The sequence below is a fragment of the Taudactylus pleione genome, unplaced genomic scaffold, assembly GCF_031769625.1.
Source record: "Taudactylus pleione unplaced genomic scaffold, aTauple2 ptg000522l, whole genome shotgun sequence".
In the NCBI taxonomy this organism is placed as follows: Eukaryota; Metazoa; Chordata; class Amphibia; order Anura; family Myobatrachidae; genus Taudactylus; species Taudactylus pleione.
This window is the reverse complement of record NW_028284924.1, coordinates 331,970-404,058: the sequence shown is the minus strand read 5'-3', so window position 1 is coordinate 404,058 and position 72,089 is coordinate 331,970. Positions and strand designations below refer to the sequence as shown.

The 72,089-nt window shown below is 46.3% G+C and overlaps 1 protein-coding gene across 1 annotated transcript; it reads right to left on the bottom strand.

Annotated features, from left to right (window-relative positions):
* Nucleotides 1-23,834: 23,834 nt before the first annotated feature.
* On the bottom strand, nucleotides 23,835-69,815 carry GNMT (glycine N-methyltransferase). The gene is made up of 6 exons (XM_088450694.1): nucleotides 69,525-69,815; nucleotides 40,119-40,246; nucleotides 39,896-40,009; nucleotides 27,638-27,780; nucleotides 27,450-27,568; nucleotides 23,835-24,716 (listed from the first exon to the last, which is right to left on the bottom strand). The coding sequence occupies exons 1-6, from the start codon at nucleotides 69,728-69,730 to the stop codon at nucleotides 24,521-24,523; spliced, it is 906 nt and encodes a 301-aa protein (XP_088306820.1). The 5' UTR covers nucleotides 69,731-69,815; the 3' UTR covers nucleotides 23,835-24,520.
* Between the last annotated feature and the right edge of the window lie 2,274 nt (nucleotides 69,816-72,089).

The window sequence follows — 72,089 nt, the reverse complement described above, 5'->3', positions numbered from 1 at the left end:
CCAATGGAGGTGGAGCGCCGATCAGCGGCGCTCCTTCTCCAGGCAGCTCCCGGGGACAATGGAGCCAGGTGCCCCTTCAGGGCTGACGCCCGGCGGCAAATGACTCCATTGTCTCCGGGAGTTCCGCCACTGGTCAGCGCTACACAGCACAAACACACTGCTGCCGGAGGCGGCAGCTGTGTGTTTGCTTTAGCAGCTGATGAGAGTCAGACAGACTCTTAAGTATTTTTTGTTGATTTTGCTGCAGTGTGCTGGAGGGCAAATCCCTTTTTTTCTGTGTTCAGTGTAAACCCCGCCCCTTTACAAGCACCTGTAATATGTTATTAAGCTGATATGAGCGACCACCATACTTTTTGTTTGCAGTCTTGAGAGGCATGAAGGGAGCCAGCATTGGGAGGATGTGCTGGTCCTTATAGTGCCATGTGGAGGTTTCTGGGGTACCTCCTAGGTGAGTTGGCTCTCAGCTTATACATGTGCTGTTATTATGCAGTACACCAATTTGTAATTATATGACCCAGAGTGGGTGCTACTATTATGTAGCAATAATTATTTTGGGGTGAGCGTTTTGGGAGTGGGGCTCCCGGAGTTGTTCTGGCTGGACCTTTTTCAGGGCATCACCACTTAATTCACATAGATATTTTTTATCACTTTTCCAATTGTTTGATTATTATTTATGTCATTTTTATTCTTTCATTAACACTGATTGATTTATCTTTGCACATCTATCCTTTACACTTCATTATCACCTTTTTTCCCCTTTTCGTGTGATGCCCTGGGGATGGTCCTTGGCTGGAATTTTTTGGGGTACCTTGCTTCTCGGATGGGAACCCCTTAATGTTAGGGACACCAGTATAGAGGAGCCTTGACGATGGCCTGGCGCTTATTCATATATTTGCAAATGTATGTAACTAATACCTCTGAATCTCTATTATTGTAGGATTTAAGTATTTTTTGTTGATATTGCTGCAGTGTGCTGGAGGGCAAATCCCTTTTTTTCTGTGTTCAGTGTAAACCCCGCCCTTTACAAGCACCTGTGGTATATCATTAAGCTGATATGAGCGACCACCATACTTTTTGTTTGCAATCTGGTTGGGTCTGAAAGAACTGCCTACAATGAGTGACATGTCTACCGTGACTTTGTCTGATACGGTCACCATTCAGAGAATGGTGGATGACTATTTTAGGGATAGCATCCAAATAGGCATGTTTCACCACTGGCAGGAAAAAGCAATTTGCAGTCCCTTACACAAACTGGCTTTGTTGTACTTAAGTTGCCCACCCTCCAGTGTGTACTCTGAAAGCGTTTTCAGCGCAGCCGGGAACCTCAGCAGTGATCGTCGTAGGAGGTTACTTCCCCAAAATGTGGAAAAGATGATGTTCATCAAAATGAATGACAAATTCCACGAGGAAGACCTTTACCAGCAATTAAGTCCAAAAAGACATTAGCGTCTGACTCTGTAATGGTGGCTTCCAGCGGGGACAAATTCATATTGTGTGAAGAAGAGGAGGATGCACACACTGATGGGGATGACGATGATGACATCTAATGTATTGTAAAGCCAGTTTGTGTATGGGATCATTGCCACCAATGTCCACTGCGCATTGGCAGCTTGTTTTGTGGGGGGGTCCAAACAAACCAATCATTTCAGCCATAAGTGGCAGTCCCTGTCGCTGAAGTGATTGGTTTGTTAAACTGTGAATGTCCTGTTTCATATATACAACATAAGGGTGGGTTGGAGGGCCCAAGGACAATTCCATATTGCAACTTTTTCCTTTCCATTATGTGATGGTTGGGGCATTGCTGCCTGACATTTTAATGTTATGGTTTATGAATGTCCAGAAATTGTAATGGCCACAGACAGCATCTCCTGCATGCCCCTTTCATTTTTTTTAAAGAAAATTCTGAACCAATTGCTGCTTGCTGTGTCAACCCGACGGCACAAGTCGCACAACAGTGACATTCAGCCAAGGGTTCTCAGCCCTTAAGGCTGCTACATGGCCCAAAGGCCACATCCTGCTTCACGGCCCAAAGGCCAGCTGTCGTCAATCCTCACCAGCCCTCAAGGCTGTAATGGCCGCAACTTGCCAAGAGTTCCAGGCCTCAAGGATGTTGCAGGACTAATCAAAGCTCTTTATTCCACTACTACTCAGCCTGGAGACTGCATCAACAATCAACTATCAATTCTTCAGCCAGGGGCTGCACCAATTATCAATTTTTCAGCCAGGGGCTGCACCAATTATCAATTCAGCCAGTGGCTGCACCAATTATATATTCAGCCAGTGTCTGCTCCAACTATCAATTCTTCAGCCAGTGGCTGCACCAATTATCAATTCAGCCAGTGTCTGCGCAAATTATCAATTCTTCAGCCAGTGGCTGCACCAATTATTAAGTATCAACTCTTCTTACTTCAGCCAGTGGCTGCGCCAACTATCAACTATCAATTATTCAATCCTCAAGGGATACCCCAACCATCATCTTTGCACAGTCCTCAACTCTATTTATCAATCAGTTTTGAGCCAGCTAGCTGGATGCAACCTTTTGGCTCTTTAACTAGATAAAAAAAATCAATATTGTGAGCTGTGAGGTGATCAAAATTGACTGGAAACGAATGGACATAAATGTTATTGAGGTTATTAATACTGTAGGAACAAAAAAAAGGCCCATTTTATGTGATTTTAGCTGTTTTTATGATTGTCTAAGAAAAACTCCAGATCCAAAACCGAAAAACAAAACACGGAGGTGAGGTTTTGGCAAAACCAATCCAGATCCAAAAGCAGGTGAGATCCACGTCCAAAACCAAAACACGGGGGTCAGTGTACATCTCTAGTTATTAGACTGTAAGTTCTCACAAGCAGGGCCCTCTTACCCCATATGCTCTTCCTTTCCTTGCTTCTACTACTATATCCTCCCCAATGCCTACAATGGCACCCAACCTTTGGGTTCTGCCACCCTGCTACCTATTTGGGTATTATGACTGCTCATGCAGCAATGTTTATAAACAATGTCCATGTTCTAGAATGTTCTGTACTGTATGTCACTTTGGTTCCTGTTTTTTTTTTGTTCATACTGTTTCTGTTTTTGTACTTTGTAAGGTGCTGCAATCCCTTGTGGCGATATATAATAATAATAATAATAATAATAATAATATTATTAATAATAATAATAATAATAATAATAATAATACAGACAATGTAACTGTGCTTTAAACAACAATCTCCCATCGATATCATGCTGTCGACATATTGTCTATAGACAGCATGACCATCGACATTACGTATGCATCCAGTTACATCACAGATTGTAATATGTATAATTATATATTATATTATAGACACTCCAATCTGTATTCTCTATACTTTATAAACAGGGAATGTTAGTTTGAATTGTTGCAACATTTGTTAAGCTGACCCACTGCACCACAGTCTTCTCCATCTGGTCAATCACTCAGAATTCTAACAATATATATAAACTGCCTTTGCTTAACAAGTGGCAATTTACTGCAGATCGATTGTGTGCAGTAACCAATAGTCCTTCTGCAAGCTACCTGTAATACCTGAAATAATGATGCAAGGTCAAGGTGAAAAAAGAGGTTACATCTAGAAAGATGGAGAACTGAAGCTAGTCTGCTGCTTGCATTCATTATTAGTGACCATACTGTCTTCTATGCGGCGGTATCATCATTGTTCATTTTGCCTCTGTATTTTCTGTTTATACCTTATAGCATTAAAAAAAAAAATTGTAGTCAAATATGAGATGTTATCGGTTACACAATATCCATATTTAATGTGATATTAATGATTGATAAGGCAATATTAGAATTTACAGGGACGCACAGTCAGACAAACTGGCAGATGGTGATACTAAAGGTTAAGGAGACCCCCCCGCTCAAGGGAAATCTAATTTTTTGTGACATGGCTAGAGAGACCCTCTAGGAATAAACACAATGGAAAATAAATAGATTTTAATCATATAAATTCTGTTTGAAACAAGCGGAAAGTAAATCTGGGTAAGCTTTGGAAAGTGCAGAACATTTTTAGAAAAAAATAAAAAAAAAGTCATGTAAATGTAGTTCAGGTTGAGTCTCCAATATCCGTTATTCCAAAAACCGAAATATTCCAAAAACCGGAATATTTCGGTGCATATGTGACATCACGACGTGACCTGGCGTCATGACGTCACTAGCATCAGTGGCCAATGACTAGCGGCGTGGGCGTGGTCCACATGCCAAGCCACCCCCCGCATCACCCGCCGGACTCCCAGCGGCAGCCGCCGGACCCCTCGTGACAGCCGCAGCACCCGCCGGACCCTTCCGCCTTACCTGCCGGACCCTTCCGCCTCAGTCGCTGGACCCCTCACGACACCCGCCGGACACCTGTAGCACCCGCCGGACCACCGCGACACCGCCGAACACCTGTAGCACCCACCAGTCCCACGCAACACCTTCCAGACGCACACGCCGGGGCCTCCCGTGACACCCGCCGGGCCCACCCCAGGTATTCCGAAAACGGAATAATCCAAAATCCAAAATGCTCGTGGTTCCGAGCATTTCGGATATGGGAGACTCAACCTGTAACTCTTTATGGCAATACATGACAAATATCAAGAGCTGCAGAGGCCCCAGGAGCTTTTGTGTAAATTATAGTGGCCTAAATATAATAAATGATTGCCGTTACCAAGCAAACTGCTATTTATGTAGTGTGTTGTTGGTTTACTTCTGGGTTGGTGCAGGGCATGTGAAAGTGTGTATGGGGAATTAAATGGTAATACAAAATAAATCATATTTTGCTTCTACTAGTATATGAATATAAATTGTGTCCTGCTATAATACCACCATCCAAAGATCCAATGGGCCTGATTCAGGAAGAAGCTTTGCAATTGCGATCCTTGCTATATCCTGCTGCATTTACGATCCAAGCGCTGCGACCGAGGTCGCAGGCTGGGACCACCATTGTGACCATTGGTGGTCAGTGGTCGTGATGGTGGATGGCAGGGCCGGATTTCTCGCTAGGCATCCTAAGCGCTCGCCTAGGGCCTTGGGGGCCCAAGGGGCCCGTGAACGGGCCCCTTTGCCCAAAGAAATCACCGATCACAGAGCTCCCAGAGGAGCACTGCGCGAGTACCGCGTGACGTCATGTGGTCCCGCCTCCACTCCCGGAGAGCCCCGCTATGGATTGTTTGAGGGAGGAGGGCCCCAAACTGGTATCTTGCCTAGGGCCCCATTAGGTCTAAATCCAGCTCTGGTGGGGGCCCCACCGTGTGTGGGGGCCCAGGGACGACCGCGCCTGTTGCCCCCCCCTTAATCCGGCCATGCTACTACTCCCATACGACCCCCTGCTTCCCACTATTACTACTCCCATCCTGCTCCCTGATCCGCACTACTACTACTCCCATCCTGCCCTCTGCATCCCACTACTACTACTACATTTCTGACCCCAGTGGTGGCAGAATGTATGGAGCTCATGCTCCAGGATCTGGCTTTGGTGGTGGCGATTGACAAACCAGACTTCCCCATGGCCTCAAAATACACTACCGACCCTAACTACCATCCCTGCCTATGGAACATACCCGTAGCCCGCCCTACCCCCAGGCCTCTGGCTCTTACCCTACTCCCTGGCCCCCTAAACATACATACACTACCCACCATACCCCATACCTCCTGGACACAGGGACGTACACTGCTCACCCTATTTTTACTTGTGTAGGCCATTTTGTTGACATTTGGCCTGATTCAGCAGAGCACTGTGCACTGCTGAACACAGAGGGCCTCATTCAGAGGCGGTCGGAGGATGCAAGCGGTCGCTCAGAAACTGAGCGGCCACTTGCATCCTGACCGCCCGCCTCTGTTGCGGTCGTTAGGCTGTGGGTTAGCACCCACAGCTCTAACAACCGCTCGGGTGATGGTCGTGATGGTCAGAGACCATCGCGACCATCGGGGCTTACGACGAGACCCTAGGGTAGGGTCTCACTTGTCGTAAGCCCCGGAGAGCTTCTGGCTCTGTCAGTGCCGGAAGCTCTCCACTGACATCACTAGTGATGTCAGTGGGGCCTCCCCCAAATGGTAGGCGTTCCCATAGGAACGCCTCCGTTTGGGCTGCCACCCCCCCGGCCCGCCTTCCAAATGGGGCGAGCTGTCAATCAACATCGACAGCTCGCCCCCTTTGGATCGAGACCCGCTACGACCGGCGCTGTCGGCCGTAGGGGGTCTCACGCATGCGCACGACGGCGATGGCGCCGTCTTGCGCATGCTCTGTGGGGGGCCATCGACCCGGTCCGAGCGCATCGGCGCTAACAACCGGATCTGAATGACCCCCAGATTCCCGATGGTCGGGAACCTGCGCAGGCGCCTGACCCATAATGGTCATGTGCAGAACGGGTCTGCGATCCTGTACGCAGACTGGTAGCAAACTGTCATTGATTGACAGTCTGCTGCCGTTTATGGATGGGGCGGAGGTGACAATGGTCTCCGTTTCCCAAAATAGAGGCGTGTCGCAGCTGTCAGGGGCGGGAAGGGTCTGGGGGATAGAGGCCAGGATCTCTCGGCTGATGGATATTTCATGGCCTCTTTCTATCATCTGCAGCGGTAGCTTGCGTGACCCCATGGGTCACTTAGCCGGACAATGTTCCCCCAGATTATGCGATGCTGTGTTGTACAGCGCAGCTCGGATAAGTAATGCATGCAGGCGGATTACTCTTCAGGGGGGAAGTTAGGGTTAGGCTGTGGGGTGGCGGTCTGTGGGGTTAGGCATTAGAAGGAGGGGTAGGAGGTCTGACCTTGAAGACGGAAGATGCCATTGCAGCCGTCAGGAGCAGGTAAGTCACTGCTGGGCCGCCAGGGACGACATGTTGACATTTGATGACTGTCTACATGATGAATGTCGACATGGTCAACGTCGACATTGTGCCCGTGTCGTCATGAAAATGAATGTCAACATTATGACGGAAGACATACAGTATCATACCCAACCCATGTGGAGGAGGCAATAAGAGATCTATGTAGTTCTGCAGTAATCATTATAGACAAGACAATTATAAGTTTTTTTCACATCCACCGGCTCTTATGCCTCTAATATAGGGGCCTATTTATTGTGATAATTATGTTTTAAACTCGCTGCGAGTTTAAAACATTTTTTGGATGCATTCATCATTACATAATTATCACTTATCATCGTACCTCTTTGAGAAAAGTATCACTTCTGAAAATGTAGTAAAAATTACACTTTCCTCTGCAGCTGAGGCGTCTATAAGAACTACCTCACACTGCGCATGGGCTGATAATAATATATACACTTTACATACACATTTCATTACACAGCAAGTGTTATGAGGCCAGAGTGTGTGCTGTTCAAGTGGCCATAGTGTGTGTGTTGGGGAGCTTGGAGGGAAGGATAGACCGAGGCAATGATGGTGACCCACTGAGACGAGCCGCTACGGACGCCGGACAGAAGCAGCAGAGGTGAGCCGATTTTCCAACTATTGAGGACATTGAAAATGCCTAACATATGAATAATTACCAAAAGGGCCAATTTTTTTCCCCCTAATGTGTGGATTATATAAATAAGTCCATTCGCCGGCGAGGTCCAGCGACGTCACCCCGCTTAGCTGCTGGCAGCCTAACGCTGCGAGCAACGGGCTTCTATGTCATGCGCATGTGCGATGGTCAGTCTGCGCGTGCGTCATCTAAAGATGTCAGGAGCGAACAGTGATAAACAGTGATAATTTTAGATAGATTGTTAAATAGCGAGTGCTAAAAGGGTTATGTATTGTTGATAAATGGAGCCCTTAATATGTGCATAGGCAAAGATACAATCACTTGTTACAGATCTATTTCCCAATTTTAGTCTATACTATTTTATCCCATTTCATCATTTGGATATACTTTGTACATTTATAAAAAGCTCAGGCATGTCACTATCTTCAGATCAGCGGCTTAGGGGGAGCGGACAGAGAAAAATAGTCTCCCCAGGTCCAGGTGCGTCTCATGTGGCCCTTATAAGGCCCATCAGATGCCCCACATGCAGGGGCGCTGAGAGGGGGGGGGAGCAGGTACAATTTACCCGTGCCCAGGCTTCCAGAAGGGCCCGGCGGGGGCCTTGGTCTGGCGCCGCCCCCCTCCCTTCCTCTCTCCTCCCTCCCTCGCAGCAGCCAATGCAGTGAGAGATTGCTCATGGCAGCTAAGCAGCAGCCACAGCAATCTCCTATGCCTGAGGGGGGAGCGATCACACTGATCGCGCCCCCCTGGCTTTGCGCCAGGTTGAGGGGCTCACAGCACCCCCTCCCTGGCACGCGGCATTGCAGAAGTATTTTTTTTTCTCAAGGGGGCGTGGCCTCACCTCCCACGATTAGGCCACGCCCCTCTTTACCTGGCGCCGGTGTCACTCTCTACGCCCCTGTCCAAATGCTCCTGATCTGTATGTCCTGCTTTATGCACCCCTATCCTGTTAGTCCAATATTGTGCCCCCCCCGATCTGTGTATCCTGTATTGTGCTTTCCTGTTTAATTCCCCCATTTATGTTTTTGTATTGTACCCCCACATCTATATGTGCTGGCCCCCATCTACATGTTTTGTATTGTCCACTCTCCCCCACCTGAGTCTCTATGTTTTGTACTGTGCTCTCATCACACCCCCACACCCCAATGCTACAAATAAATGTATCTGCCCCTGTCTGTGTCTCACTCCATCACCTTGTCCCTCCTCACAGCCCATTGTATTACTAATGATCCCTCCGCCAGTCCTCCTCACTCTGCACAGTCCCGTTACTGTCTCACATGGATAGTTCTCCTGTCTTTTCCTCGTCCATGCTATAAGTTTCTGTTCTTCCAGCTACTTTCGGTGTGTTTATCATCCATACTGCCCTCTTGAATTCTCTAATACTACATTATGAATATTCGTTCCTAAATGTGTTATTCATTCCTGTACTTCTCCTAATTATGTTTCCTTGTACATATATTCCCTGTTCTATAGTGTCCTGTCTTTCACCCTAATACACTGCACCCTGCTTTCCTTACCCACCTCCATCATACCCTGCTATGTAGGACTTACCTTCCTTCTTCCTGGCCAGTAACTGTACATTGCAGCAACTGTAGACAGGATGTTACAGCATGAGGCACTGTGATGTCACAGGATAGGTGTATGATGTCACAGTAACCATAGCAATGCTGCTAAGTTACAGCTATCATACATATACATCAATTATAACTGGATTTACATGAACTTTCAGTAAGAAAAAGAGAATAATGTAGAAAAAGAACTATAAGGCAATGTTGTACAGAGTGCCCCAATATATAAGTGAAGGGAATATGTAAGTGATAGTAAATCTAGACTATGGGGCTTATTCATCAAAACTAAAAAATTGATGGAGGTAATTAGGTTTAGAACTCGCATGGAGTTCTAGCTAATTACCGGAGGAATTCATCATTCCTCCTCTCCATCATTTTTGCGATGACAGCTTTTCAGGAAATAGATACTTTTCCCTATCTACGCTACCTTACCGCAGCTGTAATCAGTGCTGCGCATGCGCTGTTACGTTCACAAAATTGGTGCATGTGCAGCATTGCCTATAGCTGCGGTAATTCTGTAACACCCTCCTCCCCTCCGCTCAATTCCCTGTCCCCCACCTACCTGGCAACTACAGCCGAGGACCCCGACCTCCCAAGAGGAGAAAAAAGTAAAGTAAAAAAATATATATATTATTATTTTTTTTTAAACTTTACTGTGTTCTACCGGGAGAACACAGTCGGAGCAGCGGCCGGAACTGGAGGAGGGACGAGGGAGCGATGGAGTGAGCCGGAGGAGGACCTGCCCAGCTGAAAGCAGGTAAGTGTAACCCGCTATACGCCACTTTAGAGTGGCGGATAGTAACACCATCAAATTCAGAAAATACATAATTTTTGGAATTTGATGAATAACCTAATTTCTACCTGTCTCCCTTCTCAATCTTCCTTGACAAATTTTTCTACATGTATTCCCCACTTTCTCTCTTCTGTCTCTCTTCTCCCTCATACTGGGGGACCTATTCATCATTACTAAACTTTCCCTGGATGTAATTAGGTTTAGAACTGGCATGGAGTTCTACCTAATTACCAGAGGAACTCATCATTCCTCCTCCCTATAACTATCTATTCCGAAAAGCTGTCATTTTTGCGATGACAGCTTTTCGGGAAATAGATAGTTATCCCAGTCTACACTAACTTACCGCAGCTGTAATCAGTGCTGCGCATGCGCTGTTAAATTCGTTAACCCAGCGCATGCGCAGCACTGCCTACACATGCAGTAAGTTTGTGTCCCCCCCCACTCCGCTCAACCCCCCCCCCTTCAGCACTTACCTGTCCGCGCAGCAACCTCTGGCTCCGTCCTGCTGGTCTGTCACATGGTCTCCCAGCAGACCACAGTACAGATTAGAAAAAAAAAAAAAAGTTTTTTTTTTTTCTAATCTTTATTGTGTTCTGCTGGGAGAGCACAGTGTCCGACCAGCCTCCGGAGCCAGAGGACGCACCAGACCGCCGGAGGAAGACGCCGGGGGACCTGTCCAGCTGGAAGCAGGTAAGTTTCACCTGCTATTCGCCACCTCACAGTGGCGGATAGTACCTCCATCAAATTCCGAAAATTCATAATTTTCAGAATTTGATGAATACCATAATTTCCACATCCCCATACTATAATGTATGGGGAGTGTGGAAATTAACGCAGGGGGACTTAGCAAGGAGATATCTGTGATATCTCCTGTGCTAAGTGGCTTCATGAATACTAAAATAACGTTATTTAAGGAAAATGTCCTTAAAAACGTTAATTTAGTGTTGATGAATAGGCCCCTGGGTGACTTGTGGAAAATAACGCAGGCGGACTTAACCAGGAGATATCAGTGATATCTCCTGTGTTAATGAATACTAAAATAACGGTAATTAAGTTACAAAATGTCTTTAAAACCGTTATTTTAGTGTTGATGAATAGGCCCCATAATGTTTACAAAATGTTTTTCCTCTATTTTGTTATCTGTATGTCCATACATACTTATATTTCATATGCAATTCATGTTTTCATGATATAAAATATGTTGTTTTATACACCTACCAGGGGCATTTCTAGTGAGGAGGGGGCCCATGTGCAGTCTCTGTCATGGGCCCCCTCCTCTCCGTTCGGCAGCTGGCCAGCTCCGGAGTTATAGACTCTGGGCACTAGAGTGTGCCCAGAGTCTATAGCGCTTGAAAAGGCACCGGGAAAATGGCCGTGGAGGCCATTTTCCCTGTACTGCGCATGCACAAACGACGGGAATATGGCCACTGCGCCCATTTTTCCAGACTTTTTACAGCGCTGGACCCCCGCGCTGACATGGGACTCCGGAGAGGTAAGTATATTTTGGGTGCAGGGTGTGCGGTGTGGGGCCCTCCTCGACACAGGGGCCCGTGTGCCCTGTACACCCTGCACCCATTATAGATACACCCCTGACACCTACTGTACATCACTAGAAGATTATATTTTTGCAAAGACCACCTATCTAGGAGAGGGAAGCCCAGGATCACTATTTGTCAGGGGTCCATAATGCGGAATCGCCGGATCATATACTGACACCAGAAGAAAATCCCAATGGGGGTGGTAAGTACCATAACCCTCCCCCTACCCTACCCTAACCCTCCCTTAGTGGTGCCTAACCCTAACCTCCCCCCATTAGTGCCTAACCCTAACCTCCCCTCCCTGCACCCTAAACCTAACCCTCCCGAGGGGTGCCTAACCCTAACCACCCCCTAGTGGTGCCTTACCCTAACTCCCCCTTTCCCTACCCTAACCCTCCCAGGGGGGTACCAAACCATAGGTGTAGAGAGCCCTGTTGGGCCTAGGTTAAGAGGGGGCGTGGCCTAATTGTGGGATGCATGGCCAGGCCTCCTTGAGCTAAAAAAATAAAGAAACAACACTTTTGCAGCGACACTGCGTGCTGGGGAGGGTGTCGCTGTGAGCCCTTCATACCGGCGAAAAATCCCCCCCACAGGTATAGGAGACTGCTGCGGCTGCTGCTCAGCACCCGTGAGCAGTCTCCCAGTGCAGCCCAGCACACGCTGTGTGCTGGGCTTCTGTGTGGGTGGGAGGAGGGAGGCGGCGCAGGACCCGAACCCCCGCCAGACCCCTCAGGAAGCCCGGGTAAATAGTACCCACTCCCACCCTTCTCGGTGCCCCTGTGCCTAACCCTGAGTCCCCCTGGGGTCCCTAAAGCTAACCCTCCCCCCCGTGGCTAGAAGCTAAGACACCTGGCTTATTTCGTAGTGGAGCTAATGATAGGATTTCGCAGGCTATCTTTAGACCCCTGTCGAGCTTGCAGTGTCAGGATATCGGCGAGCGGGATAGCTACCGTCGGTATCCAGACTGCATCCCCATAATGCATAGGAGCGGCCCCAGTTGTATCCATCCAGTCCATCTCGATACAGGCTTACATGGTTGCACTCTGTTGGGTGAAAGAACACACACACATATATATATATATATATATATTTAAAATACATATACACACACACATCACACATACCTTACACACACACACCTACTGTATGTAACACATACATGACACACACACTTACCTTGCAGCAGCTGCGAGTTGTAGACCCGATAAGGATGGGACCTGGTAGGCTGGCACCATGTCATTAGGCCCCTCCCCCTAGCTACAAAATGCAGCGATTCACTGGTCAATCGGGAGGGGGTGGAGCCAAATGATGTGAATCTACTGAAATCACGTCATATTGGCTCTGCCTCCTCCCAATTGACCCGCGAATCATGGCATTTTGCTGTGAGGCGGCGGGGCATAAGTAGATGGTGCCTGTTCTCCGGTCTGTCATGGGGGGTTTCTGGGTACTCAGAAACCCCCCTACCTGCATTAGTGTTCCTAGCACCAGATCTTTTGCATTTTGGATTGCACCATCTTCCCAGCGTCGGATTTTGCATTTTTTTGATTGCATATAAAAGCCCCTCCCTTGTGATCGGGTGCCATCTCACACAGGGGATCGGGGGAGAGGGTGTGGACTGTGGACTGCAGTCACTTTCATTAGGAGCACTGTGTTATTTACAAAAATGCATAGGAGCACTGTGAGGCATTGTGTTGTATGTTCAGGGCTTCAGACACTGTGTTAACCCCCCCTCCACCCCACTGTGTTGTGTGTACAGGGTTTCATGCAAGCACTGTGATAAAGAAAATCCATTGGGGCACTGAGTTATTAAAAAAACTCCATTAGGGTGTCATAGGAGCACTGTGAGACACTGTGTGTTCTTCAGGCACTGTGTTGAAAAAATTAAAATAAAACACTGTTGTGTGCACTGTGTTACAAAAAAAACATTAGGTTGCCATTACTAGGAGTGCTGTGAGGCATTATGTTGTTTGTTCAGGCACTGTGTTAAGAATAACATCATTTGGATTCCATTGCCAGGAGCGCTGTGAGGCATTATGTTGTTTGTTTAGGCACTGTGTTAAGAAGTAATGTCATTAGGGTGCCATTACTAGAAGCGCTATGTTGTATGTTCAGGCACTATGTTAAAAAATAATGTAGTTTTCTTTAATTCATAAGGTCCTAGGGCTATCTTTATCCCCCTCCCCATCCTTGGCCTTGTTATTATACCCTGACTCAGTACCGTGGTATCAGCGATATATACTTGGGCACATTTACATTGCAGCTCGTGCTGCGCTTGCTCAATATTGGAGACAGCATCTTTTCCCTCCACTTATTAAAGTGTTTTATAAAGTCCATTTTCATTTTTTGATGGAGGCAGAATCTATGCCATAGTCTACTTCTGCTTCCTCTCCGATGATGAGGTGGATGGCTTGACATGAATATGTAATGGATGGAGAGGGCGCAATTTTCCTAACCGAATCATCTTTGTCGGATCCCTTACAATTTAGCCTGAATGAACCTCCCACTTTTGGTTAAATTTTGCTCACAAGTGTTATGTTATTGTGTTTTTCTATTAGTTTGTTTAAATTAGGATTCTGTTTATCAGTCTCACATTATGTACATTGTTAACCATGTGCTTTGTACACCTTCCCAATTTTTAATTTTTCAATAAAATATTATTGATGTTAAAAAATAAAGCCATTAGGGTGCCATTAATAGCAGCACTCTGTTGCACTGTTTTGTGTGTTAAGGCACTGTGTTAAAAAAATAACGTCATTAGGGTGCTATTACTAGGAGCAATGTGTGGCACTGTGGTGTGTGTTCAGGCACTACATTACAAAATAACATCATTAGGGTGCCATTACTTGGAGCGCTGTGAGGCAATGTGTTGTGTGTTCAGGCACTGTGTTAAAAAATAACATCATTAGGGTGCCACCATATCTAGGAGTGCTGTGAGGCAGTTTGTTGTGTGTTTAGGGCCTTCAGACACATTTAAAAAATGTTAATATAAAACTTGTGTGTTAAAAATTTTATTATTAGAGTGCCATTTAGCTTATACTAGGGCCACTGTGAGGCAGTTTGTTGTGTGTTCAGGCACAGTTAAAAGAAATTACCAGAGAAGTTCTGTGTTAAAAAAATATACCGTCTCTCACAGTGCGCCGGACACCGGCTATTACTTAACGTGTCCGGCAGCAATGGAACCTCCGTCGGCGGCAGGCAGCGGGAGGGAAGTCCCCGGCGCCTGCTGCTGTGACGTCCGCTCCGGGCCCCCCTCGCGTTGGTACTGCAAGTATAGGCGGCCGCGGCTCTCCCAGGAGCACGCGCACCGGCCTGCAAAAGAATTTAAAGGGACAGGCACGCCAAACGTGAAGTCACATTTGGCGCAAGATTTGAACTTCTCCCTATAAGACAGAGTCTCTGCCAGAGTATAGGCTGATTATCATACTCCAGGGTTCCGTGCATATCCTGATTATTGATCCTGACTCCGATTCTGTTTGATCCCTGGTTCTGTGTTGATATCTGGTTCTGGCTATTCCCTATGACCAGTTTACGTCTGCTTCTTGGTACCGTCTCGTCTGTTTGGTTTTGACCCGCCTTGGTGACTACGCTAAAGTCTCCTGCACTCCTTCCAAAGTTCACCAGGACCTGTATAGGGAAACCTAACCTGAGGGCCGCGACCTGTGTGTCGGACTCAGCCAAATCCATACCTTTTTGCGAGGGTCCCTGGTGAATAACGCCGGCACATTAGACTCCGCGCCTCAGGAATATGTCTAGCCAATTCCCTGCATACGGGTTGCATCCACAATCCATCTGAGAGTTGTGACACCGTCATTTCATACTTAGACTCGCAAGTGCACCCATAAATGTACTACAGGGGTATGTTACCCAATTAGGAAAGAGGGAGGGGGGGGTAGTATGGCCAACTTCTCTTGCAACCCCTGTCAGGAATCCTTGGCTGCTAACATTGTGTTCTTTTATGGCCTTTTCTCTTCTCACTTGCTGCAAAACAGCTCTCGCAGGGCCATGTCTCTCAATTTAACTTTTTGTAATTATTCAATCAATGGATAAATCAATCATTCTTTTTTTACCTGCCTTTCACAGCATACTCCACCTCCATTTCCCTGTACTGCCCTGGGTCCTCTGAGCTAATTCCCCTCATACTCAAACTCTCTGGCTTACCTCATAAATGTGCTATAGTTGTGTGTTACCAAATTAGGAACGAGGGGGGGGGGAGGGTGTTATATGTCCAGCTTCTCTTGCAGCCCTTGCCAGGAGTCTTTGGCATATATCATTGTACTCTTTTATGGCCTTTTCTCTTCTCAGTTGCTGCAAAACAGCTCTCGCAAGGCAACATCTGAAATTTTTTTTTTAATTATTTCATTGATCAATCATTCTTTTTTACCTGCCTTCCACAACATGCTCCACCTTCATTTCCCTGTACTGCCTCGGGCCTATGAGGTAGTTCTGGATTAATGAAAACAATCTATAGCTTAGCTTTGTATAGTTTATATTAAACTGCCATCCTGTCTGCCACTGCAGTGGCACTCTGTTTACTAGTTATGCTAACTACTTTTTTAAACTACCATGTGTTTGTGCTGCTGCTCTGTCGCTTAGTTTAGCCACATGAAAAATATTATGCCACAAGATGGTGCTGGATATACAACCAATATAATAATAATATAAGCTGAAAGATACTTAGGGCTTCATTCAGAGCCCGCGGCTGTGCGGGCTACGACTGCACAGCCGCCTCGATGTTTGTCCAGTGCGCATGCGCACGAGGGAGCCGGCTCCTTTGTGCGCATGCGTGAGACCCGCTACGACCGACAGCGCCGGTCGTAGCGGGTCTCTTTCCAAAGGGGGTGAGCTGTCGATGTTGATTGACAGCTCGCCCCGTTTGGAAGGCGGGCCGGGGCGGTGGCAGCCCAAACGGAGGCGCTCCCATGGGAACGCCTGCCGTTTGGGGGAGGCCCCACTGACATCACTAGTGATGTCAGTGGAGAGCTTCCGGCTCTGACAGAGTCAGAAGCTCTCCGGGGCTTACGACAAGTGAGACCCTACCCTAGGGTCTCGTCGTAAGCCCCGATGGTTGCGATGGTCTATGACCATCGCGACCATCACCCTAGCGGTCGTTAGAGCTGTGGGTGTAAACCCACAGCCTAACGACCGAAACAGAGGCGGCCGGTCAGGATGCAAGCGGCCGCCCAGTTTCTGAGCGACTGCTTGCATCCTCCGACCGCCTCTGAACGAGGGCCTTAGGGGCCTATTCATCAACACTAAAATAAAGTTTTTAAGGACATTTTCTTTAAATAACGTTATTTTGGTATTCATGTAGCCACTTAGCACAGGAGATATCACAGATATCTCCTTGCTAAGTTCCCCTGCGTTAATTTTCACACTCCCCATACATTAGTACATTAGTATGGGGATGTGGAAATTGTGGTATTCATCAAATTCCGAAAATTATAAATTTTCAGAATATGATGCAGTTACTATTCGCCACTGTGAGGTGGAATAGAAGGTGAAACTTACCTGTATTCGCGTGTGCAGGTCCCCCGACGAGTCCCTCCGGCGCTCTGCTCCGTCCTCAGGCTCCGGAGGCTGGTCGGACATGTGTGCTCCCCAGCAGAGCACAAGAAAGTTTAGACAAATAAAAAAAAGTTTTTTTCTTTCTTCTAATCTGTCATGTGGTCTGCTGGGAAACCACATAGACCAGCAGGACGGAGCCGGAGGCTGCTGCGCGGACAGGTAAGTCGGGGGGGGGGGGGGGAGGTGAGCAGAGGGGGGAGGGGGGTGGGGTGGGTCGGGGGGGTAGACAAACGTAACGCATCTGTAGGCAGTGCTGCGCATGCGCTGGTTTTACAGATGTAACAGCGCATGCGCAGCACTGTTTCCAGATGCGATAAGGTAGTGTAGAGAGGGAAAAGTATCTATTTCCCGAAAAGCTGTCATCGCAAAAATGACAGCATTTCGGAATAGATACTTATGGAGAGGTGGAATGATGAATTCCACCTATAATTAGCTAGAACTCCATGAGAGTTCTAAAGCTAATTATCACCAGAGAATTTTTAGGTTTAATGAATAGGCCCCTTAGTCCTTATATAATAATTCAATGTGAGAAAGGATCCTTTCGGCCAATCGTTCTTTTTATATAGGGATCCCAAAGGGTCAAGTGGTCTCTGGGCCTGATTCAGAGCCGGACGCTGTTGAAGAGCGCTCGCTCTGAATCAGGCGGTTTTTCTTTGTTGTTGTTGTGACCACCCCATGTTGTGACCATTGGGACTTGCGACGAGACCCTTGTGGTAGGGTCTCGTCCATCACAAGCCCCAGAGAGCTTCCTGCTGTAACAGAGCAGGAAGTTCTCCACTGAAATCACTGGTGATGTCAGTGGTGCCTCCCACAAACGGCAGGCATTCCTTCGGGAACGCCTCCGTTTGTGTAGCCACCCCCCCTGCCCGCCTCCAAAACGGGGCGAGCTGTCAATCAAAATCGAGAGCCGCCCCCTCTTGGTGCGAGACCCGTAGCGACAGAGCGCCCGTCGCTGGCCGGGTCACGCGCATGCGCACGCCGGAGCCGGCTCCAGCATGCGCAGTGAGGGACCATCGACCCGCTTGCGAGCGCTTTGCGCCCGCGAGCGCTTTGCGCCCGCGAGCGGGTCTGAGTCAGGCCCTCTGTTTGAAATATAAAAAAGAAACAACATAAGAACAACTCCTTAGTGGTAGTGTAGTATTATAAACAATTTCTTGCAATCTTATGACAATATGTTGATATGATGATATAATCGTACAAATGTAGTTTTTCATGTGTATTTACTATATAGATTCAGTGAGATCCTATTTTTTGTGCCGTACAAGAGGCTGCAGGTTTTGCACACTCGTCACATAGCAATTGTTTTGATTTGCTTAGTTTAGCCAGTCAGCTTGCTGCAGGCTTTGTCCAATATGGTTGAAAACAATATTGTAAGGTGTGAGTTAGTGAAAATTGACTGGAAATGACTGGAAATTAATGGAATTGAAGTTAATAATACTGTAGGAACAAAAATAGAAAATTACATGATTTTAGCAGGTTTTTTTTTTAGCAATTTAAAAAAAAAAAATCCAGAATCAATACACTCGAGGGTAAATTTGGCAAAACCAAAACACGATAATGAATTAGAACCAAAACCAAAACACAGGGGTCCACGCACATGCCCAACATTCCTTCTTCTTCATCCCAATTCCTTCCAACCCAAAGGGGGGAATTCAGTTCAGCACAATGGTGAATATCTGCGGGAGGGATCTCCTGCAGCTATTCAATTAATTGCGCTGTGTGCCTTGTCGGGAAGCAGGTAAGTCAGAGAATGCCGGTTCTCGCGACTTAACCAGGGTAACCGGCATTCTCTGACTAAAGTGCCGGGCGTGCGGCTGTTAGCGCCGCGCTAAGCTGGCAAACAGCTGCGTTCCCCGCATCCCAGCACTTTTGCCTGATTTCTCCTCGCATCCCCACTGGGGTGCAAGAACAAATCCTTTGTCTGCCCAAACAGTGCGTTGAATTGAATAGCTGTGGGAGCTCCCTCCCGCGTCTATTTACCATCGTGCTGAATTGAATTCCCCCCAAACTATCTGTTATTTGGGAAGGGATCGGTATGAAATACCGCTGGCCCCTTGGCCGGCAGTTCGATTCCCGGCAGCGCCTGGCCATCAAAAGCAGAGTTCTCGGCAACGGAAGCCGACAGCGCTGGAAATCCCGATCGTTGTTCAGGTAAGTATAAACTAACCTAACACCCTAACCCTCCTTAGGGGTGCCTAACCCTAACCCCCCTTCCCAGCTGCCTAAACCTAAGTCCCCCGGGGGGGATTCCTAACCCTAAGTCCCCCCCGGGGGTGCCTAACCCTAACCCACCCGGGCGGGGGTGCCTAACCCTAAGTCCCCCCCGTGTGCCCTAAACCTAACCCTCCCCCCCTGTGGCTCGGGATGCCGGGCGCCGGTGTCGGGAAAATGACAGGCGTCTACAAATACTGTAGATGCCTGTCATTTAACCCCCGCCGCGATAATGCAGTAGGGAAGCCGGCTGTCGGGATTAAGACAGCCGGTTTCCCGATTGCATCCCTTTGGGAATTGCACCAATCATTCAATCGATTGAAATAGTTAAACTAAAGATTTAATGTAATTTCTTGTTCCTTAAAGAAAACAAGGACATTTGACAGTTGCAAATTGTCTATATATAGACAAGGCCGAAAGCAAGAGGGAACATTCACTGATAACAAGCTAGTTACAAGATGACCTGTTTCTGAAAAATACCTTCTCAGAATTGCTAGAATAAGATGTTGGAGCCATGAGGCTCAGGTTGCCGGATGTATATATAGTATATGAATCGTTTTCTCACTTTTGCTACCAAATCACTATGACTTACTGTACTGTAGCTTCTCCATAGATTTTCATCATGTAGAAATAGTATAAATAATGTCCAGAGCTGTTCATAGAATGAAGAAGAGTTTATCTGCTCACTATGATTTGTATGCTGGAGGTTACTCCACCTTCAGGAGTTGCTCTGATGTTTTAGCCAAGCCGTACAAAGCCCTGGAGCAAAGACTGTTTCACAGAAACTCAGCGACACTCATATCTCTATTGGTCAGTTTAATAACACTAGGCCCCCGACACTCATTACTACACAGAACTTAATAAAATATCCTACTCACTGCTAATGCTGAAGGTCACTACTCCATACATTCCCTGCCGGATATATATGTAGCCTTTTGACACACTTGATCCCTCTCTTCTACTCCAAACTTTCTCTTCTTTGGGAGTTCAAGGTCTTGCAGAGTTGTCACCTGTTTCTCCGGCTGCATCTCTAGCGCCTCCCATTCCAGCTCTGCCTGGTCCTTGGCTTCTCTTGGTCAGTGAACCCCAAGACTCTGCCTTTGCCGAACACAGACGTCAGTCAATCTTGATTTCAATATCTCAAATCCAACTCCCAGTCAACTCACTTTTCGGTAAAGCCCCCCCCCCTTCCCAACACAACCACTTAAAGTTCAACCCCTACCTTTTCCGTCACTCATATTGCTACCCTCTATTCTTTCTTTCCTGCAAGTGTATCTGAGATCTTTTCTCTCCTCTTAACGGCTTCACCCCCACCTACCATTACATCCAAGTTACTTAATTCCCTCTCTCCTAATGACCAACATAAACTTCTCCACCTTTTAACCTTCCCTTCTCCACCAGTGACTTTCCCTTCGTCATTCAAGAGGCTCTTATATCCCTGATTCTCAAGAACCGTCTCCTGACCCATCCGCTCTCCCCAACTATTGTCCATCTCTTCTTTTACTTGTGCATTCAACAGTCTTGAACAGCTTGTTTTCACCCAACTGACCCATATCCTCTCCTCCGGCTCCATTCTCGACTCTCTGCAGTGTGACTTCTGTCCTCTTCACTCCATGAACATTACTCTCACCAAGGTGACCACAGACCTACTAAGTCTATGGTCACTACATTTAATTCCTATTTTTGCTAAAATATCTGTTTGCATTCTTTTACTCGTTATTATTTGTCAGTGAGATTTAGGTGGTTGGTTTGTCAGACCTCACCGAAATTCCTGGGTCTCCTGGACAATAGGCGATTATGAATTACCTGTATTTACGTTCCTGTTTGGTTTCCCCTAGTTCTTTAACTGTACTGAACTGCAGACTTTGTGGCGCCATATAATTAAACAATGATGATCTTACAATGGGGACATTACGTCTAATTTGACTTCGTAGCTACCGATCACCACTTCTGGGGCCAAGCAGATACGGGCTCTAAGGGAGACTGTCCCAAGACAGTTTTGGAATATTTTCTATGCCTGATTCTTGTGTATACGATGGTGTAAGCATCTGTTGTAATCATTTTATATTTGTGACGTCTGTGTGTTCCCACTCTTGAACTGTCAAAAGGTCTGTTTTCTTCTTGTGTGTGTCTTTCTGCCTTCCATCTCTATCTCTTCCTGTCTCTCTGCCCTCTTTCTCTCTTTCTGTCTGTTCATTGAATTTTTCTCTCTTCCTGTCCTCCTATCCTATGTTGCTCTCTTCCTGTCCTCCTATCCTATGTTGCTCTCTTCCTGTCTGTCTGTTCTAACTCTCTCTCTAAACACTTTATCTCCACAATGATGTTTGGCCCTTGCTTGCAAGTCCTTACTGACCTTCTTTGGTTTCAACTTTGAAACCCCCAAAAGGGGTTTGTCCACATGGAATGCCGGTGGTTCAATTCCCGACAGCGGAAGCCCGGTAGGGGTGAGGATTCCGACTGCTAATTTAGGTAAGTACCGCTAATCTCATTCCCTACCCTAACCCTCCTTTAGGGATGCCTGAACCTAACCCCCCCTTCCCCGCAGCCTAAACCTAAGTCTCCCAGGGGGGTGCCTAACCCTAACCTCCCGCCGGGGGTGCCTGACCCTAACCCCCCCTTCCCCTAGCCTAACCCTGCCAGTGGGCTGCCTAACCCTAGGAGCCCCTAACCTAACCCTCCCCCCGCGGCTGTCCGCGCCCGGCTTACCTTCGATCAGGATGCCGGGTGTCGGGCTCCCGGCGTAGGTAAAACGACAGGCGTCGGGATTAGACAGTCGGGATGCCGACTGCATATCGTCCACATATGCTGTCAAAGAGCCAGTTGATCAGTTGATGGGTGGAAGTGATTTGATTGTCTAAACTTCTCAAAGGTAAATGGCCCCAATACGCTTAATTCTGGTTATAAATAATCCTGCTTTGAGGGAAGGCAACTCCCCCTAACATTTTCTTGACAGGTAACTTGAGGGGCAGCCATGGCCTGAAACATGAAAGGGTTACATGAACCAAGGAGTGAGAACAATTGTGGGCTGCAGCCTACATCCCGTGGGGATGCCTAGGCAGGAATTCTGTCCCCTCACCAGCTTTTCACTCAAGGAATCAGGATAAACATTTGAAGCTGCCTCGGGAGACATGTAATATAAAGATTTCCCAAACTCACGGGACACGTCATACAGACAGTCCCAATGTCCCCTCACTCTCAGGACACATGTAATATCGACAGCCCCGTTGTTCCCTCACTCTCAGGTCACATGTAATATAGACAGTCCCAATGTCCCCTCACTCACAGTCCTGATGTTCCCTCACTCTCATTACACATGTAATATAGACAGTCCCAATGTCCATTACTCTAAGGACACAGGTAATACAGACCGTCCCAATGTCCCCTCACTCTCAGGACACATGTCATACAGACAGTCCCAATCACTCTCAGGACACATGTAATACAGATTATCCCAATGTCCCAATCACTCTCAGGACACATGTAATACAGATTATCCCAATGTCCCACTCACGCTCAGGACACATGTAATACAGATTATCCCAATGTCCCACCCACTCTCAGGACACATGTAATACAGATTATCCCAATGTCCCACTCACGCTCAGGACACATGTCATACAGACAGTCCCAATCACTCTCAGGACACATGTAATACAGATTATCCCAATGTCCCAATCACTCTCAGGACACATGTAATACAGATTATCCCAATGTCCCACTCACGCTCAGGACACATGTAATACAGATTATCCCAATGTCCCACCCACTCTCAGGACACATGTAATACAGATTATCCCAATGTCCCACTCACGCTCAGGACACATGTAATATAGACAGTCCCAATGTCCATTACTCTAAGGACACAGGTAATACAGACCGTCCCAATGTCCCCTCACTCTCAGGACACATGTCATACAGACAGTCCCAATCACTCTCAGGACACATGTAATACAGATTATCCCAATGTCCCACTCACGCTCAGGACACATGTAATATAGACAGTCCCAATGTCCCCTCGCTCACAGTCCTGATGTTCCCTCACTCTCATTACACATGTAATATAGACAGTCCCAATGTCCCCTCGCTCACAGTCCTGATGTTCCCTCACTCTCATTACACCTGTAATATAGACAGTCCCAATGTCCCCTCGCTCACAGTCCTGATGTTCCCTCACTCTCATTACACATGTAATATAGACAGTCCCAGTGTCCCCTCACTCACAGTCCTGATGTTCCCTCACTCTCAGGACACTTGGAATCCAATACATTTTGCTAAATGATTTGTAGTTTGTGGTGCTGGACTGAAGTTATATTGTTATATTGTTGTTTTTGTTTTTTTTAGAATGTAGTTAATTTAAATTTCAAGAACAATATGTATATCCCCTCTTCTTCCCTCCTACTCCACTGTTATCCTGTCCATGGGCGTAACTACCATAGGTGCAAGGGGTTCAGCTGCTATGGGGCTCAGAGCTGAGGGGCACCCATCTTCCTTGTCAAAGTGACATGTGTTATATACATCTTTCACCATTGGATGGTACATAGGGGCCCTTACAACTTTTGGTATGGAGCCTGCAAATACCTAGTTACGCCCCTGATCCTGTCTTAAAGTACTGGCTGAGAACATTATTTTCCTAAGTAATAAATAAAGACATGACACAGGAGGACAAACATTAATAAAACACATTTTAAAAGAATTTTTTTGAGTAGTTTATACACCTAAAATTCAGATGCAATGACTGAATATTGTAACAGTTGGTTGGGACAGCTGATGTGGCTACAAATTTGCTAATTGTTTGACAGAATAAACGTAGAAATAAACAGAAAAAAACGGTAAGTCAATTGCGAAATCTAGACTTAAGGTGCCTATCCACTAGACTATTAAAATAAGCGATTGAACGATATCGATATTGTTCGATAATCGTTTGAAAATCGTTTGCAGATTGTTTAAAAAAATTGGTCTTTTAGCCATCTATCATCGTGCAAACATGCTGGTCAATATAACGATAACGTCAGGTTCAGCGTGTTTGCAGATGATTGATTGTGCCTACGCTGAACGACTGCTCGTTCAGTGCAGGCTCATCACAGTCTGACAAACGACTGCATGGTTACAATGTCGTAATCGTGAAGCCTTTTGCCTGTCTTCTAGTGGATAGGCACCTTTACCGATAATGTAACAGATCATGTTAGTTTTAGAATGCAACAACCCAGTGTGTGACACAATGTGACACTAATAATCATTAACAGGGTAGCAGCTGATTTATTCATACACCAATCACCACCAGCCTAACAGAAGCCAGGCCCCACCTCTAGAAATTACAGGTTATCAAAACGTTGCTTCAGACCCAATTCAGGGAGTTTATACAGATATCTTGGCATCTCCTCCCGCTGTCCTCTTTGTCACATGTATAAAGTAACAGGGTTCATTGTCCTGGCCTGGGGTATATGGCTTAAAATCCCCATAAACCATGTGCTGGCACTGACCCCCAAAGGCCTCGTGCATGAGAGCAGTGAAGGATTCCAGGCGGTGCGGATAATAGGACAGGCGGAATTTACTGTGGAAATAAAAAAATATTTTATGACGGATCTGAGCAGGAAAACAAATCCTTTCATACATATCAAATCCAGGAAGACTGAAATGCGGCTACTTTCCAAACTACAACTCAGCGTTTTGTATGGTTCCCTTATAGGATCCATATCTGACCCAACCGGTTGGCAGGGCGGTTGAGAGCCCAGGCGGATCCGGGTACTGGAGATTGCAGTCTCCTCTCTCTTGACTCCCGATTGTGCCACTGCGGCTGTGCTGCTTTTTAGCGGCCAGCAGCAGCAGCGACTCGCCCATCCCCCCCAACCGCTCCAGGTAAGTAGTACCCACTACCCCTTCTCTCTGTGCCCCTGCCAGTTGGTGAAGGATGTTGTTGGCATTTGGGGTCATTAGCTGACCTGAAAGAAGGAACTATTGGCTCTATATTGCCATTTTTAGTGTTTTTCTTAACAAGACCGGTGCAATGTGGCCACCAGGTAGTGTGGAAAGTTTATGTTGGCTCATCCCTCCTGCTCTATATATAAAGCCATTGCCTCTCATGCCAATTGCCCCCTCCTATTCCCCCCTCTCGATCACTACACACTAATGCTCCTATGCTGCTCTGGGAGTATGGACAGGGTGTGCTACAAAATGTCAACATGGTCTGTATGTGTTGTTAATGTTGTCATGGACATCAAGTCAACATGTGACATGTGGACATGCACAATGTCGACATTGTGCATGCTGACAGTCGGCATATCAACATGACATTTTTCTACTGTTAGCGTCCTAACCCTACTCCAACCTTAACGGCAGTCTAACCCTAATCCTGTAATGTCGACACTGTGACTGTCGACAGTCACAATGACGAAATAATGACCATGTCAATACTATAAATGTCGACATTCTGAATACATACCATATGCGGGCACACTTTCCCTCTGAGCATGTTAGATTAACATACTTGAATGCCAGCCTATGCACACATCACTCTAGGGCACTAAATGTATTCTGTTGCTCATCACTTTGATGTCTCCTGAAACCTCTCATATAGAGCTCCGAGGAGACTATGCTGCAGTCAGATTATCCTCACACATGCATATTCCAGGTAGTGTATGTGGCTAATCTTGAGTTAAAATGGTAGAAGAGGGCTTCTGGGCAATAGGAATCCGCCTCTATGTGCGCCTGACTTTCATCTCACTGGTAGTCTGATAGGGAGAGTGCTGGTGGTAAATTGACCTGCATTTAAGTGGTCTTCACATCAATACTCCATTCTGTATATTATGCCATTCTCTCTCTCTCTCTCTGTATATATATATATATATATATATATATAAAAAAAATACAAGGAGCTGGTATAGGGCGCCTACTGTGCTTATATAACTTATTATAAAGTGCTAGCAATATAAAGTGATTTCGTGCAATTAAAGTGCTAATGCAAGGAATATACTCTGGAGTGCTCCCTGGAATATAGTCTGGAGTGCTCCCTGGAATATACTCTGGAGTGCTCCCTGGAATATAGTCTGGAGTGCTCCCTGGAATATACGCTGTAGTGCTCCCTGGAATATACTCTGGAGTGCTCCCTGGAATATACTCTGGACTGCTCCCTGGAATATACTCTGGACTGCTCCCTGGAATATACTCTGGACTGCTCCCTGGAATATACTCTGGACTGCTCCCTGGAATATACTCTGGACTGCTCCCTGGAATATACTCTGGACTGCTCCCTGGAATATACTCTGGACTGCTCCCTGGAATATACTCTGGACTGCTCCCTGGAATATACTCTGGACTGCTCCCTGGAATATACTCTGGAGTGCTCCCTGGAATATACTCTGGAGTGCTCCCTGGAATATACTCTGGAGTACTCCCTGGAATATACTCTGGAGTGTGCACGTCTGTTTAAAACAGCTTCTTTGTTGCCTCTTAAACTATTATTAGGAAACACTGACATCAGTCTGCTCTGTTTCTCCACATTTTTAGTGTGTTTCTATATTTGAATATATAGATTTTTGGACGCCCTGTACTTATTTACAAGCTATATTTTACTTTGTACAACAACCGCATCAACCTGTTGGGGAATTCTCTGGAGAGCATAAAACCTCATAAAACATAGGGCCTGATTCAGACGCACTCGCGAGCGGCTGTCCGCTCGCAAGTGGGTCGATGTTCTGGACTGAGCATGCGCCAGACGCGACGAGCGAAGGAAAGTCCTTCGCTCGTTGTGTCTGATCAAAGGGGGCATGCTGTCGATGTTGATTGACAGCACGCCCCCTTTGGTAGGCGTGCCGGGGGCGTGCCTCCCTGACGGGGGCGTTCCCACGGGAACGCCTCCCGTCAGAAGCTGGCCCACTGACATCACTAGTGATGTCAGTGGGAGTGATTTTGGCTCTGATAGAGCCAAAATCACTCCGGAGCTTGCGGTTGAAAACCTCAACCGCAGGCTCCGGCTCGCAGTTTCGATGGTCGCGATGGTCAAGACCATCGCGGCCATCAAACTGCACGCTCGTATAGCCTGTGGGTGGTGACCCACAGCTATACGAGCATCCAGGAGGACGCTCCATTTTCATGGAGGCCGGCCCTCATTCAGAGCGTGCGCTCTGCTCAGAGCGTACGGCTCTGAATGAGGGCCATTGTCTCTCCCCATCTCTCGCTGAATATACGTAATGCAACAGTGAGTTGCACTTCTTGTAATGGCGTCATTACTGCGCCACATGCCCTATCATTCTGCGACCTTGTAATACGGGAAGGTTATAATGAATACCTCAGCTCTGCCTGTGCCTCCCCTGAGGCCGGCAACTGGACTGTGTAATCCAGGGTCACCATGTGCGGCTTGTTATTCACCCACAAGACAGAGGTGCTGATGTCCTGCGTCAGGTCACTCTGTGGAGAGAGACAGAGATTAGGCCCTATCACAATGTAAGGCACGCGGCTCTGAGGAGACGCCCTCACCTTGTAGTAAATGTTCTTGCCCTGGGGTGCGCAGCCTGTATTCAGGATGTAGTCATAGTTTCTGTGATCAATGATCATAATCCCCCCAGGTCGGACCATTCCCGCAATGTTATGAAGTGCCAGACGCTGGTCACTCTGGTCTCCTAATATTAAAGGACACAATGGACAAAGAGATGGAAGATAGACGCCAGTTACCATTCCCTACAACGCTGTAGTAATGGGCCAATAAATTGTTATTTTGGGTGTTATATCTCAGATTTATGCCACATTGGTCACAATGATGAAGCCCCCACTCCAATCCAAATACTTTATCATACTTGGTTACCATTAAGAAAGCAGGGGCCCGTGTGCAGTCTCTTTCTGGGCCCCCCTCTCTACCCGGTGGCCGACAGCGCACCGAGCACAGCCGTAGACTCTGGCCACTAGTAGACTCTAGCGCGGTGCTAGAGTCTACTGCACATGCGCAGGTCACTGTGCAGATGACACATGCGCAAAATGCGGGAAAAATGGCCGCTGCCGCCGACGCAGGGTTCCGGAGCGGTAAGTATTGAAGAAATGGATGCAGGGTGTGCGCTCTAGTCCTCCCCAGTGTGCACCGCACACCCTGCACCCATTATAGATACGCCACTATATACGCCACTATTCCTTAATATCCTATAAAGAACAACTTTAGTGTAGAGTTTATTATATTAGAAGTCACAATAAGCCCTTCACCCACAGACGTGACCCCGTCATTGCCATCTTTTGCCGGAGTCATGGCTGCGTCATTATGCTAATGCTGTGAATGTGCAAGGCCTGAGACGCCCACTGCCAGCGTCTGTAGACTCTGAAATGCTGCTTGGTGCATCCTCAGTCACACCATCATTCACACCATCGGTCGCACCATTAGTCACACCATTGAAACTTGCACCAACTTTATAGCAGCTGCAGTTTCTCCGTCTGAGTATGTGAGCAGCGGCTTTCAGCGTCAGGCCGACGTCATTCCCATAAGAAGTAACATTTCTGTGCTTCTTTTTACCCCCGTTACCTCCCAGTTCTAGTCCAGTGAAGCCCCTCACATTTCTGATACAGTGCATCCAAATCTGTCACTACGGATCGCTACTGCGATCGCGGCTGCGATTACGCACGCAGTTCTGCTGCGAAAATATGCTAATGTCTGCAACTGCTCAGCCAGCATAGAGACGCGCACTACCGCTTTCTCACATCCATAATACCTCGCACTCCTGCGTATACATCGGTAACATCGAGTAACATCAGACCCTCACGCAGGTCTGACCTGTCTCAGAGACTGCAACTCTCATCGCACGCAGTGAGTACACAAGCTGCGAATGCTGTCGCAGTGGCTAATTTATGCACGTCCAGGAAAAGGCTTTCAAACTGACTGGCGTGCCTGCATTTCTCCCACCACTCCCCTGTTACCAGCCCCAAATGCTGACATCCCGTCACTCACTCTGCGATGGCTTTGTATCTGCGTTCGTTATCGCAGCGCAATCGTAATATTGGCCGGCGCATGTGCACTGCGGTGCATACGCCAGCGCAGTACACCCCATCGGCCGATCTGAGGGCCTGATTCAGAGCCGGAAGCTCTGACCAGAGCGCTCGCTCTGAATCAGGGCCGTCCTAGTTAAATTTGGAGCGGCCTTTTGGACGCTCGCATAGCTGTGGGTTACCATCACTAGTGATGTCAGTGGGGCCGGACCCAGACAGTAGGCGTTCCCATGGGAACGCCTCCGTCTGGGCAGCCACGCCCCCGGCATGCCCACCAAAGGGGGCGTGCTGTCACTCACCATCGACAGCACGTCCCCTTTGGTGCAAGACCCCGAGCGACGGCTAACCTCCGTCATGCGCATGCGCACTTGGGCACCATCGACCCGCTTGCGAGCGTACAGCGCTCGCGAACGGGTCTGAATGAGACCCTGAGTGCACGGTTGCAGTTGTGATCTGTGATAAATCAGGCCCTCTATATGTACAAACCTGGGATTTATGCACAGAAGAAAAAACATCAGATGTTTGCGTATATCGGCATTAGCACGTGACTGCATCAGGCCCTAAGTGTATTTATATACACAACAAGATGCCGTGTTTCACAAGAAGCAACAAAAATGTTTCCACAAGTGTTTCGAGATTCACATCCCAAGTTAATTTGTGTCTTGCAAAAGTCCTGATTGCGCCTTATGGGCCTGCGTCCGCTCTGCTGCCGGAGTCGCAGCTATGATATGTAAATGACAGTGGGGCTGATTCAGAAAGGAACACAGATGAGAATTAGCACGCACCCGGCCGATGTTATCGTACTGCGCGTGCGCGAACTAGCCAGTGCGAGTGGGTGAGGGTATGCAGACTACACGCAGTGTGTACGCAGACCCTTCCGATTTTGATTGACAGGAAGTGCCGTTTGTGGGTGGTGACGGGGGAGTGGTCGGGCGAACACAGACGTACCTGTGCGTTGGGACGTCATTATAGGGACGTGCATAATTAAGGCAGTGCGGCGACATACACAGCCAGACGACTCGATGCACGCAGGAAGTGGCCAAAATCCTGCACGACATCGGGTCAACCTCTATTGTGCATATGGTTCCGATGGTTCTCGATGTTACCGCTGTGGGCTACTCAGACTTTGAGTAAATGGAAGTGGGCGGTGTTGTGTAGTGCTGGGTGTCTGCATCTTATGCTGCGGTTGCCGTGCGTATGCACTGATTAGCATAAATTCGCAGCGGCCGAGTGAGTGCGTGCGCACACTTGTGTTCCTTGTTGAATCAGGCCCAGTATCAGCACTTTCCCTGGTGTAGCAGCCTGAGTCTGAGTGTGCAAGGACTGACACGCCCACTTTCAGAGTCTCTGCGCGTTGTAAAACCGCCGGTGATTCTTTAGAAGCAACCATCGGTGCCCTATTGCCCGCTCCATTCACACTTGTACCTAGGGCTAGATTAACAATGGGGTGGATGAGGCTACGGCTCCAGGCCTCCACATAAAAATAGGCCCATCATTATGACAGTATGTTTATGATCTGCCACCAGTTGGCAATAAATCATAAGTCTTACAGTTGTATTTCAATTTTCCTCATTAAAACGATGCAATTTTTATACCTTTATGTATATTTAGGGAGACATTGAGGCTGATAACACACTCACATGGCACTGGCCACACTCACACAGTACTGGTCACAGCTCCTCCCCTTTCGGCCCTTGAACATTTTCTGGCCTATACCCATGTGGCCCTTAATCTGCCCTATGGTAGGTGCAGATTCTAAGTCTGACTGAACATGGCGTCTGTGGCTGCGTATCAGGGAACCCATTAACACACCCATGAGATGGACTTTTTTGTGTTCACTTCAGGCCACCTCCCAGTCCCTGCCCAGGAACGCCCATCACTTTGCAGCCCCATTTCTCGTAATGTCTCGATTGCAGCAGCTTCTTCAGGCCTGATTCACAGATGGACGCTAATTCGATCGCAGCTCCGCTTTCGCACGGAACGCAGCTGCAAATACATGCTAATAGTTCCAAATCTTACCCGAGCATAGGGACGCCCACCACTGCCTTCTCATCTGCGTATGACTCCGCTTACCTGTGTAATTATCGGTAACATCGGCACACATTGAGCGGCCATTTCCCTTGTGGCAGGTCTGACCAGCCGCAGACTCAGCTGCTCTCCTGACTTGCAGTGAGTACTCACGCTGCGTATGTAATCGCAGTGGCTAATTTATGCACGCCCATGAAACGGCGTTCAAACATACAGACACGCCTGCCTTTCTCTGACCACCCCAAATGTTGACCTGTGACTCACTTTGGTATGTATTCCTCTGTGCGCCCATAATCACAATGCAATCATGGCGCACGCACACCGCGGCTTATGCGCAAAGGCAAACAGTTGCTCAATCTAAATATCACCATTGCGTCCATCTCTGAATCAGGCCCTTTGTGCATACACTCTGTATAACGCATGTGCCGTAGGGGTTTTCTGATTTTTTGCGCATTTGCAAATAACCGTTCAACTATGTGAACATTGGCCCTCATTCAGAGCCGTACGCTCTGAGCAGAGCGCACGCTCTGAATGAGGGCCGTCCTCCATAACTATGGAGCGTCCTCCTTGACGCTCGTATAGCTGTGGGTCACCACCCACAGCCTATACGAGCGTGCAGTTTGATGGCCGCGATGGTCTTGACCATCGCGACCATCGAAACTGCGAGCCGGAGCCTGCGGTTGAGGTTTTCAACCGCAAGGCCCGGAGTGATTTTGACTCTATCAGAGCCAAATCACTCCCACTGACATCACTAGTGATGTCAGTGGGCCGGCTTCTGACGGTAGGCGTTCCTTTGGGAACGCCCCCGTCAGGGAGGCACGCCCCCAGCACGCCCACCAAAGGGGGCGTGCTGTCAATCAACATCGACAGCACGCCCCCTTTGATCAGACACAACGAGCGAAGGAAAGTCCTTCGCTCGTCGCGTCTGGCGCATGCGCACGACAGAGCTCCCGCCGTCGTGCGCATGCGCAGTGCACAACATCGACCCACTTGCGAGCGGACAGCCGCTTGCGAGTGGGTCTGAATCTGGCCCATTGACTTCATTACCCAGATATCCAGTAGCTTGCCGCAAAGTCCATGATAGAGTATCAGTGAAGCGCAAAGTGCTGAGGTGGTTACCAGCGGCAACTGGATCCTTGGTAGTCCTCTCCCCTGGAGAGGACTCGGTATGATTTACCGCCGGGCGCATGGAATCCCGACACCAGCAGTGGAAATCCCGATCGTCCTCAGGTAAGTATTAGCTAGCCTAATTCTACCCCCTAACCCTCCTTAGGGGTGCCTAACCCTAACCTCCCCCCCAATACCTAACCCTAATCCCCCTCTAAGTGCCTAAACCTAGCCTCCCCCAGGGGTGCCTGACCCTAACCCCCCCCTTTCCCTAGCCTAAACCTAACCTCCGGGGGGGGTGCCTAACCCGAAGTCCCCCCCGGGAACCCTAACCCTCCCTCCTGGCGGCTATCCTCGCTCAGCGTCCGACGTCCCTTTGATCGGGATGCCGGGCGTCGGTCTCCCTGGCGTAAGTCTAATGACGCCTGTCTTTAGACGCTTGCCGGGATATGACAGTCGGGAAGCCGGCTGTCGGGATTACGTCCGCCGGCTTCCCGACTGCATACCCTCTAGGATGACGTGTTATAGTAGCGTGTGAGACCAGAGGCTGCTGCTCTGCTGGAATTGAGGAGAGTTTATCAGCTAGCTGACGGGTCCTATGGGCAATCTCAGTTTTTCTACTTGCGGCTGCACAGAATGATTTTGCTATAAAAGAGGCTGGTCTTTATTTGTATATGTGACACATACAGAACATACTGTATAAGAGTAGGAGCAGTTTTAAACATTTTCATGATATTTCTATTAAAATTTGTTGTTTTCAGGGTCCCTCCCATCTTATTCAGATTATTTCACCACCCAGTGTGAAGACTTGATAAAATGACTGTATAACCATGTCATGTAAAATCCTGGCAGGGTCACATAATGACATCGGGCTGACAATAGAGCAGGGTAGGAATATGTGTGGTGAAAAATAAAAAATTTTTTTTTTTAGTGGAGCCCGAATATTGAAATCATTGTAGAGATGTTCCAAACCTCCTAATGAGTGAGGTGGAGAAGTTTTCCATAGCAACCTATCATTTAATAGAATGTACTTGATAAATACTAGCTAGCCTATTGGCTGCTATAGGCAACTTCTCCACTCTTTAGATTTAGAAGGTTTAATACATTTCCCTATACTCACCTTCTTTTCTTCTCTCTCCTCCGGGAGAAGCCAGAAGGAGAGATTTAACTGATCCCTGATAGGTTGGGTCTGGGTGCCTCTTGTTACAAGGCCACGCCCTCTCATGACATGATGCTGTGAATCGCGGGGGTTGGGTAATGAGTATCGCATCATATTGGTCCCGCCCTCTCCCATGGACCCGCAATTCCTAAAATTATGCCCCCAATCCTGCGCACTCTTCAGGAGGGTACCCACTCTTTGGGAGGAGCTCACACACTCTTCCGGTGCCCGGGGAACCCTCAAATTCATGAATCTCCCAGGACTTACAGCAGAGCAGGAAAATATGCATTTCCCCCATGTGAGAAATGTTTCAAATTGTTCAACAAATGTTAATGTTATTTTCAGTTTTGTGATAATAATCCTAGAAGACCTTATCACAGTACATCCATAATGTTATTTCGGCAGCGATGTGTTTGCATCATGTATCAGCAGTGTGTTTTCTATTATGTATCAGTAGTGTGTTTATATCATGTGTCAGCAGTGTGTTTGTATCATGTGTCAGTAGTGTGTATGTATCATGTATCAGCAGTGTGTTTATATCATTTATCAGCAGTGTGTTTATATCATTTATCAGCAGTGTGTTTATATCATTTATCAGCAGTGTGTTTTCTATCATGTATCAGTAGTGTGTTTTCTATCATGTATCAGCAGTGTGTTTATATCATGTATCAGCAGTGTGTTTTCTATCATGTATCAGTAGTTTGTACCATGTATCAGCAGTGTGTTTTCTATCATGTATCAGTAGTTTGTACCATGTATCAGTAGTGTGTTTGTATCATGTATCAGTAGTGTGTTTGTACCATGTTTCAGTAGTGTGTTTGTATCTTGTATCAGTAGTGTGTTTGTACCATGTATCAGTAGTGTGTTTGTACCATGTATCAGCAGTGTGTTTGTATCATGTATCAATGTATTTGTGTCACATCAGCGCTGTTTGTATCGGGGTGGGTATGGGAAGCCGGCCGTTAAAACACAGACAGCAGCATCCCGATGCTTAGAATCCAGACAAGGGCTCAGTAAGTATTCTAATCCTCCCAACTTAGTGCCTAAACACAACCTCCCCTGTCCGCAGCCTAACCCTAACCCCCCTGGTGGTGGCTAAACCCAACCCCCCCCCCAGCGTAAAGCTAACCCGGCCTGCTATACTTACGTTGGGGATGCCGGCTGTCGGGATTCTGGCGTCAGCATCTCAACTGATGTCAGTATTCTGGCGTCGGTGTTCTGGCCACGGGTCGGGATTCTGGCACGGGATTTTGACCACCAGCATCCCGTGCGGCGGCAAAGTAACTACATCCCGTTTGTATCATGTATCAGCAGTGTATTTGTATCATGTATCAGGTATCTGCTGATACATGCCACAAATACTTTATACCATGTATCAGCAGTGTATTTGTAGCATGTATCAGCAGATACCTGATACATGATACAAATACACTGCTGATCAATGATATCATTTATCAGTGTGTTTGTACCATTTATCAGCAGTGTTTGTATCATGTATCAGCAGTATGTTACTTTATACCATGTATCAGCAGTGTGTTTGTATCATGTATCAGCAGTGTGTTTATATCATTTATTAGCAGTTTGTTTGCATCATGTATCAGCAGTGTGTTAAGGTGCGTACACACCTGAAAGATATATCTGTAGACAATGGTCGTTCATACACACTGAATGGCCATCATCTATCCGGCAGCCGCGGGTCCCGCTGGCAGGGAGGCGGGTCGGGGGCAGTGCCGCCCCTCTCTGAGGCTGCCGCTGTGTGTCTACGGGCGGTCTAATTGCCGATGGACAGATATGTCTGCAGACATACCTATCCATTGGCTGTGCAGTACAGCCAATGCGATATGTCTGTTAATGACGCGGTTCAGAGACATATCGTCTGTACACACTGGCCAACGTGCAGCAGATATATTGGCCGATCAATTGATCAGCCAATATATCGGCCAGTGTGTACCCAGCATTACTTTCTACTATTTATCAGCAGTGTATGTATCATGTATCAGAAGGTATGTATCAGCAGTGTATGTATCATGTATCAGCAGTCTGTATGTATGTATGCATCTATCATGTATCAGCAGTGTGTTTGTATCATGTATCAGCAGTGTATGTATCATGAATCACCAGTGTATGTATCATGTATCAGCAGTCTGTATGTATCATGTATCAGCAGTCTGTATGTATCGTATATCAGCAGTGTATGTATCATGTATAAGCAGTCTGTATTTATCATGTATCAGTAGTGTATGTATCATGTATCAGCAGTGTATGTATCAGCAGTCTGTATGTATCATGTATCAGCGGTCTATCTGTATGTATCTATCATGTGTCAGCAGTGTATGTATCATGTATCAGCAGTCTACCTGTATGTTTCTATCATGTATGAGCAGTGTATGTATCTATCATGTATCAGTAGTGTATTTATCATGTATCATGTATAAGCAGTCTGTATTTATCATGTATCAGCAGTGTATGCATCAGCAGTCTGTATGTATGTATCATGTATCAGCAGTCTACCTGTATGTATCTATCATGTATGAGCAGTGTATGTATCCATCATGTATCAGCAGTGTATTTATCATGTATCAGTAGTGTATTTATCATGTATCATGTATAAGCAGTCTGTATTTATCATGTATCAGCAGTCTGTATCTATCATGTATCAGCAGTGTATGCATCAGCAGTCTGTATGTATGTATCATGTATCAGCAGTCTACCTGTATGTATCTATCATGTATGAGCAGTGTATGTATCTATCATGTATCAGCAGTGTATTTATCATGTATCAGTAGTGTATTTATCATGTATCATGTATAAGCAGTCTGTATTTATCATGTATCAGCAGTCTGTATCTATCATGTATCAGTAGTGTACGTATCATGTATCAGCAGTGTATGCATCAGCAGTCTGTATGTATGTATCATGTATCAGCAGTCTACCTGTATGTATCTATCATGTATCAGCAGTCTTTATGTATCTATCATGTATCAGCAGTGTATGTATCATGTATCAGCAGTCCATCTGTATCTATCATGTATCAGCAGTGTATTTATCATGTATCAGTAGTGTATCATGTATCAGCAATGTATCAACAGTCTGTATGTATGCATCATGTATCAGCAGTCTGTATGTATGTATCATGTATCAGCAGTATGTATGTATCTATCATGTATCAGCAGTGTATGTATCATGTATCAGTAGTGTATTTATCATGTATCAGTAGTGTATGTATCATGTATCAGCAGTCTATCTGTATGTATCATGTATCAGCAGTCTGTATGTATGTATCATGTATCAGCAGTGTATTTATCATGTATCAGCAGTCTGTATGTATGTATCCATCATGTATCAGCAGTGTATTTATCATGTATCAGTAGTGTATGTATCATGTATCAGCAGTGTATTTATCATGTATCAGTAGTGTATCACGTATCAGCAATGTATCAACAGTCTGTATGTATGCATCATGTATCAGCAGTCTGTATGTATGTATCATGTATCAGCAGTATGTATGTATCTATCATGTATCAGCAGTGTATTTATCATGTATCAGTAGTGTATGTATCATGTATCAGCAGTCTATCTGTATGTATCATGTATCAGCAGTCTGTATGTATGTATCATGTATCAGCAGTGTATTTATCATGTATCAGCAGTCTGTATGTATGTATCCATCATGTATCAGCAGTGTATTTATCATGTATCAGTAGTGTATGTATCATGTATCAGTAGTGTATGTATCATGTATCAGCAGTCTATCTGTATGTATCTATCATGTATCAGCAGTGTATTTATCATGTATCAGCAGTGTATGTATCAGCAGTCCGTATGTATGCTTCATGTATCAGCAGTCTGTATGTATCATGTATCAGCAGTGTATTTATCATGTATCATTAGTGTATGTATAATGTATCAGCAGTCTGTATGTATGTATCATGTATCAGCAGTGTATTTATCATGTATCAGCAGTCTGTATGTATGTATCAGCAGTCTATCTGTATGTATCCATCATGTATCAGTAGTGTATTTATCATGTATCAGTAGTGTATGTATCATGTATCAGCAGTGTATTTATCATGTATCAGTAGTGTATGTATCATGTATCAGCAGTCTATCTGTATGTATCTATCATGTATCAACAGTGTATTTATCATGTATCAGTAGTGTATGTATCATGTATCAACAGTGTATGTATCAGCAGTCCGTATGTATGCTTCATGTATCAGCAGTCTGTATGTATGCATCATGTATCAGCAGTATGTATGTATCTATCTATCATGTATCAGCAGTGTATGTATCATGTATCAGCAGTATCTATCTATCTATCATGTATCAGCAGTGTATGCATCATGTATCAGCAGTATCTATATATCTATCAATCATGTATCAGCAGTGTATTTATCATGTATCAGCAGTCTGTATGTATGTATCAGCAGTCTATCTGTATGTATCTATCATGTATCAGCAGTGTATTTATCATGTATCAGTAGTGTATGTATCATGTATCAGCAGTCTATCTGTATATATGTATCATGTATCAGCAGTCTGTATGTATGTATCATCAGTATCTATATATCTATCAATCATGTATCAGCAGTGTATTTATCATGTATCAGCAGTCTGTATGTATGTATCAGCAGTCTATCTGTATGTATCCATCATGTATCAGCAGTGTATTTATCATGTATCAGTAGTGTATGTATCATGTATCAGCAGTGTATTTATCATGTATCAGTAGTGTATGTATCATGTATCAGTAGTGTATGTATCATGTATCAGCAGTCTATCTGTATGTTTCCATCATGTATCAGCAGTGTATTTATCATGTATCAGTAGTGTATGTATCATGTATCAACAGTGTATGTATCAGCAGTCCGTATGTATGCTTCATGTATCAGCAGTCTGTATGTATCATGTATCAGCAGTGTATTTATCATGTATCAGTAGTGTATGTATCATGTATCAGCAGTCTGTATGTATGTATCATGTATCAGCAGTGTATTTATCATGTATCAGCAGTCTGTATGTATGTATCAGCAGTCTATCTGTATGTATCCATCATGTATCAGCAGTGTATTTATCATGTATCAGTAGTGTATGTATCATGTATCAGCAGTGTATTTATCATGTATCAGTAGTGTATGTATCATGTATCAGCAGTCTATCTGTATGTATCTATCATGTATCAGCAGTGTATTTATCATGTATCAGTAGTGTATGTATCATGTATCAACAGTGTATGTATCAGCAGTCCGTATGTATGCTTCATGTATCAGCAGTCTGTATGTATGCATCATGTATCAGCAGTATGTATGTATCTATCTATCATGTATCAGCAGTGTATGTATCATGTATCAGCAGTATCTATCTATCTATCTATCTATCTATCTATCATGTATCAGCAGTGTATGCATCATGTATCAGCAGTATCTATATATCTATCAATCATGTATCAGCAGTGTATTTATCATGTATCAGCAGTCTGTATGTATGTATCAGCAGTCTATCTGTATGTATCTATCATGTATCAGCAGTGTATTTATCATGTATCAGTAGTGTATGTATCATGTATCAGCAGTCTATCTGTATATATGTATCATGTATCAGCAGTCTGTATGTATGTATCATGTATCAGCAGTCTATCTGTATGTATCTATCATGTATCAGCAGTGTATTTATCATGTATCAGTAGTGTATGTATCAGCAGTGTATGTATCAGCAGTCCGTATGTATGCTTCATGTATCAGCAGTCTGTATGTATGCATCATGTATCAGCAGTATGTATGTATCTATCTATCTATCATGTATCAGCAGTGTATGTATCATGTATCAGCAGTATCTATCTATCTATCTATCTATCTATCATGTATCAGCAGTGTATGCATCATGTATCAGCAGTATCTATATATCTATCAATCATGTATCAGCAGTGTATTTATCATGTATCAGCAGTCTGTATGTATGTATCAGCAGTCTATCTGTATGTATCTATCATGTATCAGCAGTGTATTTATCATGTATCAGTAGTGTATGTATCATGTATCAGCAGTCTATCTGTATATATGTATCATGTATCAGCAGTCTGTATGTATGTATCATGTATCAGCAGTCTATCTGTATGTATCTATCATGTATCAGCAGTGTATTTATCATGTATCAGTAGTGTATGTATCAGCAGTGTATGTATCAGCAGTCCGTATGTATGCTTCATGTATCAGCAGTCTGTATGTATGCATCATGTATCAGCAGTATGTATGTATCTATCTATCTATCATGTATCAGCAGTGTATGTATCATGTATCAGGAGTATCTATCTATCTATCTATCATGTATCAGCAGTGTATGTGTCATGTATCAGCAGTGTATGTGTCATGTATCAGCAGTGTATGTGTCATGTATCAGTAGTGCGTTTGTACCATTTATCAGCAATGTGTGATGATAGTGTTACTTTTGAATTAGGGAGTTTGCCGCAGAGATGTTACCTTTGAAGTCAGGAAGATGAGCGAATGAATTCCCTAGACATATCACAGCATCAAATCCTTTCCCAGGTCTTGGGATATCCTGGTCCAGAGACAGCCAGTTCCCCTCCTCTATGACTGGGATATACAGAATGTTAGAGAGATACATCCCAATCTATCTGTAGAGACATTGTATAGCACATGCCAGCTTCTCCATTGCCTCACCACACCCTGTCTATTCTCTCACCCCATTTGTCAAATGCTGGCTCCTTTCTCCGATTCCATCGAGTTTTCAGAGCGTATTTCAACATCTTATCACTGGCATCGACACTGACCACGGAGAATCCCTCCTCCACCAACATCTCTGAGTCCACCCTGAGGGACAGTACAGGGGCAATGAGTGATACTTCTCCTCCGCTGTTAGTAGTGAGCACACAACTGGGGCCACTTACACACATAGCTAGTAAGGTTGACGAACACTGGTCAGTCCATCCAGATTGTTATCAATATAAAGGATCATTTACTGAATAACAGATTGATGGAACCCAAATATTTTGTCTATTACACACATACTATGGGGCTGATCCTTAGAGGTATTTTTACTAAAGTGCAGGTTTTTAGAAATGGTGTTGTTGTCCATAGCAACCAATCAGATTCTAGAAGATAATAGCTAGACTCTGATTGGTTGCTATGGGCAACAACTCAATTTCTAAAAATCAGCACTTTAGTAAATATACCCCTTTGTTGGATGCGGCAGTCTGCTTACTACCTTTTGCGAATATGAGTATCCACCCGTATATGGTTTTCCTGTACGCAGCTGCAGGTGTCATCAGAACGCACACTGAGACAAACGAGAACGGAAGATTCCCATGACACAGAGTAATACGTCAACCGATTAATCAATCTGACCACACCTGTGTCCGCATGTATAGTAATGCGCATGTGCAGTCTGCATTTGCTTCCGGTGGCGAATACGCATTTTGCAGAAATCGGCAGGACCCATCTGAATCAGTACTTGCGCCAGACTAAGAACCGGCCCCTGTAGTTTACATGTTTGTCATGAAACTTTAATATAACGGGAAAGGTGCGTACACACCGATTTTTTTAACAATTTAACGATATCGTTAAATCGTTTATAAAATCGTTGATCTTTTTAAGGTGAATGATGAATGATAATCGTTCATGCGCGTTCACTTTGTAGTTTATCGTCCATTCTGACTGTCCAACAAACGATTTTCATTCATAAAATCGTTCATGTTGTAAAGAATGAACGATGAACGATGCCCATTCACTGTATGCATGATTAAAAAATCGTTCATCATTCATGAAAATCGTTCACAAAATCGTTCATTAATTTAGTAACGAACGATTTTTATAAACGATTTTCGTTCACTTTTTCAAGGGAAAAACTAACCGAAAATCGTTTGCTACTAAAATCGTTGTGTGTGTATGCAGCTGAAGAGTGATAAACAGTTTGATTACTGCTGCCATTTAATGTATAAGTTATGTAGAATCCTTTGTACAAGCCTAAGATTTATTGTTGTAATTTGCAGATCAAAACAGAAACTAACAAACAGGCTATTTTGTTTACTATTTCCGAACACTTACGTATCACAGTAATGCTGCCCATCCACTAGCAGACCATAGAAACGACAGCACGGTTACGACATTGTAATCGTGCAGTCATTTCTATGTCTGTGATAAGCGTGCACTGAACATGCTGAACCTGACAAGATTGACCAGCATGTTTGCACGATGATAGATGTCTAAATGACCAGCGGGCACGCGCATCGCTGGTCGTTTTAGACATTTTTGCGAACAATTTGCAGACGATTGAATGATCGTTATCGGTCAATCGCTCAACTTAATCGTCTAGTGGATGGGCAGCATTACTTTTGTATATGTCCCTATTACTTTATATAAGGAATTGTTCTCAATGACTGGGAGCACTTCCTCATTGTCATGTTTCAAAACCTATCATACCCGGGATTCAAACCTATCACCTCTCACTTGGCAATCAGACACCTTACACATGGAGCTATCTGCCCCACATTTTCTGATGGCAGCCCTGAACACAGCCACCAATTCCCGACCCAGGTGAATCCAGCACACCTCAAGTACCTTTGCCGATGTGTGTGCCATACACGGATTTCCCAGACGCTATTTGCTGCATGTAGACTACAAGTACCGCTCTTTCTATACCTTCACTCGGTGATCTACACTGCCGGCTCCCGACTTGTGCACGGCTGTTCTGATGGACAAATACTGCTACAGGTGCAGCTTCACCAGCGCTCTGCTACATCTAGAGCTGGCGAGTTATACGGCATAATTATTGTGTATCATCACTGCAGCCGTTGGATTCACACTGTATTTTTCAGTGACATCTGGATAACAGTGGACCAACAGGATCGGTATCTCTTCATCGTCGTACGGGACAAATCAAGATTTGTCATGGCCCTTCCCCATGAGGTCATGCCTCTTTTTCGGGTGCGGGTCTTATGTCCCAGTTTGAAAAATAGGAAAGGGGAGGGGGTGTCAATGCTCTTCTGGCCTAGGGCTCCAAAAAATGTAGCTACGGCTCTGTCGGCGGCTATCTTTCGAGTGATGTGTTCAGTAAAATGGTGCAGAAGATCATAAATGCTCTGGCACTGTCTCCGGCAATAGATATGAGGGGAGGGGAGGGGGGCTTCTCAAAAAAAGAGGGTAGATGAGAGCCAGTGTTATACTGAGGTGGTCGGACTTAGAAAAACATTTTCAGCAAAGTTGTGTCCCAGTTGAGGATGACACCCTCAGAGTATTTGTTGGATACAAGTTTTCAAGAGTCTCATTCTGTGTGGTTGGAAGCGTCCTGTACAGTGGCAAACGCAGGATTTCCAGAGGGGGGTTTCTAAATGCTTAATTTTAGAGCGAGTGTGGCCTGTTAATGAAGAGGGCAGAATTGGTACTTAACCAGCTTTAATAAGCATCATACAAAGTGTATTGTGTGTAATAATTCCAGCATATACAGGACCAGTGATCACAGTAAGCCATTAAATGCGGCAGTAGGGCCATCCTGTCTGAGCTTTTATGTTAGATGTGGGAACCATTCCAGAGTATTAGAGCAAGTCCAGGAATGTGGGGGAGCAGCAGAAGAACCTAGCACTGCCCTGGACATATATGTACATATTGGGCTCTATAGCAGTACATCTCTAACAGTGCATGTGTTCCAGATCTCCTAGTTGGTGCACAGGCTATTTATTACTGGCTGATACATGTTAAAAGATCCACAGGTGGTGCTAATTATTTCATTTGTGATACTGAAAAAAACATGCAGCACTAGTAACAATCTATTATATTACTTTTTCTATTGCGGTCATGGTGTGGGCTGGGGAGAGGGGGTTTCCAGGCAGATGGAAACCCCCACTGCGTTTGCCTATGCTGTATTTAGGGAGGAAAAATATGACTGCTCAGTACTAGTATGATACCCCAACAATCTACTGGAAATCTACAGAAATTCAATTCATAATCAAAATGGAAAAGCCACAAAGAATAATGGGATTCAGTGTCATAGCTACAGCGGGTGCAGTCCGTGCAGTGCACATAGGACTATAAGCCATACCCCCTTTCACCCCCCATGTGACTTGTGGCCCCTGCATCCACAGTGACAGAGCGAGGCGGGAATAATATGGAGGTCTCCAACACTGCAGCTACCAGAGTAGGAAGACTATTGATCCATACAAATGCAAAACTAGTTTTGCATTATTCTAATGACCTTGTAGATGGCCTGAAAAGAATGCCGTCCATATTGGAAGGGGACACTAAGCCATGTACAATAAATATAAACACAGAAAAGGACACGGTCGCTGACAAAGGAATATACATATAGGAAGTTGGGCAGAAAAATGGAGAAAGCAGTTCATGTAGATGAATGTAATAGATCCCAGTAAGGTTCTTGGGACCTGGTATGAGTTATGAATCTTTGGGGTTGATTGTGAATCCAGTGTGATATACGGCGATGTACTGTAGCTGCATTGTGGTAAATATAGGCGTACCCCTACACTGTGGCACATCGCGGCCAAAGATTGAATACAACCGGGGAAATGTGTAAATCATTTATTTCTGCAATATGACAAAATAAAAAAAGCCCCAGAGTCAGCTGAGTGATCCCGCACTTGCAGGGAAAGCTGGCACACTATGGTAAGAGATCATTTATTGCTCCGCTGTTGTGCGAATGCCTGAGCCGGTTTGCTAGATTTGGGCTTCAGATACACAAGTTAAAAACAAAAGCACAGAACAAAAATAGAATCAATTTATTTGAAACATGAATCAAATATTTTTAAATATTATTTAACTTTTCTCCCAAAAAATTCTTCATGTAAGAAATAAATGCATCACGGTTATTTATAATCCCAAACGCTCACCCTACAACGGAAAAAAAAGAGTTTATACTGATCCCAGAATCTCTCTCACCTGAACGCCGTAAATGAAGAACAGTAAAACACTAATCCCCTTTTACAACACTATCCATGCTTCCAACCAGTATTTACACTCCTAATCCCTACAAACTAAATAAAATCACTACACTAATCCTGTCCTTGCAGATAGGGAAAACAAACCTGTTTGAGGAGTGTTTTTGATTTACATGGATCTTGAAATATGTTAGTATTGTGATGACTTGATGATTATTGTTGTACCATTGCCTTTGAGGCTTTAATACGCCAGGTATAGGTCTGGATGTATCTTCAGGGACTGGCAATGCACAATGCAGATGAGGATGGAAATGCAACTTTAAACTCAACTCTATGAGGCCCCAGAGTTCATAAACAGCGTCTTCTCCTACAAGGGCAAACCAAGGATTTGCAAGAGGGGGTTTCTATATATGAGTTAAGCACTCGGCATCTACCGAGTCAACCTGAAGCGGCTGCCACCCACATCTCACCTGACCCGACCCTACCCAGCCCACTCTCCACCTCCTCCCTTCTCCCATCCCGCTCTGCGCCCCCTCTCATCACTAACAATTACCCTCCTCACTCCTCAGTTCCCTGTCCTACTCTCTCCTGGAATGCGGGTGCACAATGTATTCTAGTGGAGTGGAGTCACAAGGAGGGAAAGGGAGCCTGTAACTAATGTAATAATGAGCAGAGAGTCAGAGTCGCTGAAAGGGACTAGGGGGGTCATTCAGACCCGCTCGTTAGCAGCAGTACGCTCGCAAGCGGGTCGATGTCCCCCACTGCGCATGCGCACGACGGAGGGAGCTCCGTCGTCCGCATGCGCGAGACCCGGAGAGCGACGGGCTCTCCATCGCTCCGGGTCTCGCACCAAAGGGGGCGTGCTGTCGATGTTGATTGACAGCACGCCCCCTTTGGTGGGCGTGCCTGCCAGACGGAGGCATTCCCATGGGAACGCCTACCGTCTCAAGCCGGCCCCACTGACATCACTAGTGATGTCAGTGGGAGTGATTTTGGCTCTGATAGAGCCAAAATCACTCCAGGGCTTGCGGCAGCGAGACCCTACCGCAGGGTCTCCGTCGCAAGCCCGATGGTCGCGATGGTCAAGACCATCGCGACCATCATCATGGACGCTCGCTATAGCTGTGGGTGGTAACCCACAGCTATGCGAGCGTCCATGAGAACGCTCCAAAAAATGGTAGGAGGGCCCTGATTCAGAGCGAGCCCTAGGTGAGAAGGAGAACTGGAAGCAGGACAGTGCTAGGGATGAATATAAGGAAAGAGCGCCCTGTCCGTGAGATCTTACATACTACGAACATACATTCCTACTCTCCTGGAAGTTGCGGGAGGCTCGCGATTTTTCGAGCAGCCCTCCACAACCCTGGAAGAGTAGGTGGATCTCCTGCATCCGCCCAGTTCCTAGTGAAGTGGGCAGGATGGGGAGATTATACAGGGAATAGATGGGTCTCTATAGAGGAGCGGGGCTTAAATTATGTAAATGTCATCATTTAGCCATGCCCCTCCTTGCAACCCACAAGTTGCTCCATTTCACCGTGACAGGGGTGGGGCCTAATGACATGGAGAGCCCAGCCCAGCCCTGCCCCCAAACCTAACAGTTACATCTTCTCTCCGGGATTCCCCAGAAAGGAGTTATTTAAAGTAGGCGCTAAGACTAATGGTGAACTGGGGATAAAAATGGTAATTTAGGAGGGCAGGAAGGCTGTTTGTGCAATCTGTATTTATTAGAACAAAGAATTCACTATAAGATATCGTCATCAATAGTGGTAAAGCATAAACTGGTCAAACAAGAGGAATGAAAATACAATAAGATGTCAAGGAGCACACTTCATAACAACAACCAGTACTGATTATGACAATAGATCATAAGAGATAACTAAATCAATTGAACATAAAAATGAGGAGAGGTACATAAGAAAAAGTAGAATAAGTGAGTGGTAAAGGAGGTGGGCAGGGAGCAGTTATGAGCTTTCAGTAGGGGGAGTTGAATTTATCATTGAAGTTTAGAAGCTGGAGGTGAGAGAAAGTGATGTTACAGTAATTATTTTGGAAAGTCTCCTCTCCATATGCCAGCAGTTCTACATCAATGGGCACTGCCACCAAATATGAAGGTGTCAAAAAGTGTTTTGAGTACGGATGGGCACCTCGGTTTTGATCCGGATACGTCTGTATCTGAAAATGTCATCTTATTGGCCACCTGGCTCTCATGAGTTTTGGATAGCCAATACGTCAGGTCCGAACTTACGATAAGTTGCCGAAATGAATCAAGTGATCGTTTGAAACTGTCAAGACTGTAAGAAAGTCTGACTTGGCGAGGGAATGACTTCCAGAGGGCATGAGAAGAGGTAACCAGGGGGAAGAAGAGATAGTAGCAGAAATGAGGAGGGAGTGCCGAGAGCAGGATGGAGATGGCATTGTCCGATTGATGAAGCACAAATGAGAAAATACAGAATGTGCATTTAACCTGTGTTTCCTGGCGTTCTGTTCAGCACTTCTTGAACCATTTCAGAGAGCGTTTGACAGGCATCAACGCAGTTGAAATTTACATTCATGATATATGAAACGCACGTCAGACATCTACATATATACAATGCAGTTTGTGTGTGTTTACTTACGTTTACGTTAATGGCATTTCAAGCACAAGTGGGGACGTAGCTCATCCAGACAAAGTTATTTCAGAAACACATTCTTGCAACATGTATTTGTGGGATCATGTGTAAATCTGATACTGGGGGGATCCACCAGTAGAACAAGGATGTTACTGGAAACCTTGTCCGAAGAGCGACAGAACTTCATCTCCAGTGGAAACAGCCGTAAACATGTATCATCTTTACATAACAAAACTGAACCTGCTTTATTTAGCGAATGAATGAATTAAATACTTTATTGTCATCATACAAACAAAATGTATAGACTATTTCCTGATATACCAATAATCTCAAAACAAGCAGAGATCTAAAATAATAATGCATCTGAGCACTCATTTAAATTGGATCCTAACAATAACTAGGGGGAAAAAAAAAACCTAGATGTACGTGTGTTAGGATGGTCAAAATCCATAACAATGCTCTTCGTCTTTCTCAAACACAGTTTGACATAAACATCCTCAATGGAGCTCATCAGAGGCATAGCGTGGAGTCTCAGCGCCCAGTGCTAGTGTATTCTATGTGTCCCCCTAACCCCCATCAGTAGTGCTCATTATTCACGTTACGCCACACAGTAGTGCTCCTTATTGGCATGTAGTCTCAGGCATGATCTCACCAGACTCACCACTCAGGCTCCTCCCAGTCACAGGCACAGCAAACTGGGCGCACCTTTAAGATTAGCAGTTGCAGATCCGACCTTGATCATCACCTACAATGAATAATTATTTCCAAGACTTCTCCTTGACATGACATATAATAGTGGTGGTACTAAAAGTCCCAATATGCCAGGCCAGCAATTGGCCATTAGTGCATGTAGAGTTACAGTTTAGCGTACACTCTTCCAGGACTGTCACTAGGGATCTGGCTGCCTGAATGCCCCTACTGTACCTAACTAACAGTATCTTTCCCAGTATCACAGATGCTCTAGGAAATAACCAGGCTACCAGTCCAGCCACTAGGACACAGTAAAGCTTTGGTCTCATGGAACCTCTAACAGCCTTGCTCATGACTCTTCGGGGTATATTTACTACAGTGCGGGTTTGGAGTTTTTGCCCATAGCAACCAATCAGATTCTACTTATCATTAATGTGCACCTTCTACAAGAGAATAGTAAGAATTGATTGGTTTGCTATGGGCAGCACCTCCACTTCTATAAACCTGTACTTTAGTAAATATACCCCTTAATCTTAATGCTTGGATTAACTGACATCATGCAGCAAAGTATGAAGAAGAGGAGAGAGCTTACTTAGAAGGGGTGCAGCAAACACAGAGCACTTGTGGCCACTATGAAAGTGCTGCCTTGTGCAAAGTGTTCTGCTGACCTCATGGCAGGCATGGCCCTGCCCTACAGGAAAATAGCCAATAAACACATTTTATCATAGTTATTGGGTTAGGAGCAGGCAGTAGTGAAGCCTATGATGGAGCCATGTGTACTGGTGGGTCAGAGAAAGGCATAAGAGATCCTCATGTTCTGTAGGTTAGGGGGAGTTATTAGTGAAGCCTATGTTGGAGCCACATGCACTAATGGGTTAGAGATAGGTATTAGTGAAATCTATATTTAATCCACATATTATGTAGGCATTAGTGGGAGACATCAGTGAACCCTATGTTGGAGCCACATGTACTGCAGGATTAAGGGAAGAATACTGAAGCTTATAATGAAGCCACATATATTGTAGGGTTAGGGGGAATACCCTAGTGAAGCTTATAATGAAGCCACATGTACTATAGGGTTAGGGGTAGACAGTACTGAAGCCTATGACGGTGCCACATGTACTGTAGGTGTCACGTCCTGACACTGGGTATGTTCATTTATAAGTCTAAGAGCGGGTGGGTTAGGGTGAGCAGGAAGCAGTAATTGGGGTGGCTGTATATATGTCTTCCTCATAAGCCAAACCCAGGTGTTGGCGAGACCTGACCTGAGGCGCGGAGTCTAGCCCACCTGGTAGTCTTCACCAGTGACCCCTCCAATTGGGATTTAGGATACGCCGCACCAAGTGAGCAGGTCGCGGTCCCCAGGCCAGGTACCTGGGAATAGCAAGGATACAAAAGAAATGGGACACAGAAATGAATACGAGGACAACAACACTGAAGAAGAGACTAGAAAGCTTTACCGGAGAAGAACACTGAAGAATGGATTCTGCAAATGAGATATGGTGATTTAGAGGAGGAGATGCGTACACCGACTGGCACTGTGGATAGCACTGGAGATTTGTATGCAGTTTTGTACTGAGGGTAATACGGAGGATCCGTACGCAGGTGGGCACTGTGGGCAGTGCAGGGGATCCAGACACAGGTGTGCACTGTGGGCAGTACAGAGGATCAGTACGCAGGTATGCGCTATGGGTAGTACAGAGGATCTGGAAGCAGGTGTGCACTATGGGCAGTACAGAGGATTCAGACGCATGTGTGCACTGTGGGCAGTACAGAGGATCCAGATGCAGGTATGCACTGTGGGTAGTACAAAGGATCCAAACGCAGGTGTGCACTGTGGGCAGTACAGAGGATCCAGATGCAGGTATGCACTGTGGGCAGTACAAAGGATCCAGACGCAGGTATTCACTGTGGGCAGTACAAAGGATCCAGACGCAGGTGTGCACTGTGGACACTACAGAGGATCCAGACGCAGGTATGCGCTATGGGCAGTACAGAGGATCCGGAAGCAGGTGTGCACTATGGGCAGTACAGAGGATCTGGAAGCAGGTGTGCACTATGGGCAGTGCAGGGGATCCAGACGCAGGTGTGCACTGTGAGCAGTACAGAGGATCCAGACGCAGGTATGCACTATGGGCAGTACAGAGGATCCAGACGCAGGTATGCGCTATAGGCAGTACAGAGAATCCAGAAGCAGGTGTGCACTATGGGCAGTACAGAGGATCTGGAAGCAGGTGTGCAGGGGATCCAGACGCAGGTGTGCACTGTGAGCAGTACAGAGGATCCAGACGCAGGTATGCACTGTGGGCAGTACAGAGGATCCAGACGCAGGTATGCACTGTGGGCAGTACAGAGGATCTGGACGCAGGTATGCACTATGGGCAGTGCAGGGGATCCGGACCCAGGTGTGCACTGTGGGCAGTACAGAGGATTCAGACGCAGTTTTGTAGAATACACTGGAGACTCTTCTCTGAAGATTAGTTCACTGATAGAGGAGGACACTAGAGAATATCACAGGAAATCAGTACACAGACTGTAGAAATCACTAGAGAAAATCACTGGAGATCCAGATGCAGGTTTGCTCTGAGAGAGAATACTGGAGTCGATCACTAGGAACGAGCACAGCGAGGAGCCTGGGATGCTGTCACAGCAGTGACTGTAGTAGCAAAGTTGTACAGGCCACTTCATGTTCCTGGACTCCAGCTATATACCCTTAGGTAGTTGGTCATTGGAGAAAGGAATCAGCCGAGTGACCGCTGGACTACCATTGGAGGAAGGTCCGGTCAGGTGATACTGACAACATGGCGGCACCCCATGACCGCAGCCACAGGAAACTCTGCAATGGAGCATCGCATAGAAGTCTTAGCAGACCCCAGGGAGAATACTCAGCGCGGCACCCGCCACTGCACCTGGCGTCTAACTATCTGGAAGATCAAGGGAAGCCGGCGCCACAGTGAGTAGTGGCCGATCCCAGGCCGCAACCTGACAGTAGGATTAAGGGAAGTCACTAGTGTGAAGCTTATAATGAAGCCACATGTACTGTAGGGTTAGAGGTAGACAGTACTGAAGCCTATGATGGTGCCACATGTACTGTAGGTGTCACGTCCTGACACTGGGTATGTTCAGTTAGAAGTCTAAGAGCCGGGGGGTTAGGGTGAGCAGGAAGCAGTAATTGGGGTGGCTGTATATATGTCTGGTGCCACATGTACTGTAGGGTTAGGGGTAGACAGTACTGAAGCCTATGATGGTGCCACATGTACTGTAGGGTTAGAGGTAGACAGTATTGAAGCCTATGATGGTGCCACATGTACTGTAGGGTTAGGGGTAGACAGTACTGAAGCCTATGATGGGGCCACATGTACTGTAGGGTTAACGGAAGACACTAGTGTGAAGCTTATAAAAGAAGCCACATGTACTAGTAGGGTTAGGGGCTGACAGTAGTTAAGGCTATGATTGAGTCATGAGCACAAACCTAGTCCAGTTAATGAAGCATATGATGGATCCACAGGTACCATCATGGGGTTGGGGCAGACAGTAATGAAGCTTAACATGGAGTCATGCATACTTCCATGTTAGGGGCAAACATTAGTAAAGCCTATGATGGTGCCACATACAGATGTGCCCACATACATCTATCCTCCGTGCACTACAAGTTGTGCCACACATAACGTGGGAGCTCAGTGTGACTCGCATCATTTTGTGCGTCTTTTTACCTTCAAATGCATCTTATTGGTACAGTGATGGAAAGAGGTAGCACAAGTAGCTTCTGCTGATGAAAATGATATGCATCATGCCTGTGTGTGACTGCGGGTGTACCTGCATGCTAAACGCTACGTTACAGTGTTACAGCCACTGACACTAACGTAGCGTTCCGCATGCAGATACACCCACACTCGCTCACAGAACATAGGAATGCTGCATATCATTTTCATCAGCAAAAGCTGCTTGTGCTATCTAGTCGCATAGTTGTGCAAATAAGACGCATTTAAAGGTAAAAAGACGCGCAACAAGACGCTTGGTGCTACCGAGTTACGCCACGGCATGGCGCGACTAGAAGGGCTGTGTAATGCGCAAGGAGGCTAGATGTTTTTATTATTATTACCAGTTACTTATATAGCGCACACATGTTCCGCAGCACTTTTACAGAGAATATTTGACCATTCACATCAGTCCTTGCCCCAGTGGAGCTTACACTCTATGTCCCCTACCACATGTGTGTGCTCTTACACACTAGGGTTAATTTGTGTTGGGAGCCAATTAACCTACCAGTATAATTTTGGAGTGTGGAAGGAAACCGGAGCACCCACACTGATAGATGTATGTGGACCCATCTGTATGCTGCAGGCATAGGGGCAGACATGAGCTATGTATATGGTGGAGCTAAGGTTTCTTCTGGGTTAGAGGGGAGACATCACAAATTCCTGGCTGAACTAGACCTTGAAATCCTGGACTCCTATAATCCCAAACCTCATATTTTACTAGTGTCCCCAACATGTTACCTAATCTCCCTGCAGCCTCACCAACAGTGCATTGTTATTTCAGGCTGAGCTGCTATCACGGCACGGAATGTCTGTGACCTCTGACTGGTTACTTGCAGATCACTAAGTTAATGGGACACCAACCTTATCAGATGTTTTTGTGTGTCCTGGTTCTGGCTGCTCGCCTAGAATTGTGCTCAGAGTCTGAACAAAGTTGTGACAAGGACGAGTCAGATCCAAATTATGCAGCCACTTACCTAAGGGAACCAGCACTGGCATCATGTGCAAAAAAATAAGTTTGATGTAGGATGGTGTATGTGTTAGACTATACAAGGCTGATGGACCTGTGACGTCACACCCACGTGATCCGGCCTGAAAGGGGGAGGGGAGGGGATACTAATGGGGGACCAAAAGTGTCCGCTCGCCACGCTTCGGGCACGGTGGCTCGCCACAAATATTTGTTCCCCCTCTGTGCCCTAGTGGATGGTAACGCAGGAGCGGTCCAGCCTCCTGCAGCGGTCACATGGTGGATACGTCACAGAGGTCCTTTAGCCACATAGGAAATAGCAGCAACCTTATATATAGCGCAAACACACAGCTAATATACATCCAAATATTGCAAAAAGCACTTGGCAGTTTTCACTATGGTCACACTAGTGGGTAAAGCTTCAACAACAGAAAGCAAATAAATCCATCTAAATAAAGAAAATATAATATTATATTATATATATATATATATATATATATATATATATATACATACATATATATACATATACATATATACACACACACACACACACATACATACATATATATATATATATATATATATATACAGTCAGGTGCATAAATATTGGGACATTGACAGAATTTTCATATTTTGGCCTCTATTCACCACCACAATGGCTTTGAAATGAAACAAACAAGATGTGCTTTAACTGCAGACTTTCAGAATTAATTTGAGGGTAATTACATCCAAATCAGGTGAACGGTGTAGGAATTACAACGGTTTCTATATGTGCCTCCCGCTTTTTAAGGGGCCAAAAGTAATGGGACTATCAACTCAAAAGCTATTTCTTGGACAGGTGTGGGATATTCCCTCGTTATTTTATTATCAATTAAGCAGGTAAAAGATCTGGAGTTGATTCTAGGTGTGACTTTTGCATTTGAAATCAGTTGATGTCGACTTTCAATATCAGATCCAAAGAGCTGTCACTATCAGTGAAGCAAGCCATCATTAGGCTGAAAAATCAAAACAAACCCATCAGAGAGATAGCAAAAACATTAGGTGTGGCCAAATCAACTGTTTGGAACATTCTTAAAAAGAAAGAACGCACCGGAGAGCTCAGCAACACCAAAAGACCCGGAAGACCACGGAAAACAACTGTGGTGGATGACAGAAGAATTATTTCCCTGGTGAAGAAAAACCTCTTCACAACAGTTGGCCAAATCAAGAACACTCTCCAGGAGGTAGGTGTATATATGTCAAAGTCAACAATCAAGAGAAGACTTCACAAGAGTGAATATAGAGGGTTCACCACAAGATGTAAACCATTGGTGAGCCTCAAAAACAGGAAGACCAGATTACAGTTTGCCAAACAACATCTAAAAAAGCCATTACAGTTCTGGAACAACATCCTATGGACAGATGAGACAAAGATCAACTTGTACCAGAGTGATGGAAAGAGAAGAGTATGGAGAAGGAAAGGAACTGCCCATGATCCAAAACATACCACCTCATCAGTGAAGCATGGTGGTGGTAGTGTCATGGCGTGGGCATGTATGGCTGCCAATGGAACTGGTTCCCTTGTATTTATTGATTATGTGACTGCTGACAAAAGCAGCAGAATGAATTCTGAAGTGTTTCGGGCAATATTAAATGCTCATATTCAGTCAAATGATTCAGAACTCATTGGACGGCGCTTCACAGTGCAGATGGACAATGACCCGAAGCATACTGCAAAAGCAGCCAAAGAGTTTTTTAAGGCTAAAAAGTATAATTTTATGCAATGGCCAAGTCAATCCCATGACCTGAATCCGATTGAGCATGCATTTCACTTGATGAAGACAAAACTGAAGGGAAAATGCTCTAAGAACAAGCAGGAACTGAAGACATTTGCAGTAGAGGACTGGCAGAGCATCACCAGGGATGAAACCCAGCGTCTTGTGATGTCTATGCGTTCCAGACTTCCGGCTGTAATTGCCTGCAAAGGATTTGCAACAAAGTATTAAAAAGTGAAAGTTAGATTTAGGATTGTTTAGTTTGTCCCATTACTTTTGGCCCCTTAAAAAGTGGGAGGCACATATAGAAACCGTTGTAATTCCTACACCGTTCACCTGATTTGGATGTAATTACCTTCAAATTAAATCTGAAAGTCTGCAGTTAAAGCACATCTTGCTTGTTTCATTTCAAAGCCATTGTGGTGGTGAATAGAGGCCAAAATATGAAAATTCTGTCAATGTCCCAATATTTATGCACACAGCTAATCTACATCCAAATATTGCAAAAAGCACTTGGCAGCCTTCACTATGGTCACACTAGTGGGTAAAGCTTCAACAACAGAAAGCAAATAAATCCATCTAAATTAAAAAAAAAATAATAATATATATATATGTATATATATATATACACACACACACACACACACACACACACACACACACAAAAGTAACTCATCAGTGGGCCCCAGAAAATCAACATACAATACGGAAGATCTGAGGACGCTAGAAAGGTGCAAATATACAAATGTAGACACTGGGCTTGATTCAGAGCCGCTCGCTGCTGGCGAGCGCTCGCTCTGAATCAGGGAGTGCTTTTTTTTTTTTCTCCAGCCCGCTCGCAAAGCTGTGGGTGACCACCCACAGCTTGTGCGAGCGGCCTGGAGTCCGTCGCGATTATCGCGACCATCCAGCTTGCGACAAGACCCTGTGGTAGGGTCTCGGCTCCCGCAAGCCCGAGTGGACTTCCTGCTCTAAAAGAGCAGGAAGTCCACTACTGACATCACTAGTAATGTCAGTAGGGCCGCCCACAAACGCCGGGCGTTCCTAAGGGAATGCCTGCGTTTGTGCAGCCACACCCCCTACCCGCTGTCACTCACCATCGACAGCCGCCCCATCTTGTAGCGAGACCCATAGCGACTGAGCTGCAGTCGCAGGTCGGGTCTTGCGCATACGCACGTTGGAGGTGGCGCATGCACAGTGGGGGACCATCGACCCGCTTGCGAGTGCTGTGCGCTTGCGATCGGGTCTGAATCAGGCCCTCTGTTTTCTTAACCACACAATTAGTCTATTAGTTCACTGTTATGGTGAACAAGTCTTTCTTTAATTCTGGTTCCTGGGCCCAATGAGGGTGGATTCTTCTTGTAAGTTCTAGGGATACCCCATCAAAGGGTTAGCTCAGACTTCCTGGAATTAGACCCTCTCACCAAAAAAAAAAAATCACCCAAAACATGGCCAAAAGACCTCGTTAGTAAAATATTTTTTTTTTATAAAAATAAATTTTCTAGTAGATAAAATAGTGACCAATATCCAATGCCTACGTGGGGCAGATGTAACTTCACACCATCAACCCACAGGATATGAGCTCTATGGTCGAAAACCTCACTGATGGCGGATAGATTTTGACACAAAAACTTTCGGATCCCTCCGCAGGGGGTTTTGTGCATCTGCGTGAACTGTAGTTTATGCAGGCACACTACATAGTTGCCTACCTTTTGATTGTCCTCCCTGGGAGAAGCCTGGGGAGGACAAGCAGATGGGCTGTGACGGGGGCGGGGCCTGACGGGTCACGTCATTAAGATTGGCCAACATTTAAATAGGGGGCGGGGCTAAATGACACGATTAATGGAGAATTGCATAATTAAGCCCCGCCCCCCTACTCAGGGACCCACGATCGCCGCGGAAATTCTCCCCATTCTGCCCACTTCACTAGGAAGTGGGCAGAATGCGGGAGAAATGCCTACCCTTCCGGGGGTGCGGGGGGTTACCCAAAAAATCGGGAACCTCCCGCGAAAACTGGGAGGGTAGGCATGTATGGCACACTAGCACTGCCGACTTTCAGTGCTCCGGATCAGCTGTCTCTGTGCCGGATCACTTATTAATTTGTTCTGGCGCTCGCCGAGAGTTGAAATGTTAATTATCAGGGTCCGCTCGGACCCTGATAATTAACATAATGAAAAGAGCCCTTTGTGTTGGTTTATTTTTTATTTTCACTAAAGCATTTCTCCACTGATAAAACATGGTCATTATTCAGTATGTGGAGGACAGCTGCCTTCTCCATCACCCCAGTTCCTATCTTTATCCAGGAGGTGTACCACTCAAGGGGCTGGCTACCACCCTGTTTCCCTGAGGGGGTTCTACAGTAATCTGAAACAGTTTTGTGACACCCCTGAAAGATTCCCCCAGGGAAAGCAGGGGTTCATTCCCTGACAGCCTTTCACGTGAATAGCACAGGACTGCAGTGTGCTTGGAGGAAGAGGAGGACTTTAGGACCCAGAAGCTGGCTGTAGGGAGCACGTGTAAGCAGATTGTGCCCTGACTGAGAGAGAGAGAGATCCCAGGAAGTGTGAGGAGAGGGGAAAGCATGTTGTGACCAGAGGCCAAGTGGAGAGGTGTGTGTTTGGAGCCCCTGTAGTTACAGTAAGTGGGGCAGCAGTGTGAAAAGAGCCAGACCTCTGGAGACAGGCAGTGGATGGCTGAGGCAGAGTGCTAGGAGAGCTGCATTATCCTAACAGCAATCACACCAGGGTGCAGACAGCAGAGTGGATGACACTTCTACAAGCTATCTACAGCAGTCATAGCTGGGAGCCTTTTTCTCTATCTTTGCAACTATTGTACCACAGCAGTGAATGGAGGCTGCAGCTCCTGATTAAAAGAGTCAGCCAGCTCCACCAGAGACAGACTACAAAGCGATACAGGCAGCACGGTGGTGAGTCAGCCAGCTCCACCAGAGACAGACTACAAAGAGATACAGGCAGCACTGTGGTGAGTCAGGCTGCTCCACCAGAGACAGACTACAAAGCGATACAGGCAACACTGTGGTGAGTCAGGCAGCTCCACCAGAGACAGACTACAAAGTGATACAGGCAGTACTGTGGTGATTCAGCCAGCTCCACCAGAGACAGACTACAAAGCGATACAAGCAGCACTGGTGAGTCAGGCAGCTCCACCAGAGACAGACTACATAGTGATACAGGCAGCACTGTGGTGAGTCAGGCTGCTCCACCAGAGAAAGACTACAAATCGATACAGGCAGCACTGTGGTGAGTCAGCTAGCTCCACCAGAGAAAAACTACAAATCGATACAGGCAGCACTGTGGTGAGTCAGCTAGCTCCACCAGAGACAGACTACAAAGTGATACAGGCAGCACTGTGGTGAGTCAGCCAGCTCCACCAGAGACAGACTACAAAGCGATACAGGCAGCACTGGTGAGTCAGGCAGCTCCACCAGAGACAGACTACAAAGAGATACAGGCAGCACTGTGGTGAGTCAGGCAGCTCCACCAGAGACAGACTACAAAGAGATACAGGCAGCACTGTGGTGAGTCAGCCAGCTCCACCAAAGACAGACTACAAAGAGATACAGGCAGCACTGTGGTGAGTCAGCCAGCTCCACCAGAGACAGACTACAAAGCGATACAGGCAGCACTGTGGTGAGTCAGGCAGCTCCACCAGAGACAGACTACAAAGCGATACAGGCAGCACTGTGGTGAGTCAGCCAGCTCCACCAGAGACAGACTACAAAGCGATACAGGCAGCACTGCGGTGAGTCAGCCAGCTCCACCAGAGACAGACTACAAAGCGATACAGGCAGCACTGTGGTGAGTCAGGCAGCTCCACCAGAGACAGACTACAAAGCGATACAGGGAGCACTGGTGAGTCAGGCAGCTCCACCAGAGACAGACTACAAAGAGATACAGGCAGCACTGTGGTGAGTCAGGCAGCTCCACCAGAGACAGACTACAAAGCGATACAGGCAGCACTGTGGTGAGTTTTGAACTTTGTGACATTAAGCAGCACACTCACATACGCCTCGGACACTATTATTGCCATAGTACACAGGTTCTCAAACTCGGTCCTCAGGACCCCCAACAGTGCATGTTTTCCATGTCTCCTCACAGAATCGCAAGTGAAATAATTAGTTCCACCTGTGGATCTTTTCAAATATGTCAGTGAGTAATGAATACACCTGTGCACCTGCTGGGAGACCTGCAAAACGTGAACTGTGTGGGGTCCTGAGGACCGAGTTTGAGAACCACTGCCATAGTACATTGGGACAGCCAGTTTTTGGAGCGAAGCTACAGTAACTTTCCTGGTATAATAGCTATTATACATTATCCCACTATGATATTGTCACCTGGTAGTTATAACCAGAATCCTCAAGGGCATATATGTCACATAAGGAGAATAAAGTACTTCTCATACTTACCCTTGGGCCCCAACGTGCTGATCAGCCTAGAGCAGTGTTGGCTAACCTTGATACTCCAGCTTTTATGGAACTACATAACCCAGCATGCACTGCTACAGTTTTGCTATTAGGGCATGCTAAAACTGTGGCAGGGAATGCTGGGATATATAGTTTCACAACAGCTGGAGTGTCAAGGTTACCCAACACTGCCCTAGAGTATTGACATTATTCTCATGCGCACTAGTCAAGGGTTGTGGGATTGTTTATCAGAGTTTTGCAATGTAAGTTATTGGTTATGTGAAGTAACAATGAAAATGGTAACTATGCAGTATTATCGGTAACTGTGAGATCACTTGAATTGTATTTTGCACACCATATTTGCCATCAATGTGATGTCATTTTATGACCAGCTGTTCGTTTGTGAAAAGTAAGATTTGCCAAGTGAACCTATTGTGAAGAATTCTATGTTACATGATTATTTCAGTAATCTGTGAGCGTTACAGTCTGTTTACTAATAAAACCGTGCTCTACGGAAATAAACTATTCATCTGTACCTTTGTGTGACCCCCATCCTCTTTGCCTCTCCGAACTCATCCGAAGAACCTGCTACGAGCATACAAGGTGAACTGTTTAGTATTTACCTGCCGGGTGAGACAGTTTTATCGAGGATGTACTGGCTCCCATGAACGCTTGGTCAGAAGAGTGGAGGCCTCTGCAGTAGATCGACCAGTATAGCTGGAACCCCTTTGGCTACATGGGCTGCTCCAAAAGATAGTCCCACATCTGTCATGATTATTGTGGAAGTACACCTACACACTCACATGTGGCCTGTCCCAGCATCCTCCGCTTGGTGGCTCCAGCAGTCAGAAGATACCATAAACAGAATGCAGGAAAAACACTGCACTATTCAGTACAGTTATATTACAAGAGCTGTGTTCCTACAGAGATTCCCAGACAGACAGTTGTCACCTCTCCAGTATACCAGGAAGAATGAATATCAGGCTGGCAATAGGCTCCATTTTGTAATGGTATATGACCATGTGATAGTTGCTGTAACTTTGTGATTCGCTCCATCTCATGAGGGTTGTAACGATTCGCTCTTCTGCTGCCGAGGTTGTCAAAGCCCCTCCCACATGAGTATTCCAATATATAGGTGACAGCTGGAAGAGACAGATGGTTATCTCCTATCCAGCCAGAGGACTACAAGATCAAAAACCAAGTGGTGGAACCAGGATACAGAGAAGTCAAAGAAAAAATATGAAAACAACAGAAGAGGCTTCTCTATTTAGGCCCTTCTCACATCTCAGTGGGCAATAAGCAAGGGTGTGATATGTATTATCGCCGACCGCATGGTTCAATTCCCGACAGCGGCTGCCCAACAAAGGAGGAAATCCTAATCGTCCTAAAGGTAAGTATTTACTAACCTAACCTAACCCTCCTTAGGGGTGCCTAACCTCCCCCCCTGTGCCTAAACCTAACCCCCCTTTCCCCGCCGCCTAAACCTAAGTCCCCCGGGGGGGGTTGTCTAACCCTAACCTCCCCCCAAGGGTGCCTAACCCTAACCCTCCATCCCCCTAGCCTAACCCTAACCTCCTCCCGGGGGGTGCCAGACCCCAGGTCCCCCCCGGGAGCCCTAAACCTAACCCTCCCCCCCCACGGCTGTCCGCTGCAGCGCCCGACATCCGCTCGATCGGGATGCCGGGCGCCGGTCTCCCGACGTTGGGCAAATGACAGGCGTCTAGATTTAGATTTAGACGCCTGTCATTTGTCCCTAGTCAGGATAAAGCAGTCTGGAAGCCGGCGGTCGGCATTTAGACCGTCGGGTTCCAGACTACATCCCATAAGCAAACTTTTTGACAGTGAACCATCTTCAGAAAAGAGGGTGTGGTTGTGAAAAATAGCAAGTGGCTTTATTTGGGGCGTGTCTATTTTTTTTTTTCTTTTAATAGCCTATTGATATGTGGCAGGATAATACAGCAAATCATCCCTAAGGGAGTGTGAGAGTATCAGTGCATACCTCCCAACAAATGTACTTTTGAAATCGGAACCTTTGAAATCGGAACCTCATGCTTGTTGAAAAAGGGCATGGCCTTGAGGCACGTTCCCCATTTTCTCTGGAGGCTCTCTTCCCTGCACTGGCCAGGTTCTCCTCCCTGCACTGGCCAGACTCTCCTCCCTGCACTGGCCAGGCTTTCCTCCCTGCACTGGCCAGGCTCTCTTCCCTGCACAGGCCAGGCTCTCTTCCCTGCACAGGCCAGGCTCTCCTCCCTGCACTGGCCAGGCTCTCCTCCCTGCACTGGCCAGGCTCTCCTCCCTGCACTGGCCAGGCTCTCCTCCCTGCACTGTTTAGATCAGGGGTGGGGAACCTTTTTTCTGCCAAGGGCAATTTTTATATATATATACCCCATTATTCGCAGGCCTGGTGCAGGCAATGCCCCTTCGCATGATGTCACATGGGGGCTGGACCACAACCGCCGATGATTACAGCATTTCCCAAAGCATCCTGAGGATGCTCCGGGGAGTTATAAGGACAGCGGTGTGACCGTCTGAAGCATCCTAGGGACGCTCCAGGAGGCACTGCTGTATAGATTCTGGCTGCAGGGTGCCATTGTAGACACCCTGCTAGCCAGATGAGGCTAGCAGAAAAAAAGCTCCAAGGGCCAGACCAAATGATTCCGGGGGCCTTATATGGCCCCCGGGCCTGAGGTTCCCCATCCCTGGTTTAGATGCTGTGCACATGTGCGAAGCATCTATTCAGTAGTCAGTCACTGCTCTGCTGCCGTAGTATAGAATGGACTAGAGAAGGTGTGAGGATGTACCGGTGGGAGTAGGGTAGCTGTGAGGGTGTACCGGTGTGATCAGTAAAGGTAGGTGTAAGGCCGTATCCATGAAAGTAGTATAGATGGGAGTATAATAGGTGTATATACCAGTGTAGATGGGAGTAGGGATGTGGTACAACAGTCGACATTCAGAATGTCAACTTGGAAGGGATGTTGACACTGTCATAATGAGCAGCACAGACGGTGTACTGGTTAGCATTACTGCCTCACAGCACTGAGGTCATGGGTTCAATTCCCACTATGGCCCTACCTGAGTGGTGTAAATGAAGAGCAGCAGAAGAGGTGGACCGACGGTGTCAAAAGTGGCAGCGAAAAAAACTATTCTCCCCATCTTGTCATAAATGCTGGGAATGTAGGAAAGGGATGGGGTAAAGGTGTAATGCAGCAACTCAATGGTCTTTTTAAGGGAATGGTGCACTGGAGGGCTTAACACTTTTGAAGTTCTTGGCTTTTCCGGGTAGGGGCTATTCCTATACTGGAATAAGTGCTGGACGTTCAGGTGCCAGTGTATCAAAATCATGGTCATGTTTACCGCCACATGTTCCGTACACTTGGAAGCCAGGGAGCTATCAGAGGATTGAGTCAGGGTCAAAGCCAAAGGGTTCAGTACACTGTGAGTCAGTCCAGAGCAGCAAAGGGAAGGCCAGAAACTGGTTCTTGGACAGAGTAATCTGATAATTACAAAAGTCAATAAAAATGCCTGTTGTATGCGTGAACCTGTGATATCCAGATGCACTGCACAGCTGTCCCCGGACGACCCTGCCAAATGCTGCCAGTAACCCATGCAGACCACCCCTTTATAGCACATCCTATTATTTTACATATTACAGGGGTTTGTGACGTGTGTGCGTGTGTGTGTAGCGTGTGTGTGTAGCGTGTGTGTGTAGCGTGTGTGTGTAGCGTGTCTGGATGTACGTATAATTATCTTTTTACTACTCTAAATACAGTTCGGCAGAATAGTGCTACAGTTCACTTTCCAGCACCTTACGGATACACCGGGAGAGGCAGCCAATCAGACTCAAAAGAAGTAGTGAATTAGGCACATGCCTAGGGGCGGCAATTGCTGGGGGGGCAGCAGTTGAACACTTGTTTCATTACTATCAGTCGGAAATTTACCAGTAACTATATAATATTTCCACTGTACTGTACCATATGTCATATTGAGATGGGTGTGAATATGTAGGACATGGGCAGACTGCCTCTACAAGCTGTCCTAATTAGTGCATAAATAATTAAATATAAAATAATATGTCAGAGCTAATGGCTTGTTTTATTATTATGTTATATTAAACAACCAATTGCCAAATGTGTGCTTATAACAATGAAAATAATAAAATCGGTGGGTGGCCATTACTGTTGTACCTAAGGGGCAACCTGACCCCTAAAATCCACCCCTCTCAAAACATAGCACCAAAGTTCTGCACTTGCTGAAATAATTATAAAGTAACTGATGGAATTCTTGTTAATAGATAGATAGGATGTATTATTTAGGGACAGGAGAACTCTGGTGTTTTACATGTCCCATCAACTGTATACACATAATATGCCAGCCCAAGGGGTCTCTGTGACTTGAAAAACATTAATAACTTCTGTTTTAGGGCATCTATATTTATGTAGTCAAAAAGAAATTGCAGTTAGATCAGTATATTGGTGACAGAGGACAAGCGGTTAGATCACAGTATTAGTGACAGAGGACAAGTGGTTACATCGCTATTAGTGACAGAGGACAAGTGGTTAGATCACTGTAGTAGTGACAGAGGATATTGGGTTAGATCACTGTATTAATGACAGGAGGACAAGCGGTCAGATCAGTGTATTAATGACACGGGGACAAGCAGTCAGATCAGTGTATAGGAGGACAAGCAGTCAGATCAGTGTATTAGTGACAGGGGGACAAGCAGTCAGATCAGTGTATTAGTGACAGAGGACAAGCGGTCAGATCAGAGTATTAGTGACAGGAGGACAAGCGGTCAGATCAGTATATTAATGACACGGGGACAAGCGGTTAGATCACTGTATTAATGACAGGAGGACAAGCGGTTAGATCACTGTATTAATGACACGGGGACAAGCGGTTAGATCACTGTATTAATGACAGGAGGACAAGCGGTTAGATCAGTGTATTACTGACAGGGGGACAAGCAGTCAGATCAGTGTATTAGTGACAGAGGACAAGCGGTCAGATCAGAGTATTAGTGACAGGAGGACAAGCGGTCAGATCAGTGTATTAATGACACGGGGACAAGCGGTTAGATCACTGTATTAATGACAGGAGGACAAGCGGTTAGATCAGTGTATTACTGACAGGGGGACAAGCGGTCAGATCAGTGTATTAGTGACAGAGGACAAGCGGTCAGATCAGTGTATTAATGACAGAGGGACAAGCGGTCAGATCAGTGTATTAATGACAGGGGGACAAGCGGTCAGATCAGTGTATTAATGACAGAGGGACAAGCGGTCAGATCAGTGTATTAGCGACAGAGGACAAGTGGTTAGATCACTGTATTGCTGACAGAGGACAAGTGATAAGATCAGTGGTTCCCAAACTGTGCGACCCTGGGGTGCCTCAGGATACTTGCAGGGGTGCCTCAGGTTGGTCGTCCAACACCAAATCAAATTATTTATGGTCAATGTAATGTAAATATGCAGACAAACAGAAGGTCAAACTGTCTAACACCAGATAACTGAACCTAAGGATGACAGGTCAGCACAATATACTTCACTTTATGACTTTACTACATTTTTTTCTGAATTTCACAATAACAAACGTTTGGCTTAGGGGTGCCGTGAAAACAATGCTGTTACTCTAGGGCGCCGTGATTCAGAAAAGTTTGGGAACCTCTGGGTTAGATCACTGTATTAGTGACAGAGGATAAGCGGTTAGATCACTGTATTAGCGACAGAGGATAAGCGGTTAGATCACTGTATTAGTGACAGAGGGACAGCGGATAGATCACTGTATTAGCGACAGAGGATAAGCGGTTAGATCACTGTATTAGTGACAGAGGATAAGCGGTTAGATCACTGTATTAGTGACAGAGGAAAGGGAGTTAGATGACTGTTAGTGACAAAGGACAGTGGGCTAGATCACCGTATTAGTGACAGAAGGACGAGCGGTCAGATCAGTGTATTAGTGACAGAGGACAAGCGGTCAGATAAATGTATTAGTGACAGAGGACAAGCGGTCAGATTAGTGTATTAGTGACAGAGGACAAGCAGTCAGATCAGTGTATTAGTGACAGAGGGACAAGCGGTCAGATCAGTGTATTAGTGACAGAGGGACAAGCGGTCAGATCAGTGTATTAGTGACAGAGGGACAAGCGGTCAGATCAGTGTATTAGTGACAGAGGGACAAGCGGTCAGATCAGTGTATTAGTGACAGAGGGACAAGCGGTCAGATCAGTGTATTACTGACAGGGGGACAGCGGTCAGATCAGTGTATTAGTGACAGACGAACAAGCGGTCAGATCAGTGTATTAGTGACAGAGGGACAAGCGGTCAGATCAGTGTATTAGTGACAGAGGGACAAGCGGTCAGATCAGTGTATTAGTGACAGAGGGACAAGCGGTCAGATCAGTGTATTAGTGACAGAGGGACAAGTGGTCAGATCACTGTATTAGTGACAGAGGGACAAGCGGTTAGATGACTGAATTAGTGAAAGAGGGACAAGCGGTTAGATCACTGTATTAGTGATAGGGGGTTAGATGACTGTATTAGTGAAAGAGGACGTGGTTAGATCATTGTATTATGGGCCCATTTTACATGCGGATTCCAGGAGCCCTGCTCTTTCCTATGGGAAGGAGGTTTGGGGCTATAAAAAGTGAAACGAGCGGACCCCTCTGCTGCCTTCTCACTGCGAGACCGGTGGCGGTGCACATGCGTGACCTCAGGTCACACATGAGCAGAAGGCTGGCACCGGAGGGTAAGTAACACTGCTGCTTCTGTACAGGGGCGTCTTTAGAGAGGAGGGGGCCCATGTGCATCCCCCGTCACAGGCCCCCTCCTCTCACCCCGACGGCTGGCAGCTGACTGATGATGCGGCTGGCCGGCCACCCCAGAATCAGTAGACTCTGGACAAGAGAGTGTGCTCATAGTCTACTGCCAATGCGCAGATTTCCGGGGAAATGTCGCGTCCACCATTTTCCGGCGATTTCCTCACAGCACGTGCGCAACACAGAGGAAAAACTTCCGTGTCTGCCATTTTCCGGCAATTTGAGCAGCGCTGAGAGACCCGACGTGGGACCTTGTAGAGGTAAGTTTTAGACAACATGGGTGCAGGGTGTGCGGTGCGGGCCGCCCCTGGACCCGGGGGCTCGTATGCAACATCCGCCCTGCACCCATTATAGATACGCCCCTGCTTCTGTAGCAATGTTACTGATCATGGGGACAGCTGCTTTTCGGAGCAGCTGTCATAGCACCAGACCAATAATGAATTGCTCCAGTACTTATGTATACACAGCGTTAACTCGCGGTGATGGAGCAGTGTATATAGTGACACTGTGGGGACGATGAAGCAGTGTATTAGTAACACTACAGGGTGATGGAGCAGTGTGTTAGTGATAGTATTACCGGGTGACGGAGCAGTGTGCTAGTGATAGTATTACAGGGTGACGGAGCAGTGTATTAGTGACACTACAGGGTGATGGAGCAGTGGGTCAGTGACAGTACGGGGTGATGGAGCAGTGTATTAGTGACAGTACGGGGTGATGAAGCAGTGTATTAGTGACACTACGGGGTGATGGAGCAGTGTATTAGTGACACTACGGGGTGATGGAGCAGTGTATTAGTGACACTACGGGGTGATGGAGCAGTGTATTAGTGACAGTACAGAAGAGATGGAGCAGCGTATTAATGACAGTACGTGGTGATGGAGCAGTGTATCAGTGACAGTACGGGGTGATGGAGCAGTGTATTAGTGACAGTACGGGGTGATGGAGCAGTGTATTAGTGACACTACAGGGTGATGGAGCAGTGGGTCAGTGACAGTACGGGGTGATGGAGCAGTGTATTAGTGACAGTACGGGGTGATGAAGCAGTGTATTAGTGACACTACGGGGTGATGGAGCAGTGTATTAGTGACACTACGGGGTGATGGAGCAGTGTATTAGTGACAGTACAGAAGAGATGGAGCAGCGTATTAATGACAGTACGTGGTGATGGAGCAGTGTATCAGTGACAGTACGGGGTGATGAAGCAGTGTATTAGTGACACTACGGGGTGATGGAGCAGTGTATTAGTGACAGTACGGGGTGATGAAGCAGTGTATTAATGACAGTACGGGGTGATGGAGCAGTGTATTAGTAACACCACGGGATGATGAAGCAGTGTATTAGTAACACTACGGGATGACGGAGCAGTGTATTAGTGACACTACAGGGTGATGGAGCAGTGTATTAGTGACACTACAGGGTGATGAAGCAGTGTATTAGTAACACTACGGGATGATGGAGCAGTGGGTCAGTGACAGTACGGGGTGATGGAGCAGTGTATTAGTGACACTACAGGGTGATGGAGCAGTGGGTCAGTGACAGTACGGGGTGATGGAGCAGTATTAGTGACAGTATGGGGTGATGGAGCAGTGTATTAGTGACACTATGGGGACAATGAAGCAGTATATTAGTAACACTACGGGGTGATGGAGCAGTGTATTAGTGACACTACGGGGGTGATGGAGCAGTGTATTAGTGACACTACGGGGTGATGGAGCAGTGGGTCAGTGACAGTACGGGGTGATGGAGCAGCGTATTAGTGACAGTACGGGGTGATGGAGCAGTGTATTAGTAACACTACGGGATGATGGAGCAGTGTATTAGTGACACTACAGGGTGATGGAGCAGTGGGTCAGTGACAGTACGGGATGATGGAGCAGTGTATTAGTGACAGTGCGGGGTGATGGAGCAGTGTATTAGTGACACTACAGGGTGATGGAGCAGTGGGTCAGTGACAGTACGGGGTGATGGAGCAGTATTAGTGACAGTATGGGGTGATGGAGCAGTGTATTAGTGACACTATGGGGACAATGAAGCAGTATATTAGTAACACTACGGGGTGATGGAGCAGTGTATTAGTGACACTACGGGGGTGATGGAGCAGTGTATTAGTGACACTACGGGGTGATGGAGCAGTGGGTCAGTGACAGTACGGGGTGATGGAGCAGTGGGTCAGTGACAGTACGGGGTGATGGAGCAGTGTATTAGTGACACTACGGGGTGATGGAGCAGTGTATTAGTGACACTACGGGGTGATGGAGCAGTGTATTAGTGACACTACGGGGTGATGGAGCAGTGTATTAGTGACAGTACGGGGTGATGGAGCAGTGTATTAGTGACACTACAGAAGAGATGGAGCAGTGTATTAGTGTCACTGCGGGCTGAAGGAGCAGTGTATTAGTGTCACTGCGGGGTGATGGAGCAGTGTATTAGTGACAGTACGGGGTGATGGAGCAGTGTATTAGTGACACTACAGAAGAGATGGAGCAGTGTATTAGTGTCACTGCGGGGTGATGGAGCAGTGTATTAGTGACACTACGGGGGCGATGGAGCAATGTATTAGTAACACTACAGGGTGATGGAGCAGTGGGTCAGTGACAGTACAGGGTGATGGGGCAGTGTATTAGTGACACTACAGGGGCGATGGAGCAGTGTATTAGTGACAGTACAGGGTGATGGAGCAGCGTATTATTGACTGTACGGGGTGATGGAGCAGTGTATTAGTGCCAGTACGGGGTGATGGTGCAGCGTATTAATGACAGTACGGGGTGATGGTGCAGCGTATTAGTGACAGTACGGGGTGATGGAGCAGCGTATTAGTGACACTACGGGGTGATGGAGCAGTGTATTAGTGACACTACGGGGTGATGGAGCAGTGTATTAGTGACAGTACAGAAGAGATGGAGCAGTGTATCAGTGTCACTGCGGGGTGATGGAGCAGTGTATCAGTGACAGTACGTGGTGATGGAGCAGTGTATCAGTGACAGTACGGGGTGATGGAGCAGTGTATCAGTGACAGTACGGGGTGATGGAGCAGTGTATCAGTGACAGTACGGGGTGATGGAGCAGTGTATCAGTGACAGTACGGGGTGATGGAGCAGTGTATTAGTGCCAGTACGGGGTGATGGTGCAGCGTATTAATGACAGTACGGGGTGATGGTGCAGCGTATTAGTGACAGTACGGGGTGATGGAGCAGTGTATTAGTGACAGTACGGGGTGATGAAGCAGTGTATTAATGACACTACGGGGTGATGGAGCAGTGTATTAGTGACACTACGGGGTGATGGAGCAGTGTATTAGTGACAGTACAGAAGAGATGGAGCAGCGTATCAATGACAGTACGTGGTGATGGAGCAGTGTATCAGTGACAGTACGGGGTGATGAAGCAGTGTATTAGTGACACTACGGGGTGATGGAGCAGTGTATTAGTGACACTACGGGGTGATGTAGCAGTGTATCAGTGACAGTACGGGGTGATGGAGCAGTGTATCAGTGACAGTACGGGGTGATGAAGCAGTGTATTAGTGACAGTACGGGGTGATGAAGCAGTGTATTAGTGACAGTACGGGGCGATGGAGCAGTGTATCAGTGACAGTACGGGGTGATGGAGCAGTGTATTAGTGACAGTACGGGGTGATGGAGCAGTGTATTAGTGACAGTACGGGGTGATGGAGCAGTGTATCAGTGACAGTACGGGGTGATGGAGCAGTGTATTAGTGCCAGTACGGGGTGATGGTGCAGCGTATTAATGACAGTACGGGGTGATGGTGCAGCATATTAGTGACAGTACGGGGTGATGGAGCAGTGTATCAGTGACAGTACGGGGTGATGGAGCAGTGTATTAGTGACAGTACAGAAGAGATGGAGCAGTGTATTAGTGACAGTACAGAAGAGATGGAGCAGTGTATCAGTGACAGTACGGGGTGATGGAGCAGTGTATTAGTGACAGTACGGGGTGATGGAGCGGTGTATTAGTGACAGTACAAGTTGAGATCATCAATGAAGCAGCATGCTAGTGCCAGTAGAGAGAAATGTGTGATAGTTAAGTATGTTACAGCATGGGTCGAACTATCAGTGTGATTGGACGATCATTGACATTAGTGACAACTAGATGGAATCGGGCTAATATGACAGATGGGATCCTACGGCCAATGTTGCAGCACAAGTAACACTACTTCCCCCATGAGCTCACCCTGTGCCACAGGCGACGTCCAGCACGGTCTGGCAGCCATGCTTCTGCAGCAGGGACAGGATCCAGGAGCGATATTCATCGGTGCGGCTTCGCTTGTCTCCGATGTAGTAATGCCAGACTCGAGCTGCCCGGCCATCCGCATACTGATCAGGGAGCCCCTCCGCTGCCACCCCCAGGGAGCGGGTCCGGTACACACTGTCCACCATGGTCCCTGGCTGCGACGCGTCTGCAGAGCCAAGTGCTGAGTCAGCTCAGCAGCAGCACCAGTGCCCACCGAACACGCTGCACCCCACACACCATACATCCTGCCAGAGCCAATGGCCACGCCGCTCCCTCACACGCCCCCACTCCCACAGACCAATCACAGCGGCAGCAGCTGCGGGAGTTCTCGTAGTGTACACAGGCACCCACCCACCGACCGGCCAATCACAGGTCACCGAGCCGGGCCAGCAAGGTGAGGGGGCAACTGAGCCCTGTGTCACAGATCAAGCAAACCTTCTATAGAGCACAAATGGGATGTTGTCATAGCAACCAATCAGAGTCAAGCTGTCATTTACCTAGTACGCTCTACAACATGATAGCCAGAATCTTATTGGATTTTTTTTTTTTTTTAAACTTCCACTTATCCTCTATAGAAGTTTTGATAAGTTACTGAGACCCTAAATAACTACCATTGTCATTGCAGTAACATGCCATGGTGTAGGTAGAGACCAGCTGAGTTATCTCTAGACAGTTTGGGGTTCATTGAATTAGGACAATGCATCGGTGATGCTCCATTGTCACAGCACCCTACATCACCCCCAAATCACCGGTACATGCCCCTACATTGTGCATTTAAGTTGGCGGCCCCATAGGGATGCATATCAAAATGCACAAATTAAGTCAACCGTATGTATGGGATTTGTGCACAGTGCACATCGGCGCGTAGAGGCTGACATATCGTCCACATCGGCCAGTGTGTACCCACTATCGGCCAGTTTGTATGACAATGTGCGCTCCCCCGGGGTTTTTCATCGCATCGACAGATCCAGCATACATTCTACTCAATCTGTCAATTAGATGAAGGACCCCATTCTTGTTGATGCGGCTGGTGAACCACATAAAGTGCGGTCGTGTGTCCGCCAGGTAAACACATTGTGTAATGTGTACCCGGCTTTAGGTATTTGATAGACTTTGCCTTCCAGAGCTTGGTAAATACAACAGCACCTGTGAAGGCTGCTCTGTGAAGTAAATGGAGGGACGACGGCAGATATCAATATCTGCTGCGGTTCCTTCATCTTAATTCCTCGGAATTCTTAGATATTGTGGTGATCCCCCCAAAACTGGTGTTTTTGGAGGATTTCACACAATTTCAGTTTAATAAATATGCACCCTAAGTGCGTAAAAGTAGAAATATGCATAATATCTGAGAGGAGAGAAAACACAACTTTAGTACTAGTGCTTTATAGTCGACAGAGGGCCCCATTTAAGAACGAAGGTAAATACCAGCAGCATTTTTCGTTTAGTATCACTGTGATACAAACGAAAATGCCACTAGTATTTATCAATACCTACCCCTCCGGCGAGGTCCAGTGAAGTCCTCCTCGTGCTCCACTAAGCCTAACGCTGCCAGTGTTGGGCTCCTGTGTGATACGGGGACCCGGCAGTGCCTGGAAGGCTTCACAGATGCTGGAAGGGCAGCGTCAGGTCTCCATTGCCGTCAATGGGGACCACATCAGTCTCACCACCTAAAATGGCGAGAACGATGCTATGACAAACAGCGTCTCTGACCATTTCTTCATTAAACACAACAGTAATCCTAAGGGGTTAAGATTCATATCTATACAGAAAATTGAAGAAGATTGGAGAGGGGGGAATTTTATGCAACGAATGTCCTAAAAAGAAACACAATGGATTTATGAACTGAAAACTTTGCATCCCGGAGGACTCAATATAGATTTTGAACTGAGTTCATGTTTAACTAGTGCTTAATAACCTGTTTTTATACATCCTGTGGTCCACTATTTATTATTTTTACTTCATTCCATTTTATTTTATTTCATTACATTTCATTTTATTTATTTTGTTATATGTATTTCCAAATCTTTATTTTCCATTTTTCTATTTATTTTAATTTTTACATAGATATCTTATTTTTTATCTATACTATTATCATACTTTTCGTTACCAATTCATTTATCTATATAAGCATTATGCTATTTTTAATTATTAGTCTCATTTAGTCAGCAATTATGCTGATATAGTTTTTTTATAATAAAGTTTTTTCCTAAAAAAAAAAAAATCTATCACACAGCTGCATCAACTTGCAGTAATTGGTGCAATCAGCATAATATAAATTAAAGCAACGACCAACAGCCTGGCTTCCTTGAAAAAGTCCGCCACGTGGACGAAACATGTTGGAGCCCTGACCACTACACAAGCCACCAGCCACCTTTCATCAATAGAGCCAGAGGCCAGAAAGATTGCCGGAGGCACAGCGGAGATCGCTGCATGCTGAGCTACAACCCCCGCTAACAGACTGGGTACAGTCCGCGGACAGCAGAGTGGGAGCGATGTTCGCACATC

Bases quoted from the DNA above. Each gene is read 5' to 3' on its own strand.
- GNMT (XM_088450694.1), bottom strand. From the start codon at position 69,730: ATGGTGGACAGTGTGTACCGGACCCGCTCCCTGGGGGTGGCAGCGGAG. The intron at 27,781-39,895 runs GTAACATCTCTG...CTTTAATATTAG, and splicing joins TCATCTTCCTGACTTCAAAG to GAGACCAGAGTGACCAGCGT. The intron at 24,717-27,449 runs GTATTCATTATA...TTATTTCCACAG, and splicing joins GAGGCACAGGCAGAGCTGAG to TAAATTCCGCCTGTCCTATT.